General features: G+C 37.6%; 2 protein-coding genes across 2 annotated transcripts; one reads left to right on the forward strand and one right to left on the reverse strand.

The window, feature by feature from the left end:
* The first annotated feature begins 11436 nt into the window (after window positions 1-11436).
* LOC110897285 (epidermis-specific secreted glycoprotein EP1) lies at window positions 11437-12641 on the forward strand. The gene has a single exon (XM_022144036.2). The coding sequence runs from the start codon at window positions 11437-11439 to the stop codon at window positions 12379-12381; it is 945 nt and encodes a 314-aa protein (XP_021999728.1). The 3' UTR covers window positions 12382-12641.
* Window positions 12642-33235: 20594 nt separating this feature from the next.
* On the reverse strand, window positions 33236-34334 carry LOC110897284 (EP1-like glycoprotein 3). The gene has a single exon (XM_022144035.2). It carries the CDS (start codon window positions 34332-34334, stop codon window positions 33381-33383), a length of 954 nt encoding a protein of 317 aa, XP_021999727.1. The 3' UTR covers window positions 33236-33380.
* Window positions 34335-72089: the final 37755 nt, after the last annotated feature.

Raw genomic sequence — 72089 nt, forward strand, 5'->3', positions numbered from 1 at the left:
CACCACCTTCCATAATCCCAAAAAACCATCAACATTTACCACATTCCTCTCTCTCTCTTCCAAAAATCAGCTAGATCAAACTCCCCTTCACTTCATCTCCTTTCATTCTTCAAACTCAAGAATACATGCTCATATGGAAGTTCATGGATGAAACAAGATACTAGGGAGTTTGGCAAAAATAAGGAATAAAGTTTCCTTTTCGGGAAACTTAAGAACTATATCATGTTCATGCTACTTTTGTTGACAATTTTTGATGGATATTGATATTTGATGATGTTTTGTGTTGAAATAAATTGAAAACAAGTTTTATAGAAACTTGGGGAAAAATCCATATTTCAAACAAAACTATGGCAAAACTTTATAAATTATGTTATGTTTAAAAAGTTGTTAAAACAAAGAAGTATGTAACTAGAACAACTATTTTGGACATGGTTAAACAAATTTTGGACAAAGTTATAAATTCATATTTTATAAAAGGATTTCTAAACAAAAGTGACAAGTATATATTTTTGGATAAAATATGTACTTTCAAAAATATTCATCAAGTATCATAAGTATATATTTTTTGATGTGTACATTATATGTTAATTCAAGTAGGACCAAATGAAAAATTGATACACATCCACAAAAATTACCAAAATATGTATATGAACTTGAAAAACGAAATAAAATTTTCATCCTTAGACACAAATGGACAAATTTGGACACTATTGGACAATATGGACTTTTGGACAAAATAAAATGGCACAAACAAGACAAAAGGTAAAAACGAGACGAACGACACGAAAGGAACAAACGAGACGAATAAACCAAGCCGAAACATAGAAAATGGTCATAACAAAATAGGAGCCGTCACAAAAACTTATGCACTAAAAAGGTTCATATATGACATAAGTAATAATTTTATAAAAAGCTAGATTTTTATAAAAGAGTTAAATGCCATTTTAATTCCTGTGGTTTGGGCCATTTTGTCAGTTTAGTCCAAAGGTTTCATTTTTAACATATGTGTCCAAAAAGGTTTCACAGTTGCCATTTTAGTCCACTGGGTTAACTTCATCCATTTTTTCTGTTAACGAGAAGGCCAATTCGGTCATTTTATATGGCTGAATTTCCCTTTTAGTTAACAGAATTACATACAAAATGGCTGAATTGGCCTTCTCGTTAACAGAAAAAATGGATGAAGTTAATCAAGTGGACTAAAATGGCAACTGTGAAACCTTTTTGGACCCACAGGTTAAAAATGAAACCTTTGGACTAAACTGCCAAAATGGCCCAAACCACAGGGACTAAAATGGCATTTAACAAAATACAAGTATTACTATTATTTTTTACTAGCCCGAAATCTTGTAAACTAAAAAAAGGGTCAATAAATAAAATCGGGCTAGAGTCCATTTCTCATAAATAAAATTTGGGCTAGGCCCACTTTTACAAAACAATGGACTAAAAATAAATTTTTAGTCAAAATTGGGCTAAAGCCCACCCTACAAAATACTTGGACTAAAAACCCAATTTTTGTAAATTATTATGGACTAGATACATTTTTGGAAAATAATTTGGGCTAGGCCCATTCTTACATAACTTATTTGGGCTAAGTCCACAATTATAAACTAAATTGGGCTAGGCCCACTTTTACAAAAGAGTTTTGGGCTAAGGCCCACTCCTACAAGTTAATTTGGGCTTGGCCCACTTTAAACAAAGTTATTTGGGCTAGGCCCATATATACCAAATACACAAAATGGACTTAACATCTAATACATAAATTAAGCCCATTCAAAAACAAATCAAATAGAATATATATATATATATATCTATATATATATATATATATATATATATATATATGAAAACACAATAATGATAGCAAACGATTACGAGAAACTACAAACGAAATACAAGATGAAATACTTGTACGATAAACAAACACAAACCTAAGTGTCTAACGAGATTAGAACACTTGTAGGTCGAGTAATGAACCACGAACAAGGAATCAAATAGAGATTTACACGGAACGCAAATCTGTGAGTTCATGTTTCCCCTTTTACTTTGAATGTTTATAGTTTTAAACTTTTGGGGATGTATACATGTTACAAATAGTATGATGATACGATGAAACTATTTTGATCACATGTAGACAGGTGTTTAAAATAAAGGGACCATTAATGAATAAACAAGTACCGAGGAACAAACGAATATATCTATTTGGATTTTGGCAAGCCCCACTCTTAACGGCAATGATAACCACGATCGTTAAGAGTGCCTTTGTGTCCAAACTAGTGTCGTTGACACACATGATAAATTTTCAAGGTTTGGTCGCCTCCTATTCTGGCATACATATTAGTGTCCTTGCAAAACACTAATGATCATACGATTTTTCATCATACCATACAAAAACGAATTTTACTACTTCAAATGTTTTGGAGACTCATTTGACGCGAAAACAAAATAACATGAATTCACTCAACTTTTGTTGACATTTTCAAAATTAACATGTATTACAGAAGATTAGTGGACGGCTTTGGGAAAAAATATGTTCGAGTTGTTATCAAGAACGCAAGTTTTTGAGATGTCATCCGTTTTCAGTTGTTATGTTGTGTGAAACTATTTTGAACTTTGAATAATGTGGTTAATGTTGTAGTTGTTTTAATTCCAAACAAGATGTTGGTATTGTAAATAATGGTTTCAAAACGAATGTATGGATGAACATCTTTTTATGGTTTTAATATGTTGTTTACTCAATTGATTGTAATGATTGCCGCTCTCGTCACACCTCGCAATACGCTTCCGCATAAACCGAAAATTGGGGTGTGACAGCAGTAGTACTGCTGGAGCTGGCTCGAGGATCCAAAGAATAACTTGAAAAGAGCAAGAAAAAGATCAGAGATTTGCACATAATTGTAAGCATTCGTTGTGTTGTTGCTGGTGTGTTTCTGCAGTGGGTATGATGATGTATTTATACAGCAACTGAGTTGAAACAACCAAACCGAATTAAATGAGAGGAAAAAAGTGCATTAAACGTCTTCAATTCATTTTAATTCGTCATTTAATTCTTAGCCAAAACCGTTGACTCGCCTGTTTCAAATGCTTAAATGAAGCTGCTCTGTCATTAAAGTCAGGAAGTTTCTCTCTCTCGCGCGCGCAAGCAGGACAAGCATTCTGGTGCGCGCGCGCCACTTTGGCTCACTTTCATGCGCTCCTGGTGTTCACCACTCATGCGCTCCAGGTCTTCACCACTCAAACTTTGCCTTAAACATGACTTTTTGAAATAAAATGAAGTACTTGTCCACGTAGGGACTAAAAAGGAAATACTTGTCCTCACATGGTCTAAAAGAGAAGACATATCCATGCATGGACTTTTGGAATAACAATACATCATGATAAATAAAAGAAAGCCTTCACTAGTCTTTGCGACATGGGGTGTTAGTGGGATGGTGGTACGAACAATGGTTACATTTGGGATACGGCCCAGTGTAGTTTCTCTTTGGTGGTTCAGTGGTGGTGATGACAGCTACTGTTTGAATAGGCTGAGGATTTGGCAGAGTAACAACCGCACAGTTTTGACCGGAAGTCTTCCGTTTCTTGTTCTTGTTTTTCTTGGTTGGCTGAAAGGGTGAGGGTTCAACAGTGGTGGTGTCGGTGGTAGCTTGGTATGCATTTTTCGATGAAACCTTGTCGAAGGTTCCATGAAGAATGCAATTGTTGTTGAGTTCAGCGGCTAAACGGTACACGTCTTTGAGGGTTTGGGGAGAGGCAGAAACGACGTGGTTCATCAGGGTAGGTGGAAGGCAACGGATGTACTTGGCAACGACCTTTTCAACAGTGTCTACTTGACAAGGGCAGAGAGCACTGAGTTGTTTGAAGCACGCTGTCAGACCAGCGTTGTCGTTCCCAACTTGCTTCAAATTCAAAAATTCATTTTCTAGTTTTTGACGCTCGTGTGGAGGACAAAACTCGTCCTTCATTACTTGCTTCAGTTCATCCAGGGCAAGGCGTGAGCGACATCGCTTCCTCGCTTGTTACACTCGGAGGTCCACCATTCGAGAGCTCTCGAACGGAACACCCCAGTAGCGTTCAAGGTTTGCAGGTTGTCAGGGCAACCACTTTGAAGGAAAGTTAGTTCGATAGAATCGAACCAGTTCAGCAGGGCGGTGGCACCATCATTGCTAGTGAACTCGAGTGCTTTACAGGCCATAAACTGCTTAAACTGGAACGTCGCTCTAGGTGTTCCCACCTTCGAATCGACGGAACCATGGGGTGAGTCAGGGTTTGGTTGGATCTTGCTAACGATGTCAGGTATGACCTTGGCCATGAACTTCATGCATTCTTTGTTTGACGTCGTGTTAGAGTTGGAGTTGGAACCCTTCTTGGTCTTCTTGGAGAGACTGTGGGAATACATCTAAAGAATCGAAAGAGAGGGAAAGAATGAGACTTGATCCTAATTCAAAATAAAGTTTTTTCATGTATAAGCATGTAATTATCATGTAGCGCGTATGATTCATATAAATTTCATGTATGCAACAAGTATTTACAAGGTATATCACGTATGAATGAGTAAAAGAGTATAACTTTAGTTTGTTCACAAGAATTATTATTGCTTTTGATTGCGAGAGATGTGCGAATCGTGTATCGATTTTGAAATGAACGAGGTAACAAGTATAAAATCACATATAAATTGAAGTAACATAAAAGAGAGTCTCAATAAAACATTGGATTGTTTTGTGTTTGGAGACTTCAACTATTCCAAAGTGAATCGAAAGTCCTTTCAAATTAGGGAAACATGCTTTGGCCTATAAGTAAGATACTCTCGTCGAGAAGCGATTAACCGTATCTTACACTTCCAGTTACTACACGTCTCTAATCGATTGAAACAAACGAAACTTTGGCGGGATTGAAAATCGAGGAATGGGACTTAATCGGCAAGATGCGTGTTTCACCACTAACTTGACAATTTCGTACCCTAAGTGTGGTTGGTACTCGTCAGGTCAAAATTAATTTCGACACTTTGACGAGGATCCACTAGAATTTGAATTGGAAATTTACCATCAAGATGTGGACTTCACTCCTAACTTGATGTCGTAATTTCATGCAAAAACAGAATAAGCGAGATGAGAGTCGTTTACCAAATTATGGGTTTCACACCTATTTTGGTAAATTCATCTCGTTTGTATTACGAGCGTCTTCAAGTCTTCAAGTATATTATGTAAAATGTCTTAGGAAAGACATGTGGTAAGTATTAAGAAAAAAGAAGAGGAAGAAGCAAAAGGGAAGAATAAACATTTTAAACAAGTAGCAAGAATGGTCAAACGTATGGTACCTACTATAGACTAGGTCGAACATGGAAATTATACGTAATTCCTTATAGTTATGGCTGTGATACAAATCAGTCACACCCTAACCGATGGCAGAAACATCAGAATGAGACGAACGAGATTGCTCAAAGACTTCATAACATTATGTAACAATAATTAAGTTCAAAACCGATTTCATTCAGAATCATAAATTGTCAATTACAATGAAAGAAATACAAGTACAACATTGAAATAGCAAAATACAACAACAATAACATAACAAAATATTCAAATCTAGTATTTTGAGCGTGTTTCTAAGTCGTCCTACTAGATTCATCATGAGCATCATCATCAACCTGTAACATGTTAAAAATAATGGTTCAACGCAAAATCATTGGCAAGTACACAAGTTTGTATATACGTAGCATAAGTATATAAAGAATTACTCGAATCCACATGGCAAAATTGTATACAAGGTTAACTAGCATGCAATACTAATTGTCAAATCCAAGTGTCCACAAGAATTATATGCATCCCTAGCCACTAAAGTGACGAGACCGTTTATGAATAATAAGCTTAACAATACCTCGACAGGCGGCGTGCAACTCCTAAGCATAACAATAAGCATGTATAATGGATTGAGAGAGTAAAGTATGTTTGTGTTTGTGTTTGCGTATTTTGTAAGTTAACATGTTACAACCTAAATTGTGTAAAAAGGAAAACGGGTCAAGTGTACTCACGGTGTTGCAAGCTTCCACTTGGTAATTCCTTGAAGAGTTGATTATTTGAGGATGGAACACCGAGTTCTCCTACACGAGAAAACATAGGGGTGTGAGTATTCGGATGATAAAGGAGGATTTGGATTCAGAATTTAAATATCAAAAAGTACGTATATGTGAAAGTAATACCCAAGTTCTAAGAGTTTATTTATGACACCATAATTAGTGGTTTCATGGGTCCCAAATTGCCCATTGGAATCATTACAAGAACTCTAGAGTCTTTGATATAATAGCTTAGGTTTATGATGGTTAATTATGGTTTGATTAACACCAAAAACTCATCCATGTTTTTTATAATTATATATAGTTTATATAGTAATAATACATCCTAAAACTAAGTCCAATCACGTATTGTCATATAGCATCTTTTATGTCAAGCATGAAGGTTAGAAAACCTCATTATAAAATTCACCACTACCCAGACCATCATGAAGATGGTGGGAGGGTCATGAATAAAAATAACGTAAACCTAATCTAACAAGTTATAAAAGTGTTTAAATGAAGGAGTGGAACTTAGTTTGGAAGGCCAAAGCCTCCATTTGTTCACACTTTACAAGTCACAAGTTCATCATATGAAAGATGATGACTTGTGCTTGTTTTCATCATTTGATTAGTAAGTATAAATAGAAAATATGTGAGTGTTTGAACTCATAACTTGGATGGTAATCACCCTAATACAAACCCACAATCATAGACTTGATTGTGAGCTTGATGGGAACAAGATTCCATCAAGTTATTTAACATAAAATGAACATACAAGAAGATGAACACAAAACAGAAAGTTTAAGGTACTTTGGACCTCAAATATGGTGAGGTTTCACCTTAGATTACCTAAGTAATCTTGTGAAACCCTACCTAGAGGTTATCCAAGTGCCAAGAAAGAAGAAATGAGTAGAGAAGTGTAAGAGAGTTGAGTTAGAACTCACTTAGAAAGTCTTGAACTCTCTGATTATAATATGAGAATTGTTGCTATTTGAGAGTGTTTTAGGGAAGATTGAAGTGTTTGTAAAGTGAAAAATGAGTTTAGGATGTGTGGGTTTTATAGTTGAGGTTTAGGGCTAAGAGTTAAGTGTAATTAAGAGGTAGTTGCAACCATAAGAAACACACAAATGACCAATAGTTGAGCTGATTATAATTTTCTGCAGATTCTGGTCCCTGGCGGGCCACGACGGAGGAGCTGGGTGCCGGTCGCGGGGCGCGACGGCCTTCGGCCACGAAACTTATTTGATTTTTGTCATTTTCAGTCCTTAATGTTTATATATGTTATGTTTTGATGTGTTTTAAGTATGAAAGGCATAGTAGAAGGTGATTTTATGTATACTAAACATACAACCAAGTATGTAAATCATGAATAATTATCGTAAACGTTCAATGATATAAAAACATGCGTGAAAAGTGTATAAATTGTGTATGTATGATATGTATCTGCAAGTTTTATACGTGTTTACAAGAACTATGAATAAGGTATCACATGTATAATGAATTTAAACGTATAAGCATGCATGAATAAGTAAAGCATAAATTGCAAGAAATGACGAATTTTATTATGATCAAAGTCTTGGATTTTACAATGATACAACGAAATACGAATACAAGTTTCCAAAAATAGAAGTACAAGACAAGCTTTCTAATTAAGGAATGTTGCGAAAAAGCGGAGCGTTACAGTCTCCTCTTCTTTAGAAATTTCGTCCCGAAATTTAGGAAGATGCAACGAACAGATGCAGATACTTAGCCTTCATATCACTTTCGAGTTCCCAAGTAAACTTATCGCCACGTTTTCCATCCCATAGAACCTTGATGATCTCGACAGGTTTCTCCACGAAGTGCAAAGTCTCGTTACTTTGAAGATCTTCGAGTGAAACTTGAAGTCCATCTTCAGCTAGACATTTCTTTAAGTTTGAAACGTGGAAGACTAGATGAATGTTGTTGAGTTCTTCAGGTAGGTCTAGTGGATACGCTACCTTGCCAATCCTTTTGAAAATCTTGAAAGGACCTACGTAGCAAGGTGCGAGTTTGTCGCAGCCCCCAACCTCTACCCCGGGAGCGGGAGGCCGCGAGCCAGCCAGATGGTATTGGTGTTGATTAATTTGGCAGCGGAAATGAGACATCAGGACCGTAGTTAGGATATATTATCAGAGTTTCAAAACACCAAACTTTTATAATAAATAAATGGGATAAAACTCAAGTTTCATTGACAATACATTTATTGGGATAAATCCTAATTATTTGAAAACATAATCTCCTTTTTATTTAGGTAACTTTTATAGCCACTTCTTTAAACTTTCAATTCTCCATAACTGGTTTCTACTGGCTTCACATTAAGTTATCTGAAACGCGTTTTAAAAAGATTTTGTCAACAAGAAATACTAGTGAGTGCATTCCAGTTTAATCAAAACAAGCTTTTATAACTTTACAGTATTGAGAGCGATTACAATGTTTATATATACCAATATACTCATTCAGTATTTGTCATGTTCACAGTTCCATGACGGTGCTCATGTTACTCATTGGCTAACTCATCGTCCAATAGTAACAGACTACAAGTAGTGTATACAAAACCCCACATACCAGCAGCAATTGTAGAATACAAAGACTCAATCACTTTAAGTATAATTTAAAACATTTAAGGTTTTGGTAAAACAATTGTAGAAAAAGAGAATAACTCACATTGTTGACTTAGGTGTTTCTATAGCTTCCTGGTAGTGTTCCTGATTATAGTCTATTAAAAATAAACAACGCACACGTGTTAGTAAAATAACCCAAATCACATTATCCATACAAAACGGGACAGAACTCCAACGAACTTAGTCAGGTAGAGCCTCGACATGCGTTACGGATCCCTAGATCAATCGGGTAGGGTAACAGATTTGTGATCGGGGGTTAAAATACTTACAACAAGGCAGAGATTCGTGTTTTAGGGATATTATATCGAGCAATACTTTGCTATAATAGGGACATAGAGAAAAAGAAAATGAGCGACTGAAGACTGAGGCCTTCGACCCCTTTTATAGGCTGATCAGGGGTGGCTCGCGCCCCGTGACCCACTGTGGTCGGCCCTTCGTGGCCCGCGAGGGACTAGACTAGGGCTTAGCCTTGGTTAGTCACAAGTGTATGTCATCTGGGTGTCGTGCCACGTGGCATGCTGTGGTTTCGCCTGCATACACTCGATCGCGCCCCGCGACTCTCCTGGAGATCTTGCTCACGGCCCGCGAGTGACCAGTATTATTTGTTTTATTTGTTTTTTTGTTAAAATTAGAGTTATACGGGTCCGTTTACGAGTATTCGGGTATAACTAGAGCGTTTAGGGGCGTTTTTTAGGGTTGTTATAGAGTTTCCCTTTCTTACCAAAACGAACTATGAATTCTAAAGGTTTGCGACGTTTATCAGCGTAACTCTTTTATCGGCTTCTGGCTTTCAGCAAGTTCTCTCGAACCTATAAAATATTGTCCGTTGTCTCTTGTATAAGCTCGGGACCGGTGATTTGAGCTTCTCCGATCTCGTGCCAACAAATAGGCGAATGACACTTACAACCATACAATGCCTCAAAAGGTGCCATTTGAATTCTCGTTTGATAACTGTTGTTATACGATAATTCGATCAAAGGAAAGTGTATATTCCAGTTGCCACCAAAATCGATTACGAATGAATGAAGCATATCCTCTAGAGTTTGGATACTACGTTCGGTTTGTCCGTCAGATTGAGGATGAAAAACGGTGCTAAGGTTAAGAAGAGTACCCATGACGGATTGAAAAGTTTGCCAAAGACGAGATGTGAAGCGACCATCACGATCAGAAATGATGTTAATGGGGAGACCATGACAACAAATGATTTCGTCCGTGTAGATACGAGCCAATCTCTCGACTTTGTAATCTTCACGAATGGGGAGAAAGTGAGCGGATTTGGTCAATCGGTCAATGATCACCCAAATACTATCATGACCTGAAGAAGTACGGGAAAGTTTGATGATAAAGTCCATCGCAATCCTCTCCCATTTCCAGACATGAATTTCTGGTTGTTCGAGCAAGCCAGAGGGACGTTATCTTACTATCTTGATATTGAGGTTGCGCATGAAGAATTTGGTATTTCAATTAAACAAAAAGCATATACCAAGAAGAATATAATCGAAACTGTTATGTTAGATTGTAACCCAACGAAGTGTTTATTTTAGAACTGGGGATGAAGTTAACTAAGGATGAAGGCGGTATACTGGTGGATGCTATGGGGTATAGAAGACTTGTTGGATGTCTTCGTTATATGTTGCATACGATACTCGATTTATCTTATTTTGTTGGAATTGTGAAGTATGTAGGGCATATATGGTGATACACCAATTACATGATCTTCTAATAAACAAAAGATGGTGGGCTTATCATCTTGTGAAACCAAGTTCAAGGCTACCACGACTGCGCTTGTTAAGCCATTTGGTTAAGAGGTCTTTAAAGTGAAATCACGGGATGAAAAGTGCGACGAGTGGTTATATGAGTTGATAGTAAATCCAGTGTAGTACTTATGAAAAATCTGATTTTCATGGTCGAAGCAAGCATATTGACATGAGATACTTTTTCATTCGAAAATGTGTCAAGAAGGGGCATGTTTTATTTTTATTTTTTATTCTCTTAATATATAATAAAAAAACTAGAAATTACATCGAGATAGAAGATAAACAGGGTTTGATCTAGTACATTTGTGGAGATGAGCAATGCCAAGATACAATGACTAAGCCACTCGTGAGAATCATGTATACAAAAATGTGAGACCTACATGGTGTTGAAGACCTCCGGATTTCAAGTCTAAAATTAGTAGTGATTGTTGGCCGATACCGGCTAATGCCCTGGCTTGAACTCACGGGCTGCGATGATGGGCCGGTTCCGAGCACATGCATATTGGTCTCAAGTAATCAATTAATTAAACCAATTTGAGATAAACCAAATGAGTTGTATGTGATTTATAATAGCTAATTAGATTATTATTAGATAATTATGGGGTTTTATTTATTATCTAATTAGGAGTTTGAGTTAAATCTTTAGTTAAACCTAGTCACAACCTAATCAAAGTTTTGATTTTGGTCATGAGAGTTAAATTAGTTTTAAGCTTTTTTTCTGGATCAATAATACTAGAGACCTATTTCCTAAACTATGTGTTACTCGTTTTAAGTTTATCTATTACAGAATTGAAAACACTAGTTTGGATGATGAAGACTTTAACAGATTTCTAAGGTTGATACCACAAGAGATCCGAACACAGTTTTGTCCATTCAATATCAGGATACTTTAATTTACAATAGTAAACGACCGCCTACATTTTTTGGAATACTATAAATACAAGGCTGCATATGCATTCATCTTCAATTCTTTCTATTCTATTCATCAGCCATGAATACACCATTAATTTCTAGTTTTCTCCTTGCTCTCTTTCTCATCTCATCTTGCTACTCAGTCACTGCCCAGCCCTTCGACTACCCTACCGCAAAACTTTCCACTACATGGACCAACAAAAAGTCCGCACCCCACTCCGTAACCTTCACAGACGGCTCAACGGTCCGAGCCATCCTCCTTAGAGGATCATTCGGATTTAAGTTTGCCTGTGGGTTCTACTGCAACGGGACCTGCGACACTTACCTCTTCGCAGTCTTCATAGTCCAAACCAACAGCGGGTCGGGTATTGTTGGACCGGCTATCGCGTTCCCTCAAGTTGTTTGGTCAGCAAACCGAAACCATCCTGTTAAACTCGGTGCAAAACTAAACCTTAACAAAGCCGGAGATTTAGTGCTCCGTGATGCCGATGGTAGCCTTGTTTGGTCTACCAACACAGCTGGAAAACAAGTTACTGGCATGCAAATAACCGATACTGGAAACCTAGTATTGGTTGATGCTCGTAAGAAGATTGTTTGGCAATCTTTTGATCACCCGACAGACAGTTTGGTACCTGGGCAAAAACTGTTTGAAGGACAGAAGCTGGTTGCTAGTGTTTCTTCAACAAATTGGAGGAAAGGTTTGTATTCTGTTGAGGTTACTAATAAGGGTTTGTTTGGTTATCTTGAAACAAAACAACGTCGAGTTTATTACAAGTATGTGGTCAATGGGCCTGATAGAAGTAAACAAAGAAGTTATGTTAGGTTCCTCAATGGAAGTTTGGCTTTGTTCATTCATTCAGCCGAGCCGAGTCGTCCGGATGGTGTGATTCGGGTGCCGCTAGCATCATCGGCTCAGTATATGAAACTAATGCCCGATGGGCATTTGAAAGTGTTGGAATGGAGTTGGCAGTCTGGGTGGCGGGTGGTGGCTGATTTGTTTGGAGTTCGTCGCCGGAGTATGTAACGGATATTGTATGGGATGGTTTGGAGACTACTACTTCAAGACATCATTGTTGCTTTTGTGTGTAATAAGACTATCCGCATCAGTGAAAGGCTATCCTTTTTACAAACAGCCTAATCAGCATGCCATATCAGCTTTTCACTTATTCTTCCCACAAACACTTTTTACCCACAACAATAACATATATATCCTTCCCACAAACAACCTTATAAAAAAAAGAAAGGACCCACCATTAGCCCATTCTTCACCATTCTTCCCCAAGAATTGTGAAGAATGTACACCCTCCATGTCATCCTCTACAACACCCACTAATCCATCCCTCTCACAAATACCCTCCACATAGGAATGAACACCCTCCATGCCACCTACAAACATCCTTGATGTGGATAGTCTAAAGGAATGATAGTTGATCACCGTACGTGTTAATTTGTTGTATACTTTGTCAAGTGTTAAGTCTGAATAAGTTAAATAAACACAGTAATTTGTTGTAATACATTTGGTGGCACTACTACATGAATGATTAAAAGATGTAATTGTATGTTCAAAAGATACGGTGTCTTTCTCAAAATCACATCTTATATTTGTTTTGAAAGAAAAGCATGAGGGGCAAAACATACGGTTCTAGAAGTGAATCTCTTGATATAATAGTCATAAATAAAATGTTAAAAATTAAAAATAAGTGTTAAATAAATACTAGTATTGATTAATAAAATAAAAGTTAATAATAACAATAATAATAAATAAGTAAATACTAACCATATATCTATGATTGATTTTTTCTCTATTAATGATATAGAATAAGGTAATATAAAAAAGTTTTCATATATAGTGTTAGTAATAATAAATAAATAAATTTCTAATAATAAACAAATTATTTTTTTATATGAATACAAATAGGTCCGTTCAAAGCGCTCACTGTTCGCTCGAAAATTGCTCGGAATATGCTTATTTGATTTGAGGCTCGGTTGTAAACGTGGTGCTCAGCTCGGTTCGGTTCATGGAAGTATGAAGACATTGGTTCGGGAATTGAGGATTTTGTTGTGTATTGTGATGCCTCGCATACAGGCATGAGTTGTGTGCTTAAGAAGAGAGGCAATCATATGCATCACGACAATTAAAAATGCACGAAAGGATTTACACCATCCACAACTTGGAGTTGGGTGTCGTTGTATTTGCACTAAGTTGTGGAGACATTACTTATAAGGCACGAAGTGTATTATTTTCATTGACCATAAAAGTCTCCAGCATCTGTTTAACCAGAAAGATCTGAATATGTGACAACGCCGCTAGATGGAGACTCTAAATGATTATGATTGCGAGACTCGCTATCATCCCGGCAAGGCAAATGTGGTTGCCGATGCACTAAGTCGCAAGGAAAGGGTTAAGCCGATCTGGGTTAACGCCAAGAGTATTGAACTCAAGAATATCTTAAATGAGAAACTATTGGATGCGCAAAAGCAAGCCTTATTAGAGGCTAATATTTCTAATGATGGTTTAGGTGGAACTGTTTGTCAGTTATCACCAGGAAAAGATGGAATCCTTAGATTGAATGATCGAATCTTGGTTCAAATCTTTGGAGGACTTAGAGATCTAATCCTCCAGGAAGCGCATAATTCTAAATATTTTGTTCATCCTGGAGGTGGCAAAATGTATCAAGATCTGAGAAAAGATGGAATCTTTAGATTGAATGATCGAATCTAGGTTCAAATCTTTGGAGGACTTAGAGATCTAATCCTCCAGGAAGCGCATAATTCTAAATATTTCTAAATCTATAGCCACCTACGTAGCTAAGTGTCTAACGTGTTCACAAGTTAAAGCTAAACATCAAAAACCGTCAGGACTTCTACAACAGCTTGAGATTCTCACGTGGAAATGCGAAATGGGAAATGGTAACTAGGGATTTAATTACCAAGTTACCCAAAACCAAACGTGGCGATGACGCGATTTGGGCCATCGTGGATAGGTTGACGAAGTCAGCCCACTTTTTGCCAATCAAGGAGAAGAATAGCTCTGACAAATTGGCTAAATTGGCTAAATTGTATGTGGACTAGATTGTGTCCCTGCATGGCGTGCAAGTATCTATTGTATTTGATAGAGATACTAGATATATATATCTCACTTTTGGAAGAGTTTCCAGCAATCCTTAGGCACAAGATTAAACTTCAGTACAACTTACCATCCTCTGACTAATGGACAGAGTGAGCGTACTATTCAAACTTTGGAAGACATGCTTAGGGCATGTGTGATTGACTTGGGTGGTAGTTGGGATGACCACCTCCCCCTAATAGAATTCTCCCTAATAGAATTCTCCTACAACCGGCGCTTCACAATTCCAACAAAGTAAGATAAATCGAGTATCGTATGCAATATATAACGAAGACATCCAACAAGTCTTCTTTACCCCGTAGCATCCACTAGTATACCCCCTTCATCTGTAGTTAACTTCATCCCCAGTTCTAAAATAACAGTTTTGATTATATTCTTCTTGGTATATGCTTTTTGTTTAATTGAAATACCAAATTCTTCATGCGCAACCACAATGCCAAGATAATAAGATAACATCCCGGAATTTCTAATTGTTCGAGCAAGCCAGAGGGACGTTATCTTAGTAATTGTTATATGCTTTCTGAGTCACACCCTGATAAATCAGAGCTGGTCGTGATCTGACTGGTATCTTCATTGCACAGCGGAAGCTAATTAAGCTAAGACTTCTAGAAAGCAAACGCCCACTAAGTACTCGAATCCACATGGTTTTCCTATTCCAACCGTGCCATAATTTTGAAATGCAGCCTGAGAAAGAAACATGCGAAAAATCAACATAAAGTTGAGTGAGTTCATAGTTTGTTTGTAAAATATTTGAAATAAATCTTTTTGAATAACCGGTTTTTAAAATATCGTTGAGAAAACGAACTTAAAATCATTTTCTTTAGCATGTTATATGAAACTTTGTATTCGTGGAACTTTGTATGTGTAACGCATTATGTTCGTAAAACCTTGTAATTGTAAACTTTTTTGTTTGTAGAATTTGTGTAACCGTCAACGTCCACCCTGACAATGACAACATGTATGCATGAACCTTTGAGTTGTATTTGTATAGACATGGTATGTAATTGTAAATGTAAGTTGTAAAATGTAAGTTGAGAGTTGCAAATGTAAGGAATTTGAGATCGCTAATGTTTAGCTACGACATTAACATGTGTGACGACTGATATGGCTGTCGTGGGCCACTCAAAAATAATAACCTAACTTTACCAATAGACAGGGTAAGTCGGGTGTCGAATCCACGAGGAGCATGTGGTTAGTATTACACGTTTTGTTTGTAAATTTTATCAAACTAACTAATGATTATAAAACTGATATGGAATTAAAAACACATGAAACAAGTTGCAATTAAGAAAAAGATTGAGTTGTAATAAACAATGATGAGAAAAGGTGATCACTCCGTGATTCAGATTCTATAATTACTAATAACCTAGTTCTGATTTTATTGGATGCTATTGATTGAATAGTAAATCTGTCACATCTACCAATTACCTATGTAGTTCAAAATCTTAATAATAATTGATCAGATAAATATTAAAACAAGCATACATAGAAATCATTCAATCAACAAAAGCATAATTGGATTCAAAACGTAATTATAACTCTGACTGTCACTTAGGATTTGTCTGTCACACAAATTATATAATCACGCAAATAGTCGGCTGTCACCCGACTACAAATCCAAATCTCAATACAAAACAACAACTAGAATTAAAAGCGTCTCATAAGAATCGTTCACCCGAGGTGTCCACGAGAGATTTAGCCACTCATGATACTCGTACAACCTTCAAAGGCTTGAATAATAATTAAAAACATCATCTTATTGTATATAAATAATAATGACGAAAATAATATATCAAACTTCAATGTTGCCGTCGACGTGTGTATCGATATTGATGATGCAATTGTGTGTTGATGTACAAAGAATGCAATTAATGCCTCCCTGACCCTCGTACACGTGATCCTACTTTTGTGTCTAAAGTCCACCAGCAGCCCAATCAGTGCGGCCCAATAATCTGCTTGAATATCATAAAAAATGGCGCCTCCAATCCACAAGCCCACATGTGATGATATATTGTTGATGTCTCTTGTTCACGTGATTTGTGCCAAAAAGTCTTCCACCCCAAGAAGTCCAATCATGATGTTTTTTTCTTTGTTTTAATCGGCCCCCAAGGTATTGTCTCGGCTGTGTGTGTGGGGCGAAGAGATGTTGATTCTAATATTTTTGTGTCGATGAATTATATAATCCCCAAAGTCACTTGCTTGTTGACTCCTTTTTCCTTATTAATCGGCCCACTCCAATTCAAGCCCACTTTCACGTCAATGATAATGATGATGTTGCTGTTGACTTGTGTAGCCCAATAAATTCCTTCTCTAGCATGCGAAGTTCACGTCATGTCTGAATTAAGGTTTGCAAAGCCCAATTAATACCCCAAAGTAACAATGTGCTGCTGATTTCTCCACCGTAACTTACGGCTTGAGTCCGTAGGTTACGCTGTGAACATTCTGTGAACTTTTGGCCATTTTGAATTCTACTTTCCATTAATTACATACAACTCCCTAGACCTCAACATTTTTCGTTTCTTGCACGTTTAAGCTATGTCTTGGACCCGAACATCTACCAAATGCTATGATTTCTCTCGCCAAGCATCCTAGCTTCTTCCTCTTCACTTCTAAGCACTTTAACTTCTCCGTATTACGCGTTAAACCTGAAAACCATAAAAACCCGTAGCTATTATATTCGAGACACGTAATCACTTAAAACACAATAATTCACACAAAATACGCAGGTTAACACTCGGGTTTCACACCTTCCATCACATCTCCACACTTAACATTGATTGTCCTCAACCAACCATTACAAACATTACTCAGCTTATTGACAATTCACCATCAAATCCCTTACCGAATCAACAATTTAAGGTCCCAAGTCATACCCATCCCATAGACTGACACAATCGAGATTGACAATCTGACAAGTGAGTGATACGCATTTAACACAATTTAAGACTTACCTAAGCAAAACTAACATGCTTATGATACTACACACATGCCACACGTCCCTCACAATAATCACTCCTCTCAGTTTTATCAAAACTAACGTGTAATGTGCTAGTGTATATTTCACTTAAAACCAAATATGCTACTTTGCAATCATAAGCTTGTATAGCAATCATACCTCCACTGTATCAAATAATGTAACACATATCAAAAGGACTTTTCGGGTTTTGGGTTAAGGGTAAAGGTAAGGATGTATTTTTGGATTTTTATGTTTATATGGCGAACACAAACGAACATACCAAACCACGACAACTTATTCACAATAAAACTAACACGAACATAATAATAATTTTTTTTCTTTTTCTTTTTTTTCTTTCTTTTCTCTTTTTTGTTTTTCTTTCTTTCTTTTTTTTTTCAACGAATACCTAACACATAATTGTCATTTATGGTTGGTAATCAAATGGATCAAACAAGGTGTGACAAACGAAAGGTATAAGGCTCAACATAGTTTACTAGGGTAAGATGGATAAACAATCAACATATGAAACAATGAAGGGATCCTAATGCCTTTATCATCTATGTGTATACGCTAAACCACAGTCTTAGCATGTATCAAACCACACAAGTTCTAACACAAAGCAACATATGGCCCACTATAAGCAAATGAACATTTATTGTAATTCAACTAACAATCTAGTAGGCTCAAATATCTCACCGAATAGAAGGAATATGGGTTACCGACATGTAGCAAGTGTAATTCCTAAAGCATGTTACCCCTTGTTAGGCATCTCTTCTCAACTATTCTCTAAAAACATGTTAAAAATACTCTCATGAAACTTAAAGAGACAACCATGACTAGGGATCTAAGTTTGTTTAATATCAGCAAGGAAACCATTAGCGATTGAAAATGTTGGTTTTCATGTAGTTCAAGGATACTTGAGAAACAAAAATTTTCAAAATTTTTCAATTTTTTCACAATTTCAACCATTCAAGCATTTAAGATCAACAATTATACCAACCCTCTCTCGAGTTACCGCATCCCCACACTTGGGATTCATTGTCCCTAATGTATGGTGCACTTTATAATCTAGACTCAAGAGATACCACCCGCAAACCATGAACGGCTAACAACCTACTCGACGCGACAAATAACACCATTCCCAACACAAAGACTCAAACCACCAAATATACGAAAAGAAATGCAATAATAAAAATGGAACAGACTCCCCTGGTTTAAAGCATAGAAGCCTCATGCATCATGTTCCACCACGACCGTATAGCATTTCATTTGCGGCCGTGTCCAACAAGTACTCGGGTCAATCTCTATAATTAGTGTGCAAATCATCCCCGTCCAAATGGAGATTGAGTACGGACAGTTCTGACTGAACTCTAATCCATGCATTGTCCGCAATTGCAACTAGAACGTACGAGGACTTCATCAAACATCCCCACACTTGGACCATTGCATCCGTAGAGATTAATAACCTGGTAACCTACAAAAATACTCACGCAAAACAAAAAAAAAAATATACACTACTCTACATCCTCGGGCTGCCTCCCGAGAGTGCTAAGTTTATAGGTCTTCGGCCAGACCATACCTGAAATGCTCAAGGTGGTTTAAATGCCATCTCACGTGCAAAGACCACTCGTGCTGGTGGATGGTTAGTATCCCACTGCCATCCTTCATTCCATATGGCATCCAAATGATCCGGGTTATCGAAATTTATCGACTGTGAGAATTCATCCTTAATTTTCCTTGCGGGCTTCTTCTTTTCCTTCAACTGTGAGAACTCACCCATATTCACCTCAAGTGGTCTCTTCTTGGATTTGGTTGCATCCTTTGGTGACTCCTTTTCTAACTTGAATGATCTCTTTTTATTTCTCATCTTGAGCCACCACGGTGATTTGACCACTTTATCCTTCACAACCTTTTCATCTTTCGACCTGTCAATCATAGCAACACTCCCTTTTGGGCCATCCTCATTAATTGAGGATGACACTTATTAGCAATATTAGAATAAGAACAAGTGCAAGACATAAAAGTTAAGGAAAACTTACGTGACCCGAAGACCATATTCACAGTATTAGCATTGCAATCAATGGTAGCCTTCGCGGTTTTCAAGAATGGTCGGCCTAAGATGACCGGCGGTTGTCCTTCAACATTGGACGACGTGTGGTCCACAACTAGGAAATCTTCGGGGTAATAGCAATCTCCTACTCTTATAGCAATTCCTCTCAACATCCCCCTAGATGGTTTCCTTGACCCGTCTGCAAGCACAACCGTGATCTCCACCTTTTCAAGCTCACCAAAATCGTATTCATCAAACACTCGACTCGCCACTATGCTTATGCTTGCCCAATGATCCACCAATGCCCTCTCAGTCTTGAACTCACCCAACTAGACTGGGATCATAGGCACATTCTCCTCTTCATCTTCAACACTTGCAACCAAACAGATTGCACCAATGGTCATATTTAAACGGACGGGTGAATCATTATCATCAACTATTACCCGTACAGGAGTTACTGCCTCTACATCTAATTCTTCAATACAAACCTAATCTTGGGATCCGCGATTAACTCAGATATTTGAGATTGTGAGTCCACTTGATTGTTGCTTCCTAACCTCTCAGACTCTCTTTTATCCCGCTCACTGCATAGTGCATTTATTAATTCACCTTGCTTGACTACATCTTCATAAATCTAATATATCCTATCAGAACTTGGGTTCACCTCCTTCATTGCATCATGGATGGCGTTGAGTGCATCCAATAACCTATTCCTATCACTGGGGATGTCTTGGGCGTAAACTGATGAGTCATATTCAATAAAATGACCAATGCCTCCATAACCATAGTCCTCAAAATATTCTGATTTTCCAATAAAACCCCAATCTGGCTTGCACCGGTAACCATCATCCATCTCATAATCATTGTACTCCTAATTTGGATCATGATAGTAGTCCATATCATCGATCTCTTCTTGATATCTATCTTGATAAGAATAACCCTAGTAACCAGCATCTTCTTGTCTTTGCATACGTTGGGACCATACCAACTCATCAAATTCAACCTTACTCTCGAACATTGGGCATTCATATACCCAGTGTGATAGCCACACCTTGTGCATGAAGTATATTCTTTATATTCCCAGCTCATATTTCCTGCACAAGTAGTAAACGAAAAGCAGTACCGAACAAAAAGAAAAAAAGACAAAAGTGAAAGAACAAAAAAACTAACCAGAAAAGGCAAATACTTTTTGAATTTTAGAGTTTTTATGTAAAACGAAAGTGAACAAACAAAACTAAACTAAACTAAGCGCACTAGCTCCCCGGCAACGGGGCCATTTTGATGTGGCTGTCGTGGGCCACTCAAAAATAATAACCTAACTTTACCTATAGACAGGGTAAGTCGGGTGTCGAATCCACGAGGAGCATGTGGTTAGTATTACACATTTTGTTTGTAAATTTTACTAAACTAACTGATGATTATAAAACTGATATGGAATTAAAAACACATGAAACAAGTTGCAATTAAGAAAAAGATTGAGTTGTAATAAAGAATGATGAGAAACGGTGATTACTCCGGGATTCAGATTCTATAATTACTAATAACCTAATTCTGATTTTATTGGATGCTATTGATTGAATAGTAAATCTGTCACATCTACCAATTACCTATGCAGTTCAAAATCTTAATATTAATTGATCAGATAAATATTAAAACAAGCATACATAGGAATCATTTAATCAATAAAAGCATAATTGGATTCAAAACGTAATTATAACTCTGAATGTCACCCAGTATTTGTCTGTCACACAAATTATATAATCACGCAAATAGTCGGCTGTCACCCGACTACAAATCCAAATCTCAATACAAAACAGAATCTAGAATTAAAAGTGTCTCACAAGAATCATTCACCCGAAGTTTCCACGTTTTAGCCGCTCATGATACTCGTACAATCTTCAAAGGCTTGAATAATAATTAAAAACATCATCTTATTATATATAAATAATGATGACGAAATTAATATATCAAACTTCAATGTTGCCGTCGATGTGTGTATCGATATTGATGATGCAATTGTGTGTTGATGTACAAAGAATGCAATTAATGACTCCCTAACCCTCGTACATGTGATCCCTCTTTTGTGTCTAAAGTCCACCAGCAGCCCAATCAGTGCGGCCCAATAATCTGCTTGAATACCATAAAAAATGGCGCCTCCAATCCACAAGCCCACATGTGATGATATATTGTTGATGTCTCTTGTTCACGTGACTTGTGCCAAAAAGTCTTCCACCCCAAGAAGTCCAATCATGATGTGTTTTCTTTGTTTTAATAGGCCCCCAAGGTATTATCTCGGCTATGTGCGTGGGGCTAAGAGATGTTGCTTCTAATATTTTTGTGTCGATGAATTATATAATCCCCAAAGTCACATGCTTGTTGACTCCTTTTCCTTATTAATCGGCCTACTCCAAATAAAGCCCACTTTCACGTCAGTGATAATGATGATGTTGTTGTTGACTTGTGTAGCCCAATAAATTCCTTCTCTAGCATGCCAAGTTCACGTCATGTCTAAATTAAGGTTTGCAAAGCCCAATTAATACCCCAAAATAACAATGTGCTGCTGATTTCTCCACCATAACTTACGGCTTTAGTCCGTAGGTTACGCTGTGAACATTCTGTGAACTTTTGGCCATTTTGAATTCTACTTTCCATTAATTACATACAACTCCCTAGACTTCAACATTTTTCATTTCTTGCACGTTTAAGCTATGTCTTGGACCCGAACATCTACCGAATGCTATGATTTCTCTCGCCAAGCATCCTAGCTTCTTCCTCTTCACTTCTAAGCACTTTAACTTCTCCGTATTACGTGTTAAACCTGAAAAACCATAAAAACCCGTAGTTATCATATTCGAGATGTGTAATCACTTAAAACACAATAATACACAAAAATACGCATGTTAACACTCGGGTTTCACCCCTTCCATCAATGACATAGGAAGCATCTAAACCATATGAATTTTTCCATCGATTCATGACTGGAGACCGAAAAGCACTCTTAGGTAAAATGAGGCCAAGAGTGAGGCTGCCTGAAACCCATTATATCTAACCTTTCACTCCCCGGTCTAGGTATATAGTTGATTAATGGTGCTTAAGTCTCACCCTATTCGTAACATGATCTATGCATCATTCCTAAGTTTTTTTCCACATACCATGGTACATGTATTTTCCCCAAAGTATAGAAAACTAGAAAACGTTTGTATGCACGTTACAAAAATACGCTTGTTTGAAAACTGGTATAGTTAACATAAACTTTTCGTTAACCATTTGTGTTTATTGAAATTCACAACCATTCATGATAGTTAAAACTTGTTTGTAACATGGTTTAGAAATATGTAATTTATGTTTATCGAAAACCTTGTATGCTTTGCAAAACTTTCATGTCTTTCCACCCCGAAAACATTTATAAAAATGTAAAACTGTAAAAAAGGTGGGGTTATGAACTCACTTTGATTTCCTTGTGCAAAGCTAGCTAAATACGACTCCATGATGTCGTTTCCAGGACGTGACTCGCTAGCATGCATTCTATAATATCCCTAACACAGAATATCTTATAAGTTTCTAAATAAAAGCGCTAACTAAACTGCGTGTCACCGAGCTCTACCGAATCATTAACCGAACGACTCGACAGTAAGTTGTTAACTTAATGGAAACGATAAAGATATATTTGTTAAGTTTCGTTTAATGTCGTTTATAATTAATAAGCCTTCGAAAGACTTAGTTTTCAAGAGATTTAAAATATATAAATATTTATATAAGAATATAAGAATATAAGAATATATAAATATATAAATATATCGATATAATCGCGTTAGTCGTCTCGAGAAATCGTATGTGTATGTAATGAATATTTTTATGAAATTATTATATTGTAAACTTGTATCATGTCTCGCGTCGAAGAGGTTTGTCAAAATATATTTATATATCGTTTAGGCGTTGGAAATAAATATTAAAGTTATATTTATTTAAGGGGAATTGGCTTGTAATGATCCCAACTAGAGGTCATTGACCGTTGACAGTCCCACCTTTAAATATTCCCCCTATCGATCCCACCTTTCACCTAGTTTTCCTAGGCTGGTCCCAACTAGAGGTCATTGACCGTCATTCTTATAGTTTTAATTATTTACGTGAAAACGAGTTCGAACCGAACAAATTGACAAATTATTAGCTAAAATTTACTTGGATTTACTTACTATATTGTCTTTATAAATTGAGTATACATATACATTGTTGCATAATTGTTAAATTTTGAAAAATAAAGACAACTTGTGTTGTCGGGTGTCCAAAAACAGAGGAAACTCTGCCCGTTTTTTTTGGAAAAATCCGAAAACAAAATGTGTTTTATTGTAAAACGACAACTAATGACATCAAGCGATTTTTATAGAAAAAATACAAATGTATATTATTTTCAATAAACTTTATAACCTACGAAGACGTCGATGGCGCGAACTCTTTTACAAAATCAATATAATTATTTATATTGTTTCAAACGCCGATAACCTGAATTCGTTTATACAAATACAAATAACATTAATTCTTTTTATAAAAATAAATATAGTTTATATATTTATTTCGAATATCATATCAGACAACACGAATTCGCTTTATAAAAATAAATATAGTTTATATATTTATTTCAAATATCAAACCAAACGACGGTTCTTTTTATGAAAATGAAAATAACTATTATATTTATTTTAAACGACCTCAACACGAAAACTTTATTAAATAAATATAGCTTTTTATATTTATTTCAAACGCCTGAATGACATATACATATATTTTGATAATTATCCTATGAGACGCGATATATAATACGAGTTCGTTATATATTATTCTCATATAAAATTCTTTGCATACATGTACGACTTCTCGGGATGACTAACGCGATTATATCGATATATTTATATATTGTTATATAAATATTTATATATTCTAAATCACTTAGAAGCTAAGTCTTTCCAATACTTACTAATTATTGACGATATTAAACGAAACTTAACAAATATATCTTTATCGTTTCCATTAAGTTAACAACTTACCGTCAAATCGTTCGGTTAACGATTCTGTAGAGCTTGGTGACATGTAGTTTAGTTACCATATTTATTTAGAAACTTATAAAATATTCCGTGTTAGGGATATTATAGAATGTATGCTAGCGAATCATGTCTTGGAAACCACATCACAAAGTCATATTAAACTAGCTTTGCACAAGGATATCTAGGTGAGTTCATAACCACACCTTTTTATGGTTTTACATTTTTATAAATGTTTTCGGAGGTGGAAAGACATGCACACTTATGAAAAGCATACAAGGATTTCATTAAACATAAATTACGTATTTCTAAACCGTCTTACAAACAAGTTTTAACTATCACAAATGGTTGTGAATTCCAATAAACACAAATGGTTTACGAAAGGTTTATGTTAACTATACTAGTTTTTCAAACAAGCGTATTTTCAAAACGTGTATACAAACGTTTCTAGTTTTCTAAACTTCAGGAAAATACACGTACTATGGTATGTTGGAACAAAACTTAGGAATGATGCATATATTGTTGGAGATTTAGTGAAATGAGTTTTTCACTAAATATTTTGGACATCAATAATATTTATATATGTGTTGTATAAATTATCATTTATGGTTTTGTGTTTAAACCATGTCCAAATAGAGCTAAGATAATGAGATATCGAAGCTTGAAGTTGTATGTTTGGAACAAACAAAGATGAGAAAAATGGATTGAGATTTGTCACCTTGTCCCACATAGGTCGGATGACAAAACTTAAAGTGGTATATAAGGAGGAGCACTCCTTGTAAATTGTTCCCTTAAAGGCAAACACTAGTGGGGATCCAAAGGGTGAATCGCACCCGCGCATATGCGTGTGTGATGTGGGCTATAGGCTCAAAATGGTGCACTTTGAACTTCACACACCGCCTTTGTATTTTTGCCCATGAGCGCGTGGTCAGATACAGGACGGGTCCGCTTATGGCACACCCTTGGATGGCCTAGGCAGTTGCCATGGCATGCCGCATGTCGATGTGGCGCGAGCTCCTTAGGTGCATGGCGCACATCATTGGCTAGGGCAGAGAATGCAGGTGGCACACGAATATGGATGGCGCATGACCGGGTGGCGTCCTTGTATGCGTAGTGGCATCCGTGTGGCGAGCGGCTCCATATGGCATGGCGTGAGATCCTTGAAGTGTGGCGTGCGGACTGGCGGATCAGTTCTAGCATGCCCGCAGGTTTACAACAGTAATAGAGTGCCAGTTGGAAAGTAGCCTTGGAGCGGGTTCGCCTGCGCGCACGCGCGACTAGGAAAGCTGGTCAACCACTAGTGAGTTAACGTCTAAATGGTCTCAACTCGTTTAATTCTGTCATGAATGAAAATGGGCGTTTCAAGTTGACCACTTTAATCCATTTCATTGAACTTTAATATTGTCTGTTATAATTTTAAATAGGGAAATTGGTTTTTAATAAACCAACCTTTGTCCCGTTGGTAAATAATAATGTTACCTACGTAATTGGTATACAATAATCCTAACTATCAACATGTTGGTACTCAATGAACTTCCGTTAATTTTTTTTAACTGAAGTTAATTTTTAAGTTTTATTTATTACACAAAAAGTCCTTGTAGTTGTAATTTACTAGTTTTAACTATTTTATAAAACAAAAAAAACCTCAAGGGACTGCAATTTACTAGTTTTAAAATAGTTAAAACTAGTAAATTACAATTACAGGGACTGTTTGTGTAATAAATAAAACTTAAAAACTAACTTCAGTTAAAAAAAATTAACAGAAGTTCATTGAGTACCAACATGTTGATAGGTAGGATTATTGTATACCAATTACGTAAGTAAGATTATTATTTACCAACGGAACAAAGATTGGTTTATTAAAAACCAATTTTCCTTTTAAATATCTTGTTTAGTACAAGATTAATGAGAAATTAAACCCTATTCATTACAAGGTTTAATATCTTGTTTAATTGCCTAAATTATGACAATATTGATTTGGTTTTAATTACCTCTTTATGTGTATGACTTTAAAAAGAATGAGGACTCATTCTAAAAGAAAATGAGAGATATACACACAAAAAAGATGTCTTGTGTTCCATGAAATTTTAGAGAGGAGCAGTCTCTAAAATTATCCTTTTATCAACTTCATCTTTTTCTTAATTGTATGAACACCAAATTATATCCGGTGTAATTTCGGGCGTGAGAGCCATCTCCGGCAGTACAACTAGTGCTTCGGTTATTGTATCCTGGAAATAGACTGTCTGTGAGGAAGCGCAGAATCTGTTTTAAGGGCCCCGTGTCAAACACGATCCTCAACCAAAACCGTCAACGACAGTTTGTTCATTCTTGCAGCGGAGGTTCGTACAAGATGGTGTTGTTGAAGTTCTTCCAAAGACGCTGGCTTGAATCAAGATTGGTACAATTATATTGTATTTTATATTTGTTTATTTAGTTTATGTAACCGGTATTGTACTAGAAGAATTTCCCACGAATAATGAGAGTCTCGTTATTATATATTTTGTAATATATTTAAAAAAAAAAAGTGAACCTAATTCCAACATAGATCATGTTACGAATATGGTGAGACTTAAGCACCATTAATCAACTATATACCTAGACCGCGGAACAAAAGGTTAGATTTAATGGGTTTCAGGCACCCACACTCTTGGCCACTTTTTACCAAGAGTGCTTTGTGTCTCGAGTCGTAAATCAACGGAAAAATGCCTATGGTTTGGATGCTTCCTATGTCGTCACATATGTTAATAGCCTTGCAAACCATTAGCGATCTCGATTTCCTTACATTTACAGAATACATTTTTCAAGTACATTATACAATTACATACCAGGATTCTTACTACTATTACTCATATGTTTTATACAACTACAACGCATAGGATTATGCATGCATGTTGTCAATGTCAAGGTGGACACTTACGGTTACACAAATTTTACAAACACAAGAAGTTTACAACTACAAGCTTTTACGAACATAATGCATTACAAATACGAAGTTTCAGGAATACAAATGTTCCATATAACATGCTAAGGAAAATGATTGTTAGTGGTTTTCTAAACAATATTTCAAAAACCGGTTGTTCAAAATGATTTATTTCAAATCTTTTACAAACAAACTATGAACTCGCTCAACTTTATGTTGATTTTTCGCATGTTTCTTTCTCAGGTTGCATTTCAAAATTATGGCACGGTTAGATTAGGAGGACCATTGGGGATTCGAGTACTTAGTGGGTGTTCGCTTTCTAGAAGTCTTCGCATTACTTGCTTCCGCTGTGCAATGACGATACCTGTCAAGTCACGCCTGATTTATCGGGTGTGACACCCTCAGAGAATATGAGTTAGGGGTTGTTTGTTTACCTCTTAATGAGGCTCTTAATAGTTCAGACCTCTTACTGGTTCAGCATTTAATGGTTCAGACTGTTCAGCACTTAATGGTTCAGACTGTTTGTTTTACGAGCAAATGTCTGAATGGTTCAGACATTTGCCTCTCAATGATTAAGATTTATACAAAGTCTGAATGGTTAAGACCTCTAATCTGGATTGGTCAGACATTTGCCTCTGAACGGTTAAGCATTATAGATGCTCATAATGGTTCAAACCTCTTACTGTTTCAGCACTTAATGATTCAGATCTCTTACGGGTTCAGCACTTAACCATTCAGATGTTGCCAAACAGCCCCTTAGTTCATAAAAAGAATGAATGATTATGTTTTGATTAAAAAAGTAAACATTCAATTTAAACAATGACCGAGTAAAATCTAGCCCGTAATTTTTATTGAAGCGTCAGAAATTACTTGAAATCCGGTTCAAGATACTACAAAACTTGCGAACACAATGGCATATGCCTAATTCAAGTCAAACTGAAGGACCTTCAAGTACAAAATTCTAAGCATACTATAGCAATGTAGGATCATCTATATTCATTTAAAAAAAAGCGCATAGACAACATTTCAGTAACTCTGTTAACAGATCAGAAATATTTTATTACCTATGACATGATGTACTGTGGTAGAGACCAAGACATTATGTCTAAGTTAATTCTCGTTTTACTCAGGTTTCGGGTGGGTTGGGGCCGGGGTCTATAATCGAATTTGGATAAGTCAAGGTGTTGTTATTAGGCATATGACATGATGTACTTTGATTATTAATCACAAACCTCGTTAAAATCCAAGAAAGTAAGAATAATCTCCTCAATCATTATAATAAATATGTTTATTAAAAGTAGAAGATTAAAAACCCATCCATCCTTAAATCCTAAAATTAGCCAAATAACCATAAAATTTTCTATTTCATGTAAAAGAAACAAAAAAAACTTACTAAAATCGGCTGCGTCTTCAATTCTGGATTGGATTTGAGTTTTCAAATAGCTCAATTCGAATATAAAAAGTCACAAATTCACAAAAAAAAATGTAGACAAAATTGGAAAAAAAAGTGGGTAGGGTAGGGTGGGGGGGGATATTAACAGTTCACTTGTTCATAACACCATAACCATTTCCTTTGTCATATTTAGTGATGCCATAGTTGTATGTCTATTTCAAGTGTTCTATTTTTAGCATTAGAGTATATTGTCAAAGTATGTAAATCTACACACAAATTTTAAGATATCAAAAGAGTTATCCAATAATAATTTAATAGTGTTATAGCAAGTTTAGGTTTATACCTGATCTAAAGCTTTCAATTGAAGATCGAGAATAGGTGGATATTCAACTTAAGATTAACAAAACCATGAAAATCTGCATATTGTATAAATTATATGTAAGTACCGATTCAATGTATATAATCAAAGTATGACACTTTGATTATTAATCACAAACCTCGTAACAATCCAAGAAAGTAAGAATAATCTGCTCGATCATTATAATAAATATGTTTATTATAAGTAGAAGATTAAAAACCCATCCATCCTTAAATCCTAAAATTAGCCAAATAACCATAAAATTTTCTATTTTATGTAAAAGAAACAAAGAAAACTTAGCAAGATCGGCTGCGTCTTCAATTCTGGATTGGATTTGAGTTTTTAAATAGCTCAATTCGAATGGAGACAGAATTTATCACACAATCGGCGATCTTGTGGCGTTGTTTCGTCAATCAAAAGGATCAGATATTAAAAAGGTCTTTAGGGAAAGATTGTGTTGTCTCTAGAAGATCGTTTTTAGGGTTTTTAATTTGAGGAAGCAGAAAACAAAACAAAGAGAAAGTAGCGAAAAGAAAAGTATAAGCCGTATTGTAATAAGGCGGGTCAAAGTAAAATGGATCCAATCAATCGAGTAGGAAACCCATCAAAATAATAGCCTCATAGTTTGACACGTGTCCCACTACAAATTTTATTTATTATATATGAAAGATAATAATAGATAATAGATTTATTTAATTATTATTACTTAACACTATGAGAAAAATTGCAATTTGCGTCTCTGTGGTATGTCCCAAACATCAACCTGAGCCCCTAAATTAAATTTTTGGTTTTTTGAGCCCCTGACCTTATGAATTCATAACACTTTGAGTCCCTGCCGTCAGTTTGACTGTTTGAGGCAGGGGTAAAACCGTCTTTTGGCATATATTAATAACACTTTGCGTCCCTATGGTATGAGTGAAATATCAACCTAAGCCCCTAAATTCATTTTTTGCTTTTTTCTTAAGAAATCTAATAATTCAAATTAACTCTTTTATTTTTAAATAAATGCAATCTAATAATTAACTCTTTTTAAATAAATGCAATCTAATACTTAATTGTATACTATATATAACAAATTGTTAAAGCCTAAATTCTCTTTTATTTTTAAATAAATGCAATCTAATAATTAACTCTTTTTAAATAAATGCAATCTAATAATTAAATGTATACTATATATAACAAATTATTAAAGCCTAAACTGTATATTAAATGTAAACTTTTAATACATACAATACAGAGACAAAACGTCATACCAACTTCGTAGACTTGACGGAACTTACAGACTCGATAACAAAAGACCGTAACATACAATACAGAGACAAAACGTCAAAGATCCACAAGCAATTGTGGATCTTTACTGACGGGTGCACTTCGGAATGTAGCAGATATGAATGAATATAACCTCAGTGTAGGTAATTACATATCTGCCACTGGGGTTATATTCATTCATATGAATGAATATAACCCAAGTGGTAGATATGTAATTAGCGAGCTCTGGAATTTCAAGGAAAATCGAAGAGCTACACTAGGGTTATATTCATTCATATCAATCACTTCCTTATGTGCACCGCACCATCTTCTAGGAGGTTGTCAAGTGTTCTCGCCTTCGTAGTTGGTGATTTGCGTATCTTTACATCCGCAGCCATTCTGTACAACAAAACACATTCAAATGAGGAACACATTCGAATCAAACCAAAAATCAATATGAGGGACACATCAATCCGAAACTGATCTGATCAGTTCTTAATATGAGGAACCCAAATCATCGAATCAAACCAAAAATCAATATGATGAACACACAAGAATCAAAACCAAAACACATTGAAAAACCACTGATCGGATCAGTTCTTAATATGAGGAACCCAAATAATGGAATCAAACCAAAAATCAATATGATGAACATACAAGAATCAAAACCAAAACACATTGAAAACCTCTGTTTTGATACCCTAAACCCTAAACCCACAAGAATCAAAACCAAAACACATTGAAAACCTCTGTTTTGATACCCTAAACCCACAAGAATCAAAACCAAAACACATTGAAAACCTCTGTTTTGATACCCTAAACCCTAAACCCACAAGAATCAAAACCAAAACACATTCAAAACCTCTGTTTTGATGCATTTTGAACAATATACTCAGTTGATACATCAAACCCAAAATCAACCCTCTGTTTTTTTCAAAATCAACCCAAAATCATCGAATGGAACCTAAAATCAACCTTCTGTTTTTTCAAAATCAACCCAAAATCATCGAATGGAATCCAAAATCAAACCCAAAATCAAACCCAAAATCAACCCTCTGTTTTTTCAAAATCAACCCAAAATCATCGAATGGAACCCAAAATCAACCCAAAATCATCGAATGGAACCCAGAATCAACCCTCTGTTTTTTCACAATATAAACACATTCAAATCATCGAATCAAACCAAAAATCAATATGAGGATGAAGATGAACCTGATCTGTTCGATGATGAAGATGTTCGATGATGAAGATGTTCGATGAAGATGATGAAGATGATCTGTTGATCTGTTCGATGAAGATGATGATGATCTTGGGAGTTGGGAGTTGGGAGAGATATTGGGAGTTGGGAGAGCTGTTGATGATGATAATGAAACTGGTGGTCTGCTATTAAGTGTAGATATTAAGGGTGGGGGGGGGGTATTATGGACTTTTCACAACTGTCAAACGGTAAAACTGACGGAACACTGACGGCAGAGACTCAAACTGTTATGAATTCATAAGGTCAGGGGCTCAAAAAACCAAAAATTTTTAGGGGCTCAGGTTGATGTTTGGGACATACCACAGGGACACAAATTACATTTTTCTCTAACACTATATATGAAAACTTTTTTATGTTATCTTATTCAGTATTATTAAAAAAAATCAAACATATATATTTGTTAGTATTTCCTTATTTATTTATTTATTTATTTATTATTATTATTATTATTATTATTACTATTATCATCATTATTATTATCTTTTATTTATTAATCAACACTAGTATTTATTTAATACTTATTTTTTATTATTAACATTTTATTTATGACCGTTATATCAAAAGATGCCGTTCTAGAACCACATCTTTTTTCCCTAGATTTTTTTTTAAAATACTTATTAAGATGTGATTACATAAAAAGGGCATCTTTTGTCCCATACTTTTCTTTCAAAACAAATTTAAGATGTAGTTTAAAGAAAGGGAGCTTATCTTTTGGAAATACTATAACATCTTTTAATCATTTATTAAGCGAGCATATTTCGAGCAGTAAATATTTCGAGCGAGCGTCGAGCGAAGTTCGAGCAACTTGGACAACCGTGTCACCCAATTTAAATTTGCTGAGATAGATAGTGAAAATGTTTGGTCTCAAGTTTTTATGTCTTTAAAAACGTACACATTTCGTGACATAATATTTTTCTTATGAATTACAATGTTGTGGCCGACGAGCCGATGATCATATTGCACGAACAAATGCGTTGAGAGCAGGAAACGATCGACTTAAGGTAACAACATGAAACATTAAGGCGATGGGCAGTTTGTCGTTTATTGGTTTAGGGTTTAACTTTTAGATTTGATATTAATTTTTTTATTGGTGTGGTTGGGCTAGTATGTATATATATAGGTGTAAATTTGTATATAGCGGACGAAAATCTAATAGAGTGGTATATATAAAACTATAAATTTAATTTATATTCAAGTATATATGTATGTGTAATGTGTGTATATATAGGTGTATGTGTATATATATGTATAATTTATATTTGTGTATATATATGTGTATATACATGTTTATATATGTATGTGTATATGTATATATATACTAATTAAAAATAATAATTCGAGTCGAACCGAGCCGAGCGGACCTTTGCTCATGCTTGACTCGTTTACAAACCGAACCGAGCAGAGCGGCTCGTTTACAACCGAGCGTCAAATCGAACGAGCATTTTCCGAGCAATTTCCGAACGAACGTCGAGTAAGCGACGAGCGAATTGAAAGGCCCTAGCCACCAAATGTATCACAACAAATTACTGCCTTTATTTAACTTATTCAGACTTAACACTTAACAAAGTATACAACAAATTAACACGTACGGTGATTAACTATCATCCATTTATTACACACAAAAGCAACAATGATGTCTTCAAGTAGTAGTCTCCAAACCATCGCATACAATATCCGTTACATACTCCGGCGACGAACTCCAAACAAATCAGCCACCACCCGCCACCCGGTCTGCCAACTCCATTCCAACACTTTCAAATGCCCATCGGGCATTAGTTTCATATACTGAGCCGAATCCGATGATGCTAGCGGCACCCGAATCACACCATCCGGACGACTCGGCTCGGCTGAATGAATGAACAAAGCCAAACTTCCATTGAGGAACCTAACATAACTTCTTTCTTTACTTCTATCAGGCCCATTGACCACATACTTGTAATAAACTCTACGTTGTTTTGTTTCAAGATAACCAAACAAACCCTTATTAGTAACCTCAACAGAATACAAACCTTTCCTCCAATTTGTTGAAGAAACACTAGCAATCAGCTTCTGTCCTTCAAACAGTTTTTGCCCGGGTACCAAACTGTCTGTCGGGTGATCAAAAGATTGCCAAACAATCCTCTTACGAGCATCAACCAATACTAGGTTTCCAGTATCGGTTATTTGCATGCCAGTAACTTGTTTTCCAGCTGTGTTGGTAGACCAAACAAGGCTACCATCGGCATCACGGAGCACTAAATCTCCGGCTTTGTTAAGGTTTAGTTTTGCACTGAGTTTAACAGGATGGTTTCGGTTGGCTGACCAAACAACTTGAGGGAACGCGATAGACGGTCCAACAATACCCGCCCCGCTGTTGGTTTGGACTATGAAGACCGCGAAGAGGTAAGAGTCACAGGTCCCGTTACAGTAGAACCCACAGGCGAACCTCGATCCGAATGATCCTGATCTAAGTAGGATGGCTCGGACCGTTGAGCCGTCTGTGAAGGGTATGGAGTGGGATGCGGACTTTTTGTTGGTCCATGTGGTGGAAAGCTTTGCGGTAGGGTAGTCGAAGGGCTGGGCGGTGACTGAGTAGCAAGATGAGATGAGAAAGAGAGCAAGGAGAATACTAGAAATTAATGGTGTATTCATGGCTGATGAATAGAATAGAGAGAATTGAAGATGAATGCATATGCAGCTAGCCTTGTATTTATAGTATTCCAAAAAATGTAGGCGGTCGTTTACTATTGTAATTTAAAGTATCCTGATATTGAATGGACAAAACTGTGTTCGTATCTCTTGTGGTATCAACCTTAGAAATCTGTTAAAGTCTTCATCATCCAAACTAGTGTTTTAAAGTCAGCAATAGATAAACTTAAAACAAGTAACAGATAGTTTAGGAATTAGCTCTCTAGTATTATTAATCCAGAAAATAACTTAAAACTATTAACTTTCATGACCAAAATCAAACCTTTGATTAGGTTATATACATGACTAGGTTTAACTTAAGACTTAACTCAAACTCCTAATTAGATAATAAATAAAACCTCATAATTATCTAATAATAATCGAATTAGCTATCATAAATCATATACAACTCATGTGGTTTATTTCAAATTGGTTTAATTAATTTCTTACTTGAGACCTCGGAACCGGCCCATCATCGCAGCCCATGAGTTCAAGCTAGGGCATTAGCCAGACTCGAAATCAGGAGGTCTTCAACACCAAGTAGGTCTCGCATTTATGTAAACTTGATTCTCACGAGTGCCTTAGTCATTGCATCCGGGCGTTGCTCATCTCCACAAATGTACTAGATCAAAACATGCCCCTTCTCGACACATTCTCGGATGGAATAGTATCTCGTGTCAATATGCTTGCTTCGACCATGAAATACTGGATTCTTCATTAGTGCTACTCTAAAACACGATGATATAGAGGAACTTTTGTGTATTTTATTTCTGTATATTGCAAGAGCTTTACAATCCATTCCAATATAAACGATCAGAAAGGTGGAAAATATGGAAATGGATATGCATGGTAATACTAAAGAATAGGAGATAATTGAGGAGAATATTAGTGGAGAATATTTTATTTCCAATACTCCCCCTCATGTTGGAGCATGTAAGTCTCAAGTGCCCAACTTGTCAAGAAGGAATCTGAGTTGTTGAGTCCCCAATCCTTTTGTGAGAAGGTCTGCTATCTGCATTGTAGTATCTATGTGATGTGGTTGGATTTCTTTAGAATCAACATGTTCCCGAACGAAATAACAATTCATTTCCACGTGTTTAGTTTGTTCATGAAAAACTGCGTTATTAGCTATGTGACGAGCGGCCTGGTTTTCACAAAACAATGGGGTTGGTCCCGGTAAAGTTATATCAAGTTCCGTTAAGAGCCATCGTGTCGCAACCCCCGCCCCCTTATCTGTCCCAGGAACGGGCGGCCGCGAACCCAGTTTTGGTGGTATCGATGTTTATCAATTTGGCTTCGGAATTTACATCAGGACCGTAGTTAGGAAATATTTTATCAGAGTAAATACCACACTTTTATAATATTAAACATTTTGGGATCAAACCCAAGTTTTCATTACAAACTGATTTATAAAGATAAACTCTATTTTATTTAATAAAACATCTTCTTTTATGTAGGTAACTTTTATAGCCACTTTTCCAAGCCTTCAGTGCTGTCCAGCTGGCTTCTAGTTGGCTCTCACATTTTGTTACCTGAAACGCGTTTAAAAACATTTTGTAAGTGGGAAATACTGGTGAGTGAATCCCAGTTTAATCAAGAAGAGTTTTATCAATTAACACAGTATTGAGAGCGATTACAATGTAACATCTACACAATTACTCATTCAGTACTTGCCACTCGACTGTATCTGTGGCTATGGTCATATCACACATTGACTAACCCGTTGTCCAATTGTGAATATTATCAAGTAATGTATACAAAACCCCATAATACCGGCAGCAATTGAAGAATTACAAAGACTCAATCACTGTTTAATTGCATTGTAAAACAATTAAGGTTTTGTAAAAACAGTTTAGAAAAAGGAGATTACTCACATTGCTGTCTTAAATTTCTTCTAAGAGTTTCCTGGTAATAATCTATAATTTACACAAATGCACGCGTTAGTATAATAACCATTTATATTTACATTAGTAATACCCTCCCCGAGACGGCATTCCAACGACTACGTCGGGCAGAACCACGACAGCCGTTACGGAACCCTGGATCAATCGGGCAGCGTATCTAATACGTAACCGGGGGATATGATACTTACAACGGAGCAGAACTTCGTTAATTAGGGGGATATTATACCCGAGATTATGCCTATTATGTAAATTTTTCGAGAGAGAAAGAAATATGAACGAGTTGGAATGAACGGCCGAAGGTTTCTATTTATAGTGCCTGATTTCACGTTTTACGCAGTCCGCGTAAGGGAAAGGAAAGGCCTACGCGGCCCGCGACATAGGGTCCGTAGGGCCTAGCCTTGGCAGCTCACCGATGTAGCCTCGACGCGTATCAGACACGTGGCAGCACCGGGTTAAGCCTGGTGGCTAGGTCGTCGCGCCCCACGTAAGACGTAGCCAAAGGCTAAGCGGCCCGCGAGTGCCCATAAAATTTGATTTTTATTTAATTTTTATGAAAATATAGGCGTTTGGGCTCGGTTTTCACATACGGGGTATATTTTGAGACATATTGGGACATTTTAACTATATTAGGGGTGTCGAAAAATATTTTGGAGAGTTGTTATATCCTCCCCACCTTGTTTTAGAACTCGTCCTCGAGATCTACCGGAACAGGTGCGGATATTTTCTTTGCATTTCTGATTCAAGTTCTCATGTGTATTCTGGTCTTCTCTTGGAGTCCCATTTCACTTTGACTTGAACTAATCTCTTGTGTTTGAGATTCTTGACTTTCCTGTCTTCAATCTGTAGAGGCCTCTCTACAAATTTTAACTACTCATTTACCTCTATATCCTTAAGAGGTACTATCAGTGATTCATCAGCTAAGCATTTCTTGAGATTAGATACATGAAACACATCATGTATTCCTGCCATTTCCTCTGGCAGTTGTAGCTGATAGGCTACAGGTCCTATTTTTCTAATAATCTCAAAAGGTCCAATGTACCTGGGGCTTAGCTTTCCCTTTTGATGAATCTTACCACTCCTTTCCAAGGAGAGACTTTCAATAACACTTTATCTCCTACCTGAAATTCCAATGGCTTTCGTCTGTTATCAGCATAACTCTTTTGTCGATCTCGTGCTGCTTTCAGTTGTTCCTTGAATTGAATGATCTTGTCTGTTGTTTCTTGTACTATCTCAGGTCCAGATAGTTGCTTTTCTCCAATTTCTGCCCAACAGACTGTTGTTCGGCACTTTCGTCCATAAAGTGCTTCGAAGGGTGCAGCATTGATACTTGTGTGATAACTATTATTGTAAGAAAATTCTGTCAATGGTAGATGATTGTCCCAATTACCTCCGAAATCAATTACACAAGCTCTAAGCATGTCATCCATTGTCTGAATTGTTCTTTCGCTTTGTCCGTCTGTTTGAGGATAATAAGCTGTGCTTAGATTCAACTTGGTTCCCATTGCTTTTTGGAAACTTGTCCATAAATGAGAGGTAAAACGACTATCTCTGTCAGAAACAATTGATAGAGGAATTCAAAGTAAAGAAACTATTTCATTTACATATAATTTAGCTAATTGTTCCATACCAAAAGTTTCTTTCATTGGTAGGAAACGAGCTGACTTAGTTAGCCTGTCTACAATCACCCAGATTGTATCATTACCTTTTCCTATTTTGGGTAATTTAGTAACAAAATCCATTGTTATTAATTCCCATTTCCACATCGGCATTTCCAGCTGTTGCAACAAACCTGAGGGTTTCTGATGTTCAGCTTTGACTTGTGAACATGTTAAACACTTTGCAACATATGCTGCTATATCCTTTTTCATTCCTATCCACCAAAAATTCTTTCTTAAGTCCTGATACATCTTATCACTTCCAGGATGCCTCGTATACTTAGACTTATGGACTTCTTCTAATATACGGTGGCGTAGGTTTCCTAATTTAGGTATTCACATCCTTTTCTTATGGAATCTCCAAATTCTATCTGTTCCTTGTTCTAATTCCTTAATCATTACTTTCAATTTTTCAGTATCATCCTTGATTACTGAATCTTGTGCCTTTTTAATCTGTTCATTTAGATCTACTTGCAGATTCAATTTAAGTGAACGTACTCTTTTTGGCTTTTCATGATACTTTCGACTTAAAGCATCAGCAACTACGTTTTCTTTTCCTGCATGATACTGTATATCACAATCATAATCACTAAGCATCTCCATCCAGCGTCTTTATCTCATATTCAACTCATTTTGCCCGCAAACATATCTTAAACTCTTATGGTCTATAAAAATGGTAAACTTATTACCATAAAGGTAATGTCTCCAAAATTTCAGGGCAAAAATTATGGCTCCTAATTCTAGATCATGGGTTGAATAATTCTCTTCATGATTCTTAAGTTGTCTAGAGGCGTAAGCTATAACCTTTTGATGTTGCATCAATACACATCCATAACCTAACTTAGAAGCGTCACAATAGACTACAAAGTCTTCAGATCCTTCTGGTAATGCTAGTATGGGTGCATTGGTTAATCTTTGCTTAAGAATTCTAAAAGCTTTTTCCTGTTTTGGTCCCCATTCAAACTTAACAGATTTACAGGTTAACTTAGTTAAGGGAATGGCTATTCTAGAAAAATCTTGAATAAATTGTAACACCTTGAAAATTCATGTCCAATAAGGTATGAACACGTGTCATAACCTCTAAACGTGTCAAAGAATACTTTAGAGGGACTAAAGTTGACAAACGGGAAAACTATGTGAATATAAGGGTCTGAAGTGTCAACAATGGATAATTATATTTAAAAATAGCCCTACAAGATGTTTATACCTTCGAACGAATAAAACATGGATCATACGAACTTAAATATGAAAGAAAGTGAGAAATTACAAACCACAGGGGCTAAAAGTGTCAACATGTGTAAGTATACCTCTGAGTGACCTTTTAGCAGACCCGAAGCTTTGTAACGGTAAATTATGCTCACTATAATATGTGGTAAAAATTTCATAAAGTTTCGTTATCGTATGAGAAAGTTATGATCAAATTCGTGTACGAGGGGATAAAAGCGTCAACGTTGAAATTCAAGGTCTTTCGGGTGATCACAAAGTTAACAAGGGACTTAACTAAGTTGGTAAAGGTCCTAAAGCCCTTAAAAATAAAGTTAGAGGGATGAAATAGCAAAATTTGGACTTAAAACCACGTAACAAAGGACCAGGGACCAAAATTGCAAAGTTTGAAACTTGTTTGGCTGGTTCAGGAGGTCCAGGCGGCCCGCGTAAGAATCCCTTAAGGGCTTACGCGGCCGCGAGAGAGACATAGTAACAGAAGACATGCACAGCTGCCAGTCAGGTCTGTTAACCGACTCAGATGGGTTGTTTTCTTATACCAGAGCCCTCTCCAATGGTTTTTCATGCATAGGGGCACATGTAAACATCTGGTAACAATTGTAGACATTGGTGGCATCATCTTGTGAGATTAAAATCATTATATAAGGAGCTCTAGTTGTAACCATTTTGTGCATTCACTTGCAAAAGTTTACAACTTATTTTCTAGAGATCTCTGGTCAGCAAGCAACCTTCTTAGTGATCTCTAATCCTAATTAGGACTCTTGTAAGTACTCTTAACCTTTCTAAATTCGTTTTAGCTTAGTTAATTAGCAAAAAGTCAAACCGTCGTAATTAAGGGTTGACTTCGTGATTAATTAAAATTTGTCCAGTAAAATCACGAATTAAAAATACCTTTGAGTAGGTAATTATGTGGGTAATAAACCCTAAAAAGGGTATTTCTAGATTCCCACTCTAACTATGTTAATTGTCGAGTCAAAGCTTACTTTAAAAAGTCAACAGAATGTTTAATTTCAAATTAATGCATAATTAGCAACGTAGGATACATGCAACCTGTTTGATCATTAATATAACTTGGTAATTAATGTAAGAACATGTCCCAACATGTTCAACTCGACAATTTTCAGTTTAGGCTCGGTTTGGAACCGAAAGTCGCATAGTTTGACTTCTGCTTTGACTTTCAGTTCTGACCCATTTAAGCCAAGCTTAGGATTTCCATAGAGCTTCTTTTGGACCTATTCACATGTTAGTATAACCCTCTGTGATTATACAACTTGGTTCATTAGATATCCTATTCACATGCATGTTTCCGTTAAATGCTTATATGTTGACCATTATGCCCAAATGACCTTAAAATATGATTTTTGAAAAGGTAAATGGGTAGACACCTTAGCTACTGATTTATAAACTTGTACCTAAAATTTGAGATCAGTTTGAGGTATAGATTAAGAGTTATGCTCATTAGCGTAATTAGAAGCTTCTTTAATAATTAAAGTGGCGTAAATTGCATATAGCCTATCTAAATCCAAATTTTTATACAAAACTTTGTACCTACTGATATAAAATAATATTTTAGGATTTTTAAAGATTTTTATTCAGTTTTAGGCTGAGCTTAACTTAGTGTTCTAAGCTTAATTCGATTAATGCCGGTTTTACCCTTTTGGACTATAAAATGAGTTTTATAAATCCTATTGACCCCAAACCTTTTTCTACTGATTCAATATGTTCAATAAATTATTTTGAGCCTTTTGGAATATTAAAAATATTAGCTTTTTATACAAAACCCGGAAATGGCTCCAAATCGCCTTTTTAAGCAATTTTAGCGCATAAGTATGTACTAGAACCTTTTTAAGCATATGGGGTTGAAACCTATTGATGCATTCAGCAAATTTTTATATTCTAACAGTAGGCAAATATTTTAAACTCAGAATTTCCAGTTTTGACATTTTAGGCCTATGTGAAATTACCAAAATGCCACTACGGAGCATAGTATGGTTATAAGTAATAAATTTCACATATATATGATACCCTACTGTTATAACTTAATAAAATGAGTATATTTACTGATTTATTCAGACCTGTAACTCAGAATATTATTTAAACTCTTTTACACTCTTTAAAATGACCAAAATGCCCTTATGAGGCATAGTTTGGGTTTAAAACCATTTGGGGCATAATGGAAGGTATCTTATTGATATCACAACTTGTTTAAGGCATATTAACTTAGGAAACTTGTATATGACTCTTATGGTTACTTGTTACGCACTTTACGCGTTCGGATCGGCTTATGTAACTAGTTTACCCATTTTAGCCGAAACGGGTCAAACCATATCATTTCGGTCTCAAAATCCAGAATGTGATTAAGTTACCCGTATTAAACAAGTATGCAAGCTTGTCAGGTCAAAACCAAATTCTAAGACGGTCTTCGCCTTATCGTGCGTTTAAACCGTAATCTTCATTTAAAACTAACCGGTCTAAGTTTAGGCTAAATTAAAAGACCCGTTAGGATTCTAATAGGTTATTAAAAACGTTCATTCCAGATATAGGAGCCCAGTAAAAGCTATCTGTACTTGCTGATTTGATACGGGTGGGATTAAATTATATTTAGCTCAGGTAAATACTTTTAACTTATTTTCCCTTATACGGGCTTGGGGTACGGTATATAAAATACCGCTTGGTCGGGTAATTGACCTTAACCAGTCGATGGTTAAGTGTTGTCAAAATGACCCGTTTGAAAATGTTGTTTTGTTTGTTTAACGCCTTTGGGGGTTTAATGACCATGCCCCGGATATCCTTGGCATCATTCAAAGAATGGCCACGACCTTAGCACACGGGTGTAGGCGTACACCCGTAGTGCATTCAAATCAATAAAGTATAATCGTCGGTACGAGAAAAGTCTTGCGGCAGAACTATACTAAGTGGTGTGTCTATTAATCTTTAACCCGGCACGACCCGGACAACTGAACGCATAACAAACATGTAATTCTTTTACAAGATTATAAGCAAATAATTATCCCAAGTTATAAAAAGTTTTGTGCCGCGGGAATTCAAATCAATTTTAAACCTTTTAAAATGAGTCAGTTAAATTGTATTTACCAGTGTAAACTGACGTATTTTCCAAAAAGGATAAGTGCAGGTACTATGCGTAATAGGCTGGCCACTCCTTAGCATCAATAAAAGTCTCGCAAGCTTAGGATGCATGAAGTCTGTTGAAATAAAGTTTCCTCTTTGTTTGATCCACCTGTGGATCTATTTCAACTGTTTGTGATACTGGATATTACAATTTTCTTTGGTTGAAATAAATCTTTCTTTTGCTTCCGCTGTGCATTTATATTTTGTATTGTTTGACTATGACGATATCAACCACGTCACGGAACCCCCACCGGGCCCACCAGTGACATGTGGTAAAATAGGGGTGTGACAGGTTGGTATCAGAGCCAACGCTGAGTGAATTAAACACTAGCCTTTTGTGTTTAATCTCAGTTAAATAAATGCACATTCCTCGAGTTCCGAGTCTAGACAAAGAACATAAGACAAACTCTGTTTTGTTTTATTTCATTTTTGTCTTTATTTTATTTTTATGTATATGTGGTTGTATTATTGTTTTATTGACAGGTTTAACCATGCCACCAAGGATGCGACGCGGACGGGGAAAGGCTCCTTTTACTAGCCACAACCATGAAGCCGGGCCTTCGCACCGGCGTACCCCTTCGATTACGATGAGCACAAGTCCTCAGGAGCCGTGGAGGACTTACGTTGAACCCGGGAGGCGATCTGTCTCCCTAAGCTCTTCACCTTCTTACTTACATTCTTTCGGGCCTCAATCTGAGAACGAGCCCAATAACCCTCAAGCCTCTTTCATACCCCTGCAACGATCCAACTCGCACCACTCCTTTGGTGACCCCACTCCCGTATTTCAAAGCCGGTTCAACCCGGCTAACTACTTTCAAGAACCCGTGGGTTTTAACCCACTAGGACCCGAGGATGACTTCTCGGGTGAAAATGATATGGATGAGGACACGGATCCCGTGGAGCCTGCGACCGGGACCCCAAACCATCCCATCGAAATCTCGGATGGGTCCTCATTTCACGGATCGCCTTATTGCGGTCCGGACAGCTACGAGGCGAGATTCAGGCAGATTGATTGGTATTTTACCCCTCTCACCACTCGTCTCCGTACCAGCAGCAACAGAAGCAGGATCCTTCCGAGGATTCTCGATTTGTGGCAGTTACACAGCCACCACCACCACCAGTTAAGCAACCGCCTCCGGAGCCACAGAGGGGGAGAAGATCGAACGCACGGATGTCCGTGCGAGGAGGAGTCCGCATTAGCACTCCTCAGCCCTCGAGTGGCAGTCACTACCCGCCACTCCAAGAAGAAGAACCGCAGATGGGGGGACCATCAAACCCCGTATCGGAAGTAGACTCTGCGCCCTTAGCGCCACCACCGGGTTTTGGTAACCCAATCCCTGCTTTTGCCGGTTCAGCGGCATATAACCCGTTTGAGCTGCCGGGTCACAACAGCGTCAACTATGCTAACGTAGACCCGTACCAGGAGGCGTGGGACTACAACGCTCGTCACCCGGAAGGGCCCTATGGTTGTCCTTGGACCACTGGGTACCCTCCGTATGTGTACCAGCAACAACCACCTCCTCAACCGCAGTACTAGCAGCCGCCACAACCACAACTGATTCCGCCGGAACGTCAACAAGAGGTCCTTGATAGATTGGGCCAATTGTCACACCCCAACCGATGGCGGAAACATCGGAGTGAGACGAAGAAAGATTGCTCATCACTCATAACGCTAATTGTGGCAATAGAATTAAAGATAAATTGATTTCATTCATGAATAAATGTTACAATACGTTAAAAATACAAGAGAACAATACAACAACAAATATGAAATCTATACAACGTATTTGACCTAAGACGTCTAAGTGAGTATCTAGGCATCTTTGCTAGTCCGTTTTCATAGCATCATCAAACCTCAACCTGCAACATGTTTAAAATACAATTCAATGCAAAAGCAAAGGCGAGTATACAAGTTTAAGCATAAGTATAAGTATAAAAGTTTAAAACGAATCCAAATGGCAACTTAGTCTATACGAGATCAACCTAGCGTGGCATGCAATATTTCTAGCCAACCTCTGTTTACGCAAGAAAGTTTAATTAATTCAACATGACCCAAGTTTAAGGGGGGCGGTGCGTTACTCCTATAGCGCTATACATGTCAAAGGGAGGCTCGTGAAAGCTAATGACTAAAACATATCACATAAGTATGGTCCACGTAAGCATCAAGTATCATAACATAGTATTTCATGTATAAGGATTGTTTTGTGCATTGCACAAAGAATAAGTTTAAGTGTGTTTGATAGTAAAACATGTTACACCCCAAAAAGTGGTAAACATAAAAAGGGGTTGCGAGTATACTCACATAATTGCTAAGTCTTCCGATTATCCAAGTATTGACGAGCGTAAGATTAGAAGGATGGAACACCAATGTCACCCTATCGAGGCAAGCGATGGTGGATGAATAAACGAAATTACGACGAATGATATGAATTGGAATTTAGAGTATAAATTGGTGATATAAATGTATATATTATTTATAGTTTATGTAAAAAAAATATTCGGAATTAAATCCATCAAGAGTATTGTGGAAGTGTTGACAAAGATAAGTATACTTTTATACTTATGGTTATAAAAATTATTCGATTTCAATATGTGGTTTGGCTATATAAAAAAATATATATATATGTTTATCGTTTTAACGAAAATTGGGCAGAGTTTCCTCTGTTTTTGGACGATCCCGACAATACTAGTTGTCGTTAACATACTCAAAATTCAACAATTCATTAACTATATATGACTTTTGCCAATAATGATTAAATATATAACTTTCGTCGACGAAGTAATAATATATTATTTTGGGTCAACCATGTAAAATATATTTTTCTCAAGGGCGTAAAAAGTAATCTTGTCGAAGTTTTAAAACATATTTAAAATTATGCAAAGGTTATTTATCGTTTACTAGACGTATCGATTCAATTATTTACAACTCGATCTCTTAATTAAAAATATTAACACTTATATAAATAAAACGAAAGAAGATAAAAAAAATGAAAAGGCGTCGATTTTACCCAGCATCGTGTTTGACTAGATTTGACTCTATCCAAGACCGAACCAACTGCTGTTGACTGCTGTCGACTCGGACCAGGTGCGATTCTGGTGTTGACCAACAGTTGACCGAAGATGAGCATGAACCAGAACTTGAACCGAAAGACCCAAACCCGACTGGAACATAACCTGAACCGCACTCGGACTTGATCGAGACATATACCGGACTGTAATACTAGCCGAGACCCGAGCCAGATGTTGACCAGCTTTGATCGGTCAACTCGAACCGAAATCCAACTAAACCAAGTCTCCAAAACCACATCGAACCCGAATCAAACAACAAAACAAATCATCAACGGAATTTCAAAAAAAATAAATAAATAGAATTAGAAGTAAACAAAAGGGGGGTAGGTTGTTACCGTGAACTCATCGGACCCAAACTGATGTTGATCGAAACTCGAGTCAAGTCCCGAGCCAAGCCGGAACCAGAGTAGCTGGTACCACTGTCTCTGTTGGTCACCCAACAACCACCTTCTGTCATCACCGCGACGCCGTCGCCGACGGTTTAGTTAAGCACCACCACCGCTCAGTTGTCAAACACGGGACTTGAATTGATTGTTTCGCAAAATCCGACCCAGAGCTGAAGCCAAACACCCAAACAGGAGCCAAAACTCGAGACCTAAACTGCCTGAGCCGAAGCCGCCTTCGTCGTCGGAAAGTCGACATCATCACCGTCATCTTCAACATCTGATTTCTCTCTCCTTCTTCAGTTCTCTCTCTCTTGGTTCTCTCTCTCCACGTCTCTCTCTCTCATCGATCAGGAGGGTGTGGCGAAAGGTGGTACAAGGAGCAAGGGGTTGTGTGTGGGTGGCCGGAAGCCGTCGTCGGAGTGCCGGCCGGAACCCACGTCCGATGACCGAAGATGAGAGGGGAGGCAGTGAATTGGGGCTAGGGTTTTCTTTTAAAAAATGAAAGGGGTAATAAGATAGTGAAGCTTTTATACTTAGGGTTAATAGTGTGGGTTGGGCCTAAAACCCCTTAGCGCGTGTGAGATCTTCGTACGGCCCAGTAACGTTTTTATGGCCCGTTTTCTTTAAACGCCGCAAAATATTAGTTTCGAATCAAAGATTTGTAAAATAGCGTCGGTAACCGATCTTTGTCGTGTGCGACCGTCAGTTGCGGTAAAAATTGCGTAAAACGCGTTGTTTTCCATTTTTTTATCAGATTTCGACTGCGATTATAAAAATAGAAAAACGAACACGTTATTTCAAAAAAAGAAAACACGAAAAGAGCGGAGCGTTACAGTCTCCCCTCCTTTAGGAAATTTCGTCCCGAAATTTATTCGAGAGGAAGACTCGAAAGGGTTTTTTTTTTTTTTTGGCAACCGAAGAGGATTGTTTAAAATTGAGGCTTTGGAGTTTGAGACCACAAAGAATAATTGAGGTATAAGGGTGAGCGATTGATCTAATAAACGATTATGAGAATAAGAGTAGCATAAGTAGCAAATAGACGAAAGTAGCATGTTAAGAATGAATTCTCGTCATGGATAATCGGATATAATGCATTTGTGAGTTGTTTAAAGTTCGTATTAGGTCCAAAAGTCTGCAAAACACTGAATTTCTCATGGCACGTTTTACGAAATTTGGTAATAAGATGAAAACACTTATATATAGAAAGTACCAGCGGCGTATCCACCGTGTTTTGACCACATTATGTCCGTTTCGTATTCGGTGTCATGTTACGTTCTGTGTTTTACCATACACAGTAGTACACTCTATGGTTCTCATGAGCCAATCACTATAATCCCGTGTGCACCCGCGATTATATTGATTGTCGCATGATCCGCATAGCTTGTACTAGTTGAGTATGAATCAGGGTATACATAATTTAAAAATAAGGATGTGTACGTATAACAGTATAGTATATAAGCAAGTCCATGCTTAAGTATGTATGGGACCCACGCAAGCAAATCCCTCGGATTACGCTCGCGTATGGGTACGATTGTATGAATCATGAGTATGGATGAAAGTATGAGCATAAGTTTAAGTTTAAGTATGAATATGAACGTATGTATGAGTATCAACATAAGACGTACGTGTAGTGTGAGTATATGTATAAGCATGAAACGTAGGCATATATGGATAAGCATGAAACGTAGGAGTATGAGTAAATCATGAAACGTATGAATATGATTATAAGTATAAGCGTAAAATTCCTTGTTATAAGTATGAGTGTGAGTATGAATACTAACGATTGCGTATATAGTATTAATTGAAAACATAACAAATTTAAGCATGTAACAGTGCTCAAAAGGTTGAGCAGGTAAATACGAATGATATAAATGAAATTGTCGCGATGCGACGTCAAAAACATGTATGATGATATGCATGTATAGTTGTTTAAATGAAACGTGAAGTTAAAATAGATTGAGTTGTCATGGAATGTAAAATCTAGTTTGTGAATGTAAGAGAGTATAAAACGTCTATTGGTTATGCAAAAAGTACTTTGTAAAGGAATGGAAATGTTGTTGCGGTTTTAAAAGAGTTTACATAAGTTGAAAGTTTGTCGGTTCTTATGAAATTTCCTTGTCCACGTGTTTTGAATTTAATTGACGTATCGCACGAGGTTTTGAAAAGTTCTAGGGATTAATAAGTTCACATCGTTTTAAGTAACTTTGTATTAGAAAATTTTGAAACTTACAGCTTCTTGTGAAAAGTTGATCCTTAGAAAAAGAAATTTGGTACATGAACTTAGTGATTGTTGAAAAATGTTTCATTGGTTTTGAAAAGAAACTTTAGTAAATGATTGGATAATATTGGTAATATTTCATAGGTGTGTGCGAAAAAGTTGATTTGATTCTCAATTGAGAATAAAAATCTCTAGTTTAATGGTGTGAGAGGAGCGTGTTTCAATATTTACGTTGATTGGTGAATTTGTGGGCAACGGATTTTTTTTTGACCGACTAGGCTGACAAGTAGTATTTCTTGAAATTTTGAAAATCGAAGGACAAGCGTTTATGGTAACATTAAGATTTTTATGTATGCGAGTGATGCGAAAATAGATTATATAATAAGAGGTACGCTTAAATAAATGAAGCCTTTTGAAATACTTGATAAATGATTTAGGTATAAACATGATTCGTGTTAACATAACATAGCCTATTAAAAGAAAGCGTTGGCAACGATCACCTAGGTAAGGGAATCACCCCTAACTCGTTGGTGAGGTCGTTGTAAGGTGAGAAATAAAACGGAGTTAGTCGTCAAGGTAAGGGAATCACTCCTATCTTGACGACATGTCTCCATTTGTTGTTGCCAGAAGTGTAAATAAAATTACATAAAATTATGTATGCTAATAATGCATAATTGTATGAAAAGTAAGAGTATGATGTGTGCGCAAAAGTAAAAATCTCGAAAAATTTGTTCAAAATTAACAAAAGACCGAAAATAACAAATCGTAAGCTCGAATAAAACATGGATGGTTCCAAACGGAACATTGACTACCCAAAGTGGTCGAAAGATGTTTTGAAATTGAGAAACATGCTTTGGCCTAATAGGTGGTGTTAGGCCCTAAAGTGTGAGACTGACGCATCAAATTAATCCAACGGGCTACGGTTACAAACTGGGATTTACCGGGTTAGTAAATATTAGGTTTTGGACCTATATAGGTCACTTGGGCCAAGCTTTAGGCCATGTGGGCCAAGCAGGTCCAAGGGGAGCCCATGTAGGGACTTGGGCTTAGGTTAGTATATAAACAAGTTTTCTACTTGTTTTAGGGTTGGACATTCATAGTTACAGAATTTCTAGAGAAACAGAGAGTGGGAGGCGATTTGGTTGTGAAGAACACTTGTACCAGACGGTTTTGCTTGATAGTAATAGAATCGTGTGCAAGAGTTTGAAAGTGATTCGGTTTGTTCTTCGTTTCCATATTTTCGGTTCGTCTTTTCATATTTTTCGATTTGTTCTTGAATCACATCAAGTTTGGATTCCGCACAAACTTGGTGTTGTTTGATATCATTGAAAGATCCGGTTAAACGGGACTTACAAGTGGTATCAGAGCCTTTAGAACCTGTTCTAGGCTCAGTGTGATATCAAAGATTCAGGATTTTCGTTAATTTTGGTCCGGTGTTCTTCGCGTTCTTCGTAGTATTCATCGAAACTTGATAAAAATCACTATTTTTGGATGTTTTGATTTTGAAAAGGAATGTTAAAAGGATTAAACGTAATTTTTAAAATTTTGAAAATATCTTGTTTTTAAAATCTTTGCAGATTTTCGGTGATTTGTTTATTTTACAAAATCTTTTGAAAATTTGTTTTCTTTAGAATTCAAATTTCAAACACGTTTCATCCTCACATCTTCAAAACATCCAAGTCGCAACCATCTGATCATCCGGTCACGGTTACGAGTCGCATCAACAGCTCCTCATTTGGAAAAACTCACAACCACCGACTCATTTATTTCACGAGTCGCATCAACCGCAACCACCGACTCGCAACCGTGAGAGTTCAACCACCGACTCATTTGGAAAAACTCACAACCACCGACTCGCAACCAGATTTCGGTTCATCACGTTTCACTCGCAACCTACATTTGACTCGCAACCGTCATTCTGCAGCCACACTTTCAGTGATTATCACTCGCAACCATCCTTCAAAAGGCTGATCGTCTTCTCAAAGTCGCAACACGGTTTCGGCTCTTCACGTTTTCGTTCCGACTCGTAATCTCCGACTCGCAACCACGGTTCCGAGTCGCAACCGGGTTTCGAGTTCACAGCAAATCTTCAACAGTCGATCATCATCATCCTCCGGTCATCATCAACATCGATCATCATCATAAGGAGAGTCTGTCAACCGGCCTGCAACTATACATCATCATCTTCTCCGTTTCAAGTTCGACATCAAATTCGGGTTTTCGACACCGTAACACTCATCTTCGTCATCTCCGACACACCATCAACTTCCTCCGACCACCGTTAATCACCATCCTCTGTCGCTAATTTTTCTCCGGTCACCTGTTCACCCTACGTCAACCACCACATCAGATCCACCACATCAGAACTAGTCGCAACCTGCCACCACATTTTCCGGTCATCGTCTTCATCTCATCATCATCGTCATTCAACCTCCGATCACACCGACGATCACCACCTTCGTACGGACCTCCATAACCACCACCTCCGATCTCCTTTGTCCTCGTCTTCATCTCCTGTCACCGTCTCTCGAACCTCCTGTCATCAACATCATCGTTCACCACCCTTTCTCCACTCCGATCATCACTCACACACCACCGCCGTCCTCTGTTATTCTCCGTTCAATATTGTCTTATCATCTTCATCACTTAGTCATTTTGTGGTAGTGGCGGCAGTTTTTAAAATTAGGGTTTGGTGTTGTTTCTACGTAGAAGAAGACAGAAACGACAATCATTTGAATTCGTTGTTTACTGTTTTTATTTATTTAATTATAATAATAAATAATCATAATCATTAAGTCATAATTGCTTAATCATTGGTTTTATAATAATAATAATAATAATAATAATAATAATAATAATAATAATAATAATTAGGTTTTTCTAATTAATAAAAAAAAAAGGGTGGAGTTTTGTTTGGTGGTAAACTTGGTTTGACAGGTTTTGAGGTACGGTTCAGAAAGCGGGTTCGATTGCGTGCAAAGTGTTTGATTTAGCGAGTACACGGGTTCTCGTTGGTTTGTGTTTTGAGGAGAAGATCAAAAGTGTCAACTACCCTCTGAAATTATGACATTCATCACTAAAGAAGACATACTTTCTGTCTTTTGCACTCCTGAGTGCCGAGGAAGGGTTGAGGCTTATAGGATACAAAACGCTGAGTTAATCGAAGACTACAATGAAATTAAAAGGAAAAATTTCACTTTAACGAAAAACGAAAAACTTTTCAAAGAGAAAATCGAAGCTCAGCGTAAGGACATTGTTCAACTCAAGGACGATGTCAGTGTAGCTACAGCCCAACTCATGATAGTCAAAGAAAAATTGTGTGAGGTGACTAAAGAACTGGAGAATGTAAGAGATAAATACCAAATAAATCAATTAAACATTAAGAAATTCGATTCCTCCAGTAAATTAGTCAAAAATCTGTGTGATCAGCAATTGGCATATTCTAAAAGGAAAGGGTCAGGATTGGGTTATAATCAAACTCCTCCTCCGTACAATGATAATTACACGTATTTACCAATGACTGAGGAGGAGATGTTGAACGAGAGTAAAATGACTTATGGTTCGAAAAATAACAAATCGTCTGTTCATGACAGACATGTTGAGCCACAAAAGTCTACTCCATTGAATTTTGTTCCCAAAGGCACAATTGATCCTAATGTTTCATCGTCATGTGCAGATGATAGCTCTGAAGTAAAGTGTGGTGATGTTCATGGGAGTGAACCGGTCATTAGTTCAAATGTTTCTGAACCATATTTTGAACATTATTCTGAACCAACTGAGTCTGACATTGCTTTTACTAGTTCTTTGTTTGCGTCGTTTTCTGCTTATGTTTCATCTTGTGTATCTGATGTTTCTAACCCTTTGGTTGATGAAAGTGTCACAGGTGAGGTCCCTCAGGATACATTCAGTGAAACCACTGAAACCTCTTCCCAAGAAAATCAAGAATGTCCTGATTCTTCTTCTGAATCGGCCTCAGTGGATGTCCCTAATGTTGAATCTAGTGGGACCACATTGGAAACCGTGACTGAAAGCAGACCTCAAGTAGATTCACATGATACATGTGTTGACGAAACATGTGTTGATGAAACTTCATCTTCTTCATCTTCTGAAATTAAAACTGAACCTGATTTTGTAAAAGAAGAAAACGGAGTTGAAATAAATGAAAAGTCACAAGAAAATGTTTCTGATAAGGGAATTAAAACAGAAACTGAATCGTCTTTTCAAAATGATCCTGATAAAATTATAAAAGACGAAAAACATCATCTATCTGAATCTCATGCCTCTGCTAGTTCTGATCAACAGGTACAGAAAGAATCAGAAAAGGCACATGGGACACAAGCAAAGCAACCTAAGCAAGCTCGGTCATCTAGACCCACCAAATCAGCTACTGCTGCTGGCTGTCAGAATATCCACACATTGAAACGACAGACATGTTTCAACTGTGGAATTCCTGGACACATTGCTAGAAATTGTGTTCATCGTCCAAAAGTGCAACGAAATGCCAACACTCACTCGTGTGTTGATGTTTGTGAGCCGGTTCACAACAAGCGGAATGAGTCAAAGCAAGCAGATCAAAGTCAGGGGTATGCGAAGTCTGCTTATCAAGGACAATCACGATCTCATAAGGCTCGTGACAAAGTGATTGAAAGCTCCAATATGGGAGAAAAGACGAAAAATGGTGCTCAGAGCAACAAGACTTCTGCAAACAACAAATACAAGCACCCCAATTCGTCTTCATCTAAGAGAAATGTGCAGTCACATCCAACGCAAAAAGGACCGGTTTGTCCTTCAGGACCTGCTAGAGCGAATCAAGCGGCTCAAAACGTCTTTCCGGTGAAAAGACAAACTTGCTACAATTGTGGCATTGCGGGTCACATTGCTAGAAACTGCACAAGGCGTCCCTACGTACCCTACTATATGCAAAATCAGAGGGTTACACCAAAGGACAACTACCATTCTAAGCCAATGAAGGTATCTTCACCTAAGGCAATGAAGAATGTGAATCCCACGGTTAAACCTTCTGATGGGGATTGGAATGCTGCTAAAGCAAAAAGAAAACAAGCTTTGAAACCTACAAAAATTTTGAAAAATAATAAGGTTGATAAGCCAAATGTTTTGCCAAAGGCATCTAAGAAACTAGAAAAGCCTAAACAAATTTGGAGAGCAAAACAAAAAGCAGCTACGTCTCCAATCCTTGAAATTAAAGGGGACTTGTGTTTAAAAGAAGTGTCTTATTTTGATGCTTCAGGAAATCCCAGGACCACGATGGCCTGGGTACCCATGTCTTACTAATCTCCTTACCTTTCAGGAACAACTAAGGAGGAGCTGTTGACAATCTCTGGAATGTTGATAGAAGTTGTTCCAGAGATAAAAACGGGTAACATTTCACTGTTGCAAAAAGTTCAAAATTTTTTTACAGATGATATGTTTCCTTTGGAGGAGATAAACGAAGTAAGAAATGATCAGCAAAAGGTACTGTTTAAATTCAGAACTTTGATTTGTCTTCAATCTGATGACAGAACGGTTAAGCAAAAATATTTTCTCTTTTTCTTAGTTTATAACCTTGTATATAAAGTGTCCTTTCTCTTGTAAATGGTAAATTTGCGCAAAAATCCAAGATTTATGCACAAATTTAGGGGGGAGAGGAACATATAGATAGATATAGAGTTTAGGGGGAGAAAACTCAGAAAAGAAAAAAATACAAAAAGAGTTTGATGTATATATATGTGTTGCTTTAGGGGGAGAAAATGAGAAAAACACAAAAACATTAGAAAAACAAAAAGCCAAAAAGAAAAATTGCATGATATGGGAAGTGAAATAAATGTTCGTGTTAAAGGGTTTGACTAACACATGTAAGGTGCTATAGCTGAAAAGACTAGGATCTACTGTGATATGTCGATAGGCTTGACGCTCAACATGATAAAAGATACTAAGTGATATAAACATAACGAACTATGTACCATGTGGGTAACATACCAACGGCGTATGATTTCATGGTTTTAAATCTTGCGTTGATTGATAGCCAACATCTGAGGTTTCGGGTCTTTATGTTGTTGAATCATCCGGGGATATCTTGGTTGTCCTTCTGCTTAGAACTAAAAGTGTACATGACCCCAGGAAAGAAAGTCACTTGGAATTAGCTCATTTCTATTTGAATGTCTGTATGTTTTCCCGATACACACAATTTTGATCTGATTCTGAAATCTTCTCTGAAAAAGTCGTGTACCTCCTCTGCTGCATCCAGATACATGCTGACCTGGAGGTGCTAGGCAACGACAGCTTCTGCTGCATCCAGATACATGCTGACCTAGCTGTACGTTGTCGCGCTATAGATCTAATACACCCGAAAGAGGCCCTCAAGTGCCCAAAAGAAACCCAAGAAACCTATATCAAATTGAGAAAAACTCATTTGATCTGTATATTATACCATCTCTGCAAAAGATCTATTCTGTTCTCTTCTCAATCTATTCCCAGTTAAGATTTCAGAAATCTGGATTGGACTTGTGAAATATGTGGTAGGGAAGATACTTGCATGATAGAGTGTGCTGTTTATATTTCCAGGATCTGATTAGTATTTATTTGGGTGTTCATTGTTAAGAAATCAAAACATGATAAAACAGATTATATGCAGACCTAGACACAGTCAGGATATTTTAAAGGATGACATCAGTATACTCACCTGCTACGATGAATCGTTGTGCTTACCTTGATCGCGGGGGTATGTCTTGGAATGGGACACACGGGTATAATAGTATAATATTACCTTAAGCATATCACGAAGTTGCAAATTGAAAGTTGAGCGTTAAAGTTTAAGTGGACAAACATATTGGCAATCGCATAGACCAGTTTGATTAGGCTCGTGCTGAAAAGTGTTCCTTAGTCTGCCTGAGAACGAATTTTGATCCCATTGCAATTGTAATTGTATATTGTGGTAGTTGTTTATATTTTGAGTTTTATTTGTTTTAGTTCTTAAAAATTAAAAAATTAAAAAAAAATAGAAAAATTCAAAAAAAATTCAAAAATAGTGTGTTTATTTGTTTTTAAAAAAAATTAAAAAATGTAACCGTTCTTGAAGATTTGACTGATCATCAAAAGTTAAAAGAATTTAAATCGTGAAATTTAATGTACCTAGTGTTCATGTGGTACTCTCCCTGTTGCATAAGAAATGTTTGCTTATGAGTTTGTGAGCATATGCAGAACTTGATTTCAATCAAGAACAGGGGTTGATGAAGACTGAGATGCTGTTAGTTGCTGAAGAAGTCTGAAGCAGCACAACAACAAGGTGTACCTGAGTCAGAAGAACCGGATACGAGACGCCGTCTGACAGTGAAAGTACATTCGAAGAAGTACCGTGAACCTGCTTGAAAGACAAAGACTGAAGAAGAAAAGAGCTGTTGAGAATCCTCCTCTCACATTCTTTTGACAAGATTTTCAAGCAAATGCTGATCAAGATCCTGATATGAAGCTAACCACAAGAGCTGAAGAAAGAGACCCAGTGCTGAGAGTTCAGAAGTCAAGAACTTCCACAACATCTGCAGCTTGGAGACAACCATAGATTTCGTTGAAGACGTTGCTGAATTCAAGTCATGAAGACAATTTGATGGCATCAGTCTAGGGGGAGATTGTTAGGCCCTAAAGTGTGAGACTGACGCATCAAATTAATCCAACGGGCTACGGTTACAAACTGGGATTTACCGGGTTAGTAAATATTAGGTTTTGGACCTATATAGGTCACTTGGGCCAAGCTTTAGGCCATGTGGGCCAAGCAGGTCCAAGGGGAGCCCATGTAGGGACTTGGGCTTAGGTTAGTATATAAACAAGTTTTCTACTTGTTTTAGGGTTGGACATTCATAGTTACAGAATTTCTAGAGAAACAGAGAGTGGGAGGCGATTTGGTTGTGAAGAACACTTGTACCAGACGGTTTTGCTTGATAGTAATAGAATCGTGTGCAAGAGTTTGAAAGTGATTCGGTTTGTTCTTCGTTTCCATATTTTCGGTTCGTCTTTTCATATTTTTCGATTTGTTCTTGAATCACATCAAGTTTGGATTCCGCACAAACTTGGTGTTGTTTGATATCATTGAAAGATCCGGTTAAACGGGACTTACAGGTGGAATACTCTCGTCGATACCTCGGCTAACGGTATTCACCCTTCCAGTTACTACATGTTCCTAATCCCTCGAAAATTCGAGACTTGGCGGGACTTTTGAAAAATCAAGGAGCGGGACTAGTCGACAAGGTGCGGGTTTCACCCCTAACTTGACGACTTCGTACCCTAAGTGTAGTTGGCACTCGTCGGGTCAAATTAAATTTCGACACGTTGACGAGCGTCCACTAGAATTTAAATTTGAAATTTCTGTTAAGATGTGTATTTCACTCCTAACTTAATGGTGAATTTCGTGCGAAAAATAGAATCAAGTGGGATGAGGGTCGTTTACCAAATTGTGGGTTTCACGCCTATTTTGGTAAACTCGTCTCGTTTGTATAATATGAGTGTTTTCGAGTTTAAAAAAAATCGAGTAAAATGCCTCGGAAAAGGCGTATGTTAAAGGAAATAACGAACAAGTATAAGCACATAAAAGGCATGTCGAGAATAACACACAAAGAATATATCAATAAATCAAGTATTGACACATAATAAGACAAGTATTGTCACATTAGAATAGCACGTCAAGTATTAACACACAAGCGACATATATGTTTAAAACGTCAAAGCGAATAAATAAAAGCAAATAGAGTAGCATGTAAGTAGGTTCAAGCAAGACGTAAGAATAAAGCTCTAAAACTATAGACTAGGTTAAAGCATTCCTACTTTTCCTAATTCCCTATAGTTATGGCTCTGATACCAATCTGTCACACCCCAACCGATGGCGGAAACATCGGAGTGAGACGAAGAAAGATTGCTCATCACTCATAACGCTAATTGTGGCAATAGAATTAAAGATAAATTGATTTCATTCATGAATAAATGTTACAATACATTAAAAATACAAGAGAACAATACAACAACAAACATGAAATTTATACAACGTATTTGACCTAAGACGTCTAAGTGAGTATCTAGGCATCTTTGCTAGTCCGTTTTCATAGCATCATCAAACCTCAACCTGCAACATGTTTAAAATACAATTCAATGCAAAAGCAAAGGCGAGTATACAAGTTTAAGCATAAGTATAAGTATAAAAGTTTAAAACGAATCCACATGGCAACTTAGTCTATACGAGATCAACCTAGCATGGCATGCAATATTTCTAGCCAACCTCTGTTTACGCAAGAAAGTTTAATTAATTAAACATGACCCAAGTTTAAGGGGGGCGGTGCGTTACTCCTATAGCGCTATACATGTCAAAGGGAGGCTCGTGAAAGCTAATGACTAAAACATATCACATAAGTATGGTCCACGTAAGCATCAAGTATCATAACATAGTATTTCATGTATAAGGATTGTTTTGTGCATTGCACAAAGAATAAGTTTAAGTGTGTTTGATAGTAAAACATGTTACACCCCAAAAAGTGGTAAACATAAAAAGGGGTTGCGAGTATACTCACATAATTGCTAAGTCTTCCGATTATCCAAGTATTGACGAGCGTAAGATTAGAAGGATGGAACACCAATGTCACCCTATAGAGGCAAGCGATGGTGCATGAATAAACGGAATTACGACGAATGATATGAATTGGAATTTAGAGTATAAATTGGTGATATAAATGTATATATTATTTATAGTTTATGTAAAAAAAATATTCGGAATTAAATCCATCAAGAGTATTGTGGTAGTGTTGACAAAGATAAGTATACTTTTATACTTATGGTTATAAAAATTATTCGATTTCAATATGTGGTTTGGCTATATAAAAATATATATATATATATATATATATATATATGTTTATCGTTTTAACGAAAATTGGGCAGAGTTTCCTCTGTTTTTGGACGATCCCGACAATACTAGTTGTCGTTAACATACTCAAAATTCAACAATTCATTAACTATATATGACTTTTGCCAATAATGATTAAATATATAACTTTCGTCGACGAAGTAATAATATATTATTTTGGGTCAACCATGTAAAATATATTTTTCTCAAGGGCGTAAAAAGTAATCTTGTCGAAGTTTTAAAACATATTTAAAATTATGCAAAGGTTATTTATCGTTTACTAGACGTATCGATTCAATTATTTACAACTCGATCTCTTAATTAAAAATATTAACACTTATATAAATAAAACGAAAGAAGATAAAAAAAATGAAAAGGCGTCGATTTTACCCAGCATCGTGTTTGACTAGATTTGACTCTATCCAAAACCGAACCAACTGCTGTTGACTGCTGTCGACTCGGACCAGGTGCGATTCTGGTGTTGACCAACAGTTGACCGAAGATGAGCATGAACCAGAACTTGAACCGAAAGAAACAAACCCGACTGGAACATAACCTGAACCGCACTCGGACTTGATCGAGACATATACCGGACTGTAATACTAGCCGAGACCCGAGCCAGATGTTGACCAGCTTTGATCGGTCAACTCGAACCGAAATCCAACTAAACCGAGTCTCCAAAACCACATCGAACCCGAATCAAACAACAAAACAAATCATCAACGGAATTTCAAAAAAAATAAATAAATAGAATTAGAAGTAAACAAAAGGGGGGTAGGTTGTTACCGTGAACTCATCGGACCCAAACTGATGTTGATCGAAACTCGAGTCAAGTCCCGAGCCAAGCCGGAACCAGAGTAGCTGGTACCACTGTCTCTGTTGGTCACCCAACAACCACCTTCTGTCATCACCGCGACGCCGTCGCCGACGGTTTAGTTAAGCACCACCACCACTCAGTTGTCAAACACGGGACTTGAATTGATTGTTTCACAAAATCCGACCCAGAGCTGAAGCCAAACACCCAAACAGGAGCCAAAACTCGAGACCTAAACTGCCTGAGCCGAAGCCGCCTTCGTCGTCGGAAAGTCCACATCATCACCGTCATCTTCAACATCTGATTTCTCTCTCCTTCTTCAGTTCTCTCTCTCTTGGTTCTCTCTCTCCACGTCTCTCTCTCTCATCGATCAGGAGGGTGTGGCGAAAGGTGGTACAAGGAGCAAGGGGTTGTGTGTGGGTGGCCGGAAGCCGTCGTCGGAGTGCCGGCCGGAACCCACGTCCGATGACCGAAGATGAGAGGGGAGGCAGTGAATTGGGGCTAGGGTTTTCTTTTAAAAAATGAAAGGGGTAATAAGATAGTGAAGCTTTTATACTTAGGGTTAATAGTGTGGGTTGGGCCTAAAACCCCTTAGCGCGTCTGAGATCTTCGTACGGCCCAGTAACGTTTTTATGGCCCGTTTTCTTTAAACGCCGCAAAATATTAGTTTCGAATCAAAGATTTGTAAAATAGCGTCGGTAACCGATCTTTTTCGTGTGCGACCGTCAGTTGCGGTAAAAATTGCGTAAAACGCGTTGTTTTCCATTTTTTTATCAGATTTCGACTGCGATTATAAACATAGAAAAACGAACACGTTATTTCAAAAAAAGAAAACACGAAAAGAGCGGAGCGTTACACCAATGTGGGCATGAAATTCGAATGGTGCGCGAGAACAACCGAGGCTTCTTCAGAGGTCTGTCAGATCTACTCAAGGGGAAGACCAAAAGAAGGGGTCACTGAAGACCTTGTTTGTTTATTTTTGGGTTGTAATCCAGTCCTTGCATGGACTTTTTGTTTCGGTACTCAGCTCCTGCGTGGGCTTGTCATTTAGTATTCTGTCCCTGCGTTGGCATGTCTTTTAGTTAACCCCTACGTGGGTTTGTTTGTTTGTATTTCGCCCCTGCGCGGGCATGTTATTTTGTAGAAGTCCAGTTTAGGGCAAATGTTGTATTGTTCAATTATTATTAATGGAGTGTTTTAAATTTAAATTTTCATGATTACTTATTGTTAAATTATTAGCATAAAAAATAAATGAAAAGAAAATAACATTCCTGTAAAAGATTTATCATTGTTATAAAATGGCAAAATCTAAAAAGGGACAAGACCTAGCCATGTGTCATTGTAAGACAAAGCCAAGATGGTATCTCCATAATTAGATTCAGATCCATAATTAACATCTCAACTTAGGATTGTTCTGCGTTTAATATTAAAAGAGGATCTTAGGGGTAAAACCTAGCCACGTGTCATTCTAGACTTGGCCAAGATGGTAGAACCTGTCCAAAAGATTCCAAAATTTTGTTAACATCTGTAAGTATGTTAGCATGCTAGGCAAATTGTGATGCAGTAAAAATCACACAGGCCATCTTTCAAATTGGGTTAATGTAAATTCCCTGTAATTATATAACCATCCTTTGAGGATGAAGTGCCTACGGGTAATAATTAACGTCCTCTGGGACTAAGAGACAGTAGAAGTCTGCAACTCACTGTCTAGAAAAGGGTAATGAACTGTGATTCAGACCCGAACACCTCGATTATGTGAAAATCCTGGTTATAAATTAACTGTCCTTGTGACTAAGGTTTTATGCTAATGTTTAATTGTAATATAGGATTATAATAAAGGTCCTGAATAAATAAATGATTAACAAATTAACCAGAAATGGCTAGTAAAACCATGGTTAATAAATTATAAAGTTCTGTAAAAGCTTCTAAATAAAACCTTGCCCATTATTTTCTATATGTAGCAATTGAAGCTACATGGCGGGGTCAGACGAGGTGAACAGTCGTCCGGTGGAGAACCACGAGAACGCTAAGATACAGTTAACCAGTGCAGAACTGCAAGCACTCGTTGATAATGCGGTTACCAAGGCCTTAGAGCGGCAGTACAATTAATATAGTGGGACTCATAGTAGGACCCTATCTACACCGCATACCAAGCCAAAGACTCATTCGGAGGGTCACAACAAGCCACCATAAAAGAACAGTGAGTCTAAGAAAGATGATGATAGGCACTCCTCAAACCAAAACAATATCCCACCTAAGAAGATAGTATTTGATGATGCTCCACGTGCCAAGTCCTGTACATATAATATTTTGTATCTTGTAAGCCCCGGGATTTTACTGGGGAGAAAGGGGCAGTGGATTGCATGACTTGGCTGGATGAAATGGACACTGTGGTGGACATTAGTGGTTGTGCTGAGAGGGATATTGTGAAGTTTGTATTCGAGTCTTTCAAAGGTGAAGCCCTGGCCTGGTGGAGGTCGTTAATTCAGGCTACTAGGAAGATTCCGATGTATAACATGTCGTGGAATCAATTTGTCGCTCTCATCAAGGAGAACTACTGTCCTCAACACGAGGTTGAAAAGATAGAATCTGATTTTCTATCTTTGGTTATGAAAAACCTGGATTGCCAGGCTTATCTCACGAGCTTTAATACCCTGTCAAGGTTAGTTCCTTACCTTGTGACACCTGAACCTAAAAGGATAGCCCGTTTCATTGGGGGTCTGGCCCTAGAAATAAAAGCAAGTGTCAAGGCCTCTCGGCCCGCTACATTCAGGTCAGCAGCTGACATAACTCTGTCCCTCACGCTAGACGCAGTTAGACAGAGATCACTAAGAAATGCGGATGATGAGAAAAGGAAACGCGAAGATGACGGTTCATGACGCTCAGACAAGAAGCGTAAGGGAAACGGCGACCACAGGAAAGGGTCGGGATCCAAGAAAGGTGATCAACACACGGGTGATAAACCCAGATGCAAAGTTTGTAAGAAGCACCATTTTGGAAGGTGCAGGTATGAGTCGAAGTCCCAGTCCCAGCCGAAAGCGTGTGGGATTTGCAAGTCATTAGACCACAAGGCATTGGATTGTATGAAAATCAAGGATGCTACGTGCTACAACTGTAATGAAAAGGGGCATCTTAGGACCAACTGCCCAAAGCTTGCAAAGAAGGCTGAGGAGGGAAAGAAGACCAATGCTAGGGTCTTCCAGATGAATGCTCAGGAAGCTATTCAGAACGACAACGTGATAACAGGTACCTTCCTTATAAATGATGTCTACGCAAGAGTATTATTTGATTCTGGAGCAGATAAATCTTTTGTAGATAATAAGTTTTGTGAATTACTGAAATTACCTGTTAAAGCCCTAAGCGTGAAATATGAAGTGGAACTAGCAGATGGAACCATAGAAACAGTTTCGACTGTATTAGATGGATGTGTCCTATCCATTAGGAACCACTCTTTTCCTTTGTCTTTGTTACCTTTTAAGGTAGCAGGCTTTGATATAGTAAAAGGTATGGATTGGTTATCGCATAACAAAGCCCGGATTGTGTGCAACAAGAAGCAGGTAGTGATCAAGACTCCATCTGGTGAGCCACTCACCATTCAAGGAGATACTCAACATGGATTGCCTGAGCAAGTGACTATGCTCAAGGCATCCAGATGTCTGAAAAAGGGTTGTGTCATTTATATGGCACAGGTAACCATTGACGAGAAGAAGCCCAGAATCGAAGATATACCAGTCATTTCTGAATACCCCGAAGTTTTCCCGGAAGAACTACCCGGTTTGCCACCAGATAGGCAAGTGGAATTCAGGATTGACATCATCCCCGGAGCTGCACCTGTGGCTAGAGCACCTTATAGATTGGCGCCAACAGAGATGAAGGAATTAAGGACGCAATTGGATGATTTGCTAGCCAAAGGTTTCATTAGACCTAGTTCGTCTCCATGGGGAGCACCAATCTTGTTCGTTAAGAAGAAAGAGGGTTCGATGCGCTTGTGCATCGATTACCGTGAGCTTAATAAGGTCACTATCAAGAACAGGTATCCTTTGCCCAGGATCGACGATCTGTTTGATCAGCTACAAGGAGTAAGCTACTTTTCCAAGATTGATCTGAGGTCAGGCTATCATCAATTGAAGGTCAAGGATGAAGATGTCCACAAAACTGCATTTAGGACTCGTCATGGTCATTACGAGTTCCTAGTGATGCCTTTCGGGCTCACTAATGCACCTGCCGCATTCATGGATCTCATGAATCGCGTTTGCAAGCCCTATCTGGATAAATTTGTCATCGTCTTCATCGATGACATCCTCATCTACTCAAAAAGTCAAGCTGATCATTTGAAACATCTTCGATGTATCCTGAAGCTACTTCATCAAGAAAAGCTCTTTGCCAAATTTTCAAAGTGTGAATTTTGGCTTCGTGAAGTCCAGTTTCTTGGATATATTGTGAGTGAACATGGTATCCAAGTGGATCCTGTGAAAATTGAAGCAATTATGAACTGGCAAGAGCCGAAGACGCCTACGGAGATTCGCAGCTTCCTAGGATTGGCAGGATATTACAGACGATTTATCGAGAATTTCTCAAGAATTGCAGCACCCCTGACTCTACTCACTCGCAAGAATAGCAAGTTCGATTGGGGGCCTAAGCAGCAAGAATCTTTCGATATTTTGAAGCAGAAGTTGAGTAACGCTCTAATGCTGACATTGCCCGATGGAATTGATGAGTTTGTAGTATATTGTGATGCATTACACACCGGGATGGGTTGTGTGCTAATGCAAAAAGGCAAGGTCATTGCCTATGCTTCACGTCAACTAAAGGTGCATGAGAAGAATTACACCACCCATGACTTGGAGTTGGGTGCCGTTGTATTTGCACTAAAGCTTTGGAGGCATTATCTGTATGGGACTAAATGTGTGATATAGTCTGATCACAAGAGCCTTCAACACTTGTTCAATCAGAAGGATTTGAACATGAGGCAGTGACGCTAGATGGAAACTTTGAACGATTATGACTGTGAAATAAGATACCATCCAGGAAAGGCTAATGTAGTCCCAGACGCCTTAAGTAGAAAAGAGAGAGTGAAGCCAATAAGGATCAATGCCAAGAGCATTCGGATTAAAAATAGGTTGAATGAAAGGTTGTTAGCAGCGCAGAAAGAAGCCGTTTTAGAAGCTAACTACCCTAATGAAAAGCTAGGGGTAACTGAAGAACAATTATCCTATGGCAAGGACAGGATCTTAAGATTGAATGGAAGAATATGGGTTCCTATTTATGGAGGACTTCGGGATGTTATCCTCAAGGAAGCCCACAGTTCCAAATATTCCATTCATCCTGGGGCTGATAAGATGTACCAGGATTTAAAGGCAAACTATTGGTGGATAGGCTTGAAGAAGTCTATAGCTGCTTATGTAGCTAAATGCTTAACGTGTGCTCAAGTCAAAGCGGAACATCAGAAGCCGTCAGGTTTGCTACAACAGCCTGAAATTCGCACTTGGAAATGGGAAATGGTGACGATGGATTTCATCACCAAATTGCCAAAGACGAAGAAAGGAAATGATACTATATGGGTCATAGTTGATAGACTGACTAAGTCAGCACATTTCCTACCATTAAAGAGACTTATAGCTTCGACATGTTAGCCCAACTGTACGTGGATAAGATTGTATCCTTACATGGCGTACCAGTATCTATTATCTCTGATAGGGATACTAGATACACATCCCATTTTTGGAAGAGTTTCCAACAATCTCTGGGCACACAATTGAATTTTAGTACAGCTTACCATCCTCAGACGGATGGGCAAAGTGAGCGTACTATTCATGTAGGAGCGTATTTGACAGTCGTTTGAGTCAATCAGAGCTAGCAACTACCGAAAATGCAGCGGAAATACAAAATCGGCATGAATCAAAGCAGAAATGGTGTAGAAACAGAAATAGAGTACTTTGAAACAGTTTTCTCATTGATCTTTCACAAAATACACGAGCAGCAGTTCGGCTACACTGGAGACATGAACGTCCATAATGAGAAAACAACACTACTATATATAGGGGACAGGGTTTCGCTTATAGGACCATGTCATTATGAGCGAAATCATCTTGATGGGATTTCGCTCATATGGCACTATGTCACTATAAGCGAAATCTCAACATTACAAACCCAAATTTACACATTAACCCCCTATACATTCATAATTAACACATCTAGACCCTATACATTGAACAACTAAGACTAAGACGCAGGCTTTAGACATTCATGCACCAACAAACTCCCCCTGGATACAGCCGCAGTCTTCAGTCTTGGTCTTCGGGTCTTCACAGAGACTTAAACTTTTCTTCGTGCTGCTTAGGCTTCTTCCTAAGCAAATTCCGTATCTTGTCGTTCTCTTTCTTTCTCTTCTTATCTTCTTCAGCTTGAATGTGCATCCATTTGCCTCTGTTCTCTTCAAGCTTTTGACGTTCACGAGCAGCTTTTCTCTTGACTTTCTCCTCGAGCGACCACCATGAAGACTTCCATTTACTTTCAGAGTTGATACTTTTCTGGAAGCAAAGGGTTGCAACTCGCTGAAATTGCATGGCCTGCTCTCTGTCTTCTGGCTGATAATGAATCTTATTGATGAAAAGACATTCGATATCCTTTGCAGAGCAATTCACAAGCCACATAGGATCATAAACATGTATCTCTCGTAATTTGCTCCCTACTCGATAAGTAATCACTGCTTCAGTAGTAATGCAACTATAAACCCAGTTCATGAAGCCTTTGTAAAACTCTTGCTCCATTGAAGGCACTGGTATAGTCTTCATCGTTTTAGGCTTTTTCACATTCAGTATCGTCTCTTCAACACCTGTCACTGGATCTCTTCTTGTAACTCTCTTCGGATAGTGTGGCTTCCAGTGTTTGAAGTCTCTCAAAGCCTCGAACTTTATCAATCCCCACATAGCAACGTCGTTCTTCCTGACAGGATATCCCAAAGTTCTAACCTTTGACAACTCATCCACATCCCACCATGGAAGTGACATAATATCATGTAACTTTTCAAAATATTGCACACCACATTCTCTTCTTATCGCATACACATTAATTTGAGGTAAGAAACCCCAACTAATGATGTCACCGAGAGATACGCTTCTATCACGTTGATAGTACTTTAACGACCGTTTGAACTTCCTCTCGTGACTTTCTTTGAACCACTTCTTTCTTTCTTCTTTTGTCATATCTTTTGGAGTGCCGTCAAAGTTTTTATCTTTCAAAATTTCAGCTACCTTTCTTCGCAACTCATCACGGTTCTCCTCAGTAAAAAATTCCATCAACTTTGGCAACTGTGAAGTATCTTCATTAAGGCTTTCATCATCTGTCCAGTCTTCGACTTCAACTCTATCATACAAGTCAGCCTCTTCAACATATCGATACTCATACTCAAACTGTTGATTGATGTCGAAGGCGTTCAATTCTTCTTCAAACTCGGCGTTCAATTCTTCTTCAAAATCGAACTTGAAGTCAGGATTTACCATGCGAGTCATTTCCTTAATTGCTTCCAACGTGTAAGTATGCAAATGCTCTCCTTCTTCCGATAAGTATCCAATCTCAGAATCAACTTCTGAGCTTGTTGAACATTCTGTGCATCACCTGACTCCCCCTGTCTATCAGCTCCCCCTGATTCTTCGTTCACTGAATCGTTCATCAAATCATTAATAGACTTTTCAGTAGAAGCCTCAGATACTTTCACACCCGTACCACCCTGAGCATCATCATCATCATCGTCTTTACCAGAACCATTACTACTCGCAGAATAGACTTTCTCATCTTCATCATCTTCCTCGTCATCACCCTCATTATCATCTTCTTCATCACTATTACCGACTAACTCATCAAGAGGAGTATCTTCCTCAAATAAACCAGAAATAGCAGAGATAGGCTTGGGATTTTCAACAACCATTGAAGGAACAATCGATCTTTCTGTCACTGCAGAACTTCCTTCCACACCTTTGCCTTTGTCTTTCATTTGTTCATCAATTTTAGCTTGACGTTCTGCTCTGAGCTCTTCAACTTGCAGCTCTTCAAACTTTTGCTCTACAGACGTTCCGAGCACACTTTCGACTACTTTATTCAGCATATAGAATTCATGATCTCTGAACGCTTTAGCTGCTTCAAGCTCTTTGTTCTTTAACTTGAAGTATTCATTTTGTTCATCTCGTCGAACTTTCTCTTCTTCAAGCTCAACAACTCTCACCTTCAAGATATTTATCTCTGACTGATCAGAATCAATCTTTTTCAACAACTCTTTGTTATCACCCTCCAACCTCTTCACACGCATTTCTAGAATTCTTTCACGATCTGCAACTTTCTTGTTTTCAGCAGCTAATTTCTTGTTCTCAGCAATCACTTCATCAACTTTCTTTTCAACATTCTTGACTTGTGAGGTGTTTGCGAAATCAAAATCTCCTACATCATCAAGACTCACATTCAAATTCGAAGGAACATTTGGAAAATTTCGATACCCCGCAGAACCAGGTGTTAGTTGACCTTGGGTGAGTGGAGGTGTTTGAAAGATTTCTTGTGAGGTGAATAGGGTTTGTTGTGGTGGTGGAGAGATATGTAGTGGTGAAAGTTGTCTTGGTGGTGTTGGTTGTTTTGGTGGTGAAGGTTGTTGTGGTGGAGTAGGTTGTTGGGGTGGTTATTGGATTGGTGATTGTGGTGGTGTTGGTTCATGTGGTGCTGTTGGTGGTTTCTTGGTTTCTTTTGTTGGTTTCTTCTTTAGCACAATCTTCGGCATTTTAATTTTCGTTGTAACCTTTCTGATTTTTGGAGATATGACTTTCTTACGAGCTCCAGCTTTCTTTCTACCACCTGGAGGAGATTGTGACTCGGAGACATGTTCTGGAGAAGGAACATAAGCATCATCATCATCGTCCTTTTCCTGTCTCTTTCTTTTCCTCAGTTGTTTCTCTTTTTCTATCTCATCTTGAATTCTTTTTCGACGTTCGGTTTCATCTACTACTTCTTCATCTGAAGAACTCGAGGAACTCGTTGTGTCTTTATCAACATCATCTCCCTCAATGTCATCAATAACTTTATCTTTCCCTTTCTGAGCTTCAACATTCACAACATGCTCAGCTTCAACTTCCACAGTTGGCCCGGTTTCTAAGACTTCAGTATCGAACAACAAATGTTCTTCAACATTAAATGGATCTTCTTCCACAGCTACCACTGGTTCTTTTTCTGCAGCGACCACCGGATCATCTTCTTCGGGTTCATCAATCAAAGACATTGTTGCTGCTTTCTTTTGCTTCTTTTTAGGTTTTGATGACGATCCTTCACCTTCTTGAACTTTAGGAGTGGCCTTTCTGCGTTTCCTCCTTGTTTCTTTCACGTACCATTCATTCTTGGTGTTTTTGAAATCTTTAAGGATTTTCAGCTCTTCAGCATACGCTGCCTCTTTCATTTCAGCTTCGTTTCTCCAGTTCTGATGATTAACTGGATCTGGATCAACGTAATTTGCATCTTTTATAAAACCAAAGAATTCAACACCAACTGTCGGTTCTGGATGATTCGGGTGGTATCTCACAAGTTGTTTAAGTGAATCGTTGCTCATGTGAGATTGCACCAATAGATCATTCTTTATGTTTCTGTCAATCTCTGGATACGCGTGATCAATCAACATCTGAACGAACCTCGGATACATCCAACTCTTGCTGTCTGTCTTAATATTCTCACCCATATAGTGGAATACAATATGTGAGAAATTATACTTTTTGTTCCGCACTAACGCAGTAACCATATTCATTTGATAGTCACGCATCGAATCATAACCTCCTTTTGTGTGGCTCAATGACATCAGTACACAGTGAATAAGAAACTTGTATGGTTTCTGAAACTTCGACTTCAAATAATTTCCAGCATTCAAAGCTCCCTGATAACCCATTCTTAGCATGCACCCTTTCACCATACGTTCCGGAAATCTTATTGGTGAATATGCTTCGTCCGGAAAGTTAACAACTTCACGAATGAGTGCTTCGGTAACTAGTATCTTTTTATTCTTGCCATGCACTTCGAAAACTGGTGAAATTATTTTGTTCTTATCGTCGTAGCTTGCATTTTTCCAGAAACGTTCTATGTGAGATTTGTATTGTGGTCTTTGATTAGTAAGCGCTTTCTGGATGGGAATACGACCCATGAGTTCCAATATACCACTAAACTTTGCCAACTCTGGGTTTTTCTGAATATCTAAATCACAACAACTGTTGTGAAGAGGATCAAAAACAACACTGGAACCCTGCATATTAAAACACATACACTGAATCAGACACATTGAAAATTTTCAAACATCAAAATTGTTACAAGTGAGAACACTTGTATGCACTTTTGAGCGAAATCACATTTGTGCACTATGAGCGAAACCACATAATAACACTAAAGGCGAAATCAGTTTATGAACACAAAAGCGAAATCACATATGTGCATAAAGAGCGAAATCACAACCTGCACTCATAAGCGGAATCCCCAAATACTCTAAGAGCCCTAAGAGCGAAATCATCGAATCATGAAAGTTTGGGCGAAATCACCAATACACACTCAAAACTTATCAGATCCCAAAATTGAACCCACTAATCTATTAACATGTTAATTCCGACACTTGGGGGTTTGTTTTAATTGCATTTTTTACTTTAAATGAACCCTAGATCTGAGTCTGTTACACTCATACATCGACAAACATCAATTATCATCAAATCTGAAACAAACAACACTCATCAACATGATTAACATCTTAAACCGACACCATATGATTGATTTCAAGTTCTGATTTTAGCAGATAAACCCTAAATCTAAGTTTTCGTTCATCATATGTACTGACAATTCAAAATAAGCATAATACAAGTCAAAATAGAACTAAAACAACCTTGCCCATGATTGTAAACTATGATAACAACAAGATCTGATGAAATTTGGGCAGCAATTCGACTGTAAACAGACGATTTAGGGTATCGCTTCTCAGTAGCCGGAGAAGAAGGTCTTAAGAGCGAAAGGGTGAAAATGACCTATGAGCGGAATCAGAAAACTATTTATACCCGGTCTGATTTCGCTCTTGATGACCAATGACATATGAGCGAAATCACATGGAACATATAAGCGAAATCACATTGAAGACAGCTATGAGCGAAACCCCTTTTTATGTGACCTTATAAGCGAAATCATTGTTTAAGTGTGACACATGAGCAAAATCAGGGTGTTGTTTTCAAAAATTTAACTTTTTAACCCTTTTCTGATTAAACACCGTCACACCCAGTTAACCAAGTCCAAGTCAATGACCTTGGTCAACTGCTTGGTCTTACCAATTCCAAGTTAATGACCTTGGTTAACCGAATTATGAAGTATACAGTCATTTCATTCTGAAAATAGTTCAAATGAATGAACTTTTGAACGTTTTGAACTTCCAAACACTTTTCAACTGTCAAACACTGTACCAATCATTTTTTAGCATCTCCAGCTTACCCAGCCCTCATCAAACACAGACATGATCTGCACTAAGCTTTGATCGTCCGATTTCCAACATCGGTTTTCGAAAATAAAATGAGAACTAAAATCTTTTTGGATTTTTAACTGGATAAACTGGAAACTTTACACACAATCTTTTTGTGAGTGTGTTAGGGGATCATATCAGCTGCCGACTAGACACAAGCACCGTTATACATTGAGGTAACAATGATTTTGACAGCCTCTTACTTATAAAGGCCGACATGTAGTTGGATCCTGTTAAATTCTCACAAAACTTTCAATCTGTTCGGGATACAGAATTAGTGTTTTAGGACTTAAACATCTACATGTGTCCCACCTCAGTATATACTCCCGTATCTAGATCCCGATATTCAGCCTTACAGGTGAGTATACCTAGATGATATCTGTAATGGGGTGAATTGCGAGGGCCGTGAGAGCTCAGGTCGATACTTCCGTATGCGCAGAGAGATGACGGCTTCGACTTTACGGTGGGTCCCCTTTAGAGGATCTTTTGATTACAACAGCACATGATTAACATTTTTCAATGTGTCATCATTTCTAATGCTGAGGGGAGGCTTTACAGGTAAAGCAATGCGTAAAGCATTATCCGGGGACTAGGTCAGTATTTCCATACAGCATAAGTCCCGGGATAATACCCCAGATATCACTAAGCATAAAGTCCTAGTATCTCAGAATACGGGACCCTTAAAATAGGATTTCAGGGGTTACCTATATATCCTGGAGGTGTTCCCCACGCAGACGCAAGTGAATTTTATGTTTATATCCCAAACTGATCTACTAATTTTGCGAAAACCTACCGGCACATCTTTAGCGAGACTGCTTAATTGCATTTTATACATTACAATTCTTTAGCATGCTGCGTCTGTCTAGCTGATGTACTATCATTTCCCCTATTCTACACAACTCTTTTAGAAGTTTTCTAATGTTTTTGGATTTTTGAATTTTATCTTGTTTTTGTATTTTTCTGCGAATTTCTCCCCCTAAAATAAAACATATTTTTTGTGTTTTTGTTTTTATCGAAAAGCAGAAAATAAACTGTACAAACAAAATTGACAACATGACAATGGTTCACGTCAGATCACCGCCCAACTCGGCTTCACATTCTATAACCCTCCCAGATTGCAGATTTTTCATCCCGTTTAACCTCAAAAGATAATAAAATCTCTTTTTATCAAAAGGTTTTGTGTAAAAATCGGCTTTCTGATCATCGGTGTGCAAGTTCAATCCGAATTAACTTTTTCTCGTGACAATCATGGATAAAGTGGTGACGGATTTCAATATGCTTTGTTTTCGAATGGTGAACCGGATTTTTAGTAATGTTAATCGCTGCTTCATTGTCCACATAGATAGGAGTATCTAAGAACTGCAAACCGAAGTCTCGCATCTGCTGTTGGATCCAAAGGATCTGCGAACAACAGCTGGAGGCTGAAACATATTCAGCCTCGCATGTAGAGAGCGCTACTGCGGTTTGTTTCTTGCACTGCCAAGTGACAAGTCGAGTTCCGAAGAACTGACACCCAGCGGTGGTGGACTTTGCGTTTTGCTTGCAGCTCCCAAAGTCAGAATCAGCAAAACCAGATAAAGTAAAGTCACTCGATCGAGGATACCACATGCCGATGCTTGAGCAGCCCTTCAAATACCGTAAGATACGTTTCACTATGGTCAGGTGTGACTGCTTTGGATTTGACTGATATCTGGCGCAGAGGCATGTAGGGTACATGATGTCGGGACGGGAAGCCGTGAGATACATTAGAGAGCCAATGATAGATCGGTACAATGTCTCGTCCATCTTCACTCCATTCTCGTTTGGATAAATCCCATGATTCTGTGCGAGAGGGGTTGATGCAGGACTACAATCTGTCATGTCGAACTTGTCGAGCACGTCCTTCACATACTTTGTCTGATGAATGAAGATTCCGTCGAGCATTTGCTCCA

This window comes from Helianthus annuus, chromosome 13, assembly GCF_002127325.2.
Source record: "Helianthus annuus cultivar XRQ/B chromosome 13, HanXRQr2.0-SUNRISE, whole genome shotgun sequence".
In the NCBI taxonomy this organism is placed as follows: Eukaryota; Viridiplantae; Streptophyta; class Magnoliopsida; order Asterales; family Asteraceae; genus Helianthus; species Helianthus annuus.

Bases quoted from the DNA above. Each gene is read 5' to 3' on its own strand.
- LOC110897284 (XM_022144035.2), bottom strand. From the start codon at position 34,334: ATGAATACACCATTAATTTCTAGTATTCTCCTTGCTCTCTTTCTCATC.
- LOC110897285 (XM_022144036.2), top strand. From the start codon at position 11,437: ATGAATACACCATTAATTTCTAGTTTTCTCCTTGCTCTCTTTCTCATC.